The following is a 72,089-nucleotide window of genomic DNA, read 5'->3' as shown; positions in this document are numbered from 1 at the left end:
CCCCGCCGCCCCTCTCCTCCTCCTCCCCCGCCCCGCCGTCACCGGCCTCGCTCTCCTCCCCCACCGCCCCGGGGGAGCTCAGCCGTCGGACGCGCCGTCCCACGTTGACTCCCAGGAGGTCCGGTGGCGCGGGAGGGCGAGCGGGAACGCACGGTGAAGCAGGGCCTGGGGACCAGCGCTGGGGAGGAGGTGGAGGTGGCGTTGGGGGAGGTGGGAGAGGAGGAAGAGGAGGAGGAGGAGGGTGGGAACACGAAGGCACGCTCCGGGAACACGGCGGGGCCATGGCTGGGGCTGGCCTGAAGGGGGGGGGGGGGGACACAGGGTCGGGGCAGACGTCAGAGGAACATCCGTGTGCGTGGGGCCACAGTGTGTTAGGTTATGACTGCATGCTGACGGTTGCTGAAGTTACGTTGGGGCTGCTGGGCTGTACAGCCCTCCGGCGCTGATCAGGTGGCAGAAGGGGCTCCGGTCGGGGACTGGCAGCACGGGTCGCCCCCCGTGGTTGGCTCTCGGTCTGGAGGCAGCACTAGCGGCGGCGCTCTGGCTCTCAAATCTATTACTGCTGTGGAGAGGAGAGGAGGTGAGGAGGAGAGGAGGAGAGGAGGAGGGGAGGAGAGGAGGAGAGGAGAGGAGAGGAGGGGAGGAAAAGGAGGAGGAGAGGAGGAGGAGAGGAGAGGGTAGAAGAGGAGGAGGGGAGGGGAGAAGGAAAAGAGGAGAGGGGAGGAGGAGGGGAGGTGAGGAAGAGAAAGGAGAGAGGACAGGAGGGGAGAGGAGGGGATACGACAAAGGACAGGAGGGGGAGGAGAGGAGAGGAATATTGATTTAACCAAGAGTTACCTTATTCCCTGTTAACATAGTATAATAGTGACTATGAACTATGACGTAACATACCTGTTCATGACTCCCAGGCTATTGAGGTTCAAGGTAGAGGCTGCCATGCCCGCGGCCAGGCCAGGGGCTTCGATGGCTGGGTACACATGAGACAAAGTCCCCTACAGCTGCATGGAGTGCTGGGAAGTTACTGGCGCTAGAAAATTGTCTGAGTAGAAAAAGAAACCCACAGCAGGGAATGTAGACAAAGTTAATGACCTTAGAAAACTTTAAGAAGCTGCAGTTTTAAACCAGGACTGTAACATGTTCACTGTAGGCCGGTAATCTTTCATTTTGATTGAAATTATTTGGTAACACTTTACATTTAGGGTACATTAATTAACCATTAATTAACATTAGCTAATGCAGAAATAGTTAGGGTTAACAATAATCCTCACTCTATCAAATAATTTATAAATGAATACCATACTTAACACACCATTACCTTAGTTGACATCTGATTCAAATAAGAATAGAAATCTACATTAATTCCACTTGGGGCAATAGTTACAAGCAGCTTGTACACAGTGAACTGCACCTTTAGTAAACATAATCAGCATTAGTAAAGGATTACTTTATTTGTTGACTGTGAATTTAATTTGAGCAAATGCTTATTACCGCATTAACTAATGCCTTGTTCATTAATGTACCCTTATTGTAAGGTATTACACAATAATCTGAAGAAAAGGGTGTGCGTCAAAAACATCTAAGACGGCTGCACTGATAACAGTGACAAGGTGCTGAATGATAAACACTTTGCGGAACCGACGATGGAACGCATTGTGCTGAGCAAACAACCAACACGATGGTCAGATATCATAGTTGGCCCGGGCTTGATCAAACAACCCTGACAACAGTGTGACTGTGGACACGCCACACCGATGCTACCGTGCGCTACCGTGTGTACAGCCCGTCTTTACTGCGCCTCTTAAGTCCTAGGGAACAACACCCATTTTGTTTTCATGAGAAGATATGAGCATGAGGAAAAACAAAGTATCCCCTGAAGAGATGAAGAGATTGGACTAGAGGGAGTTGGAGGAGGAGGGGGAGACCGAGGGGAAGTCTTTTTCTGTCTCTGTATCTGTGTGAGGTGAAATTAGGCATTAGATTGCTTTCAAATGATAAATTGAATAGAATTATAACTATAACAATTGAACTGTAGTATTTTTTTATTGCTTGATGCCAGGTATTTTAGCCATGGTGTGGTATGTTATTTTTTAATGTAAGCCACCTGAATATGCAGAGCAGATATTTATAATCGAAGGCTCTGTGCAGTGTCCTGAGCAGCTGAGCTAAGGTCTGTTTTAACTGAAACAGAAATTGGTTTAAAGTGGGCATAAAACATGGCTTTGGGTTCTGTGACCATAGTTGAAGGTAGTAATCACACAGTAGTTATTTTAACAAAATAACAAATGAACAATATTATTAGGATGCATATTCTGTCATCGAGTTTGTTTCAGGAAAAAAAAAACATAATAGGCCCACTATAATCCAATCTTCAAATATATAATAACAGATATTTTAAGATAAAGATAAGTGATGACCTTATACACATAGCAGCGCCTTGACAATATATTTGGATAAGCTTACTAAGTATTTTCTGAACTATGATAATTGGCGTCTGCTCATTAATTTATTTACCAAGACACCAGACGTCCTCCTGCATGGAATGTCGCTATGACCTAGTTTGGTTCCTCCTGACTCAAGACAAGTGGAATGAGAGGAATAACAAGGCGAGCAGTGGAATCTCTTTTGGTGTAGAAAAATGCAGGCAAAGGAAGGACAAACTAAACGGGAGTAGATAAGCACTCCTCTTGAGCAACTTGGATGAGACAGTTTGAATCGGTCGGCATTGAATCAATCAGTATCCAAAAGCCAGCATTTAGTCGGTATCATTGTCTGTATCACCATCATCATAGTTTTCACTTAGTTGGCTCTACTTCTCCCTGGTAATGAGTAGGGTATGGAGGAATATACATGTTGTTTACCGCTCATACATATGTATATTTGCTTTAATCAGGAAAAAAATACGAAAACAAACAAATTTACTAATATAGCACATGCACATAACACATGCAAATACCTTAAACATCTAAAAGGACTGAAATAAGAAAAGTCAATAATTGCACTGTTTGAATACTGGAGCAAAGTCTTGTGTGCTCGCCTCCGTTATGGGGTCATCGCTATTACTTCAAATATTAGCCTATGTTTGCTTCATCACTTAGGCCTACCTCTACAAAGCTGATTAACAGCAAACTAAAATGCGAAAGAATGTACCACAGTAGCCAGCCCACATCAATCATATTTGCATATGAATGATGATAGAAAATATATAAATATAACTACAACAACGGTATAACCTACCTCACTTTAAGTCCCATGACTGAATTCCATTCTTAAGCGGGGGGTCTCCCATGTTGGACTTGTTAGAAGAGGCAGGAAAGTGACATAACAGAATAGGCTATATCTGGTAGGTTTATTAGCCTACTGGCAGTCTGCGGCCTGGATAACCTTATGTTTCTATCAGGCATTAATAACCTGCATACAACTGTTTCTCTACTGGGTTCACTTACAGACAGATGTGTCTCAGACAGTGTTGACATTGCCGAGTCCTAATCGTGTTATATGCAGCCCCCTTTACCGGTTGATTGCATGTAAAAAAAGGTTCCATAAATGAGGCAACTTTTCTTCCAGGGCTTTACCACACACTCCGCTGGTGTACCAACATCATATTCGGGGTGGGTTGAGTGTCGTTTAAAGCTTCTAAGCCCGCGTGGTTTATGCAAACGCATGGCCAACCTGTGGATTTTCATCAAACCACGACCGACTCACAGAGGACCATCTGTCTTTGGGTAATTGGTCGTGGCAGGCTATAGATATACACAATAATCAGAATGTTTTTTCATCCTATAACGTTTTTAATCAATTACACATGAAGTTTAAGTTAACATATAGGCCTAAAGAGTAGTAGTCCTAGTCCTCCCCAAATCACATAGGCTACGGAGAACAAAAGGGGGATTCTGAAAGTGAAAATGGAACAAGCCGCTGACCAGTCAAACCATTCAAATTACTAAACACGAAAGACATTGAACTTACGAAAGACATTGAACTTACTTAACCTACCTCCCGTTGCAAGCCACTTTCTTTTCTCAACGCAATGTGTGTTTGAACTGGCATCCCCTCGAACCGACGGTCACCCTGTGCTACCCGAGGAGGAGGAGAGAGCCCCCATGTATAAACCAACATCTGTGTGTGTGTGTGTGTGTGTGTGTGTGTGTGTGTGTGTGTGTGTGTGTGTGTGTGTGTGTGTGTGTGTGTGTGTGTGTGTGTGTGTGTGTGTGTGTGTGTGTGTGTGTGTGTGTGTGTGTGTGTGCGTGCGTGCGTGCGTGTGAGTGAGTGAGAGAGAGAGAGAAATAGAGCGTTTGTACGACGGATAGACGGACCAACAAACGGCGGTTACACTTACTGAGAGATCCATCCACACCAAGTACATCCTACTCCAGTCCAGAATCCAGAAACATTGGGCTAACAAGGCGTGCGAAAATATTCTGCTAGCCCCCCAAAAGAGTTCGACTAGTTGTTCACTTCTCCAGCTTCGGCTCTTCTTGGACAATAACTTTTAGTTTGACTCTTTAACGGATGTATCGCATAATAATCGACCATGTTGCAACTTCTCGAACGTAGTATTCTACAGGTTGCTGTGTAAGGATGCCTTTAATGTGTAGTATCGCAATGAATGTTTCGATGTCATGTGTTGCCCAGCACTTCTCTCATCATAGTAAAGCGTTGTTTGCTGTTTGAAAAGCAGGAAGCGACAAAGAACCTCCTCTCCTCTCTCCTCTCTCTCTCTCTCTCTCTCTCTCTCTCTCTCTCTCTCTCTCTCTCTCTCTTCTCTCTCTCTCTCTCTCTCTCTTCTCTCTCTCTCTCTCTCTCTCTCTCTCTCTCTCTCTCTCTCTCTCTCTCTCTCTCTCTCTCTCCTCTCTCTCTCTCTCTCTCTCTCTCTCTCTCTCTCTCTCTCTCTCTCTCTCTCTCTCTCTCTCTCTCTCTCTCTCTCTCTCTCTCTCTCTCTCTCTCTCTCTCTCTCTCTCTCTCTCTCTCTCTCTCTCTCTCTCTCTCTCTCTCTCTATCACAGGAAATAAAACAATACGTCTGTGCAAAGTGTGTTCGTTTGTGTCCGTGTGTATCTGTCTGCGTTGGGAATACCTCAGCCTATTGCTAGAGCGGCAAAGGGGAATCCCTCAGATAAAGGCTTATGCATATTATCGGATTTTATTATAACAAAGCGAGTAGGCCTAAAGAAAGATCTTGGGCAATGGGTTGCAACGAAATAAGCTTTCTAGTCTTGGAAGTGGTTGTCTCACAAATTTCCTTTCTCAGTTGTGTTGTCCGTTATGATGATGTAATATGAACAGCCGTGGTTGATTCCCTCATATACGCCTGTATTCAAAACTACGTTAAGTAAAAACCATTGTGGCCAATTACCTTAGACAAATGTGTGTATTTCTTTGCTTCCCAAACTCAGGGAAATGGTATGTCTTTAAAATCAATTATAAAAAAATCAGAAGGTTGTTTATTGCTTTTTAAACGCTCACTGCATGTTAACATGTAGGTCTTGTTTACGTTGAATAGTTTTGTTTGTATAGTGTGTATTTGTACTTGATTAAGCTTTGAGGGAATGTGTGTCTTGTTTCTTTTGTGCGAAAAAAAACAAAAACTAAATAACTTATGGTTCAGGCCTACCAAAAAATTACAGTGGTCTACAACATAAATACGCATAGACTACCTGTAGCCTATATCATATAGTGAATTGAAAACATTTGTCCTCTACTTCAGAGGACTGAAGCCTAACAAAGTCAAAGGCCAAGACGTAATGCACACCATTTAGAACCGCTTATCTTAATTCTCCTGGATTTCTAAACTGAAACTGAAATGTAATTCTTACCTCGGGGAAAAATTGTTTCCACGAGGCCAGAACAGAACAGGTTACGGAGTTTGAATTTTTCAAGACCTAGACTACCCTTGAAGCGCTGCAGCAACTTAACCCCTTTAACTTGTTCTGTCCTCGATGAAACACAGCCAACCACTATAGAAAATGTTCAATTGAAGGCCGAATTGTCAAACACACTCACACTTATTAAGCAGCCTAACAAAAGTATAACTGGAATTGACAATACGTTGACTATACGATTTTCCTCAATAAAATGTAGCTATTATCGATTTAAGCAAAGGGGTTGTAGTTGGGAAAGGGTTGGTTCTGCCCTCTACTGACTGTATAAGGTTATTGCAGTACATAGTAAAGAAACAAGCAGAAGGAACCCAACACACAGTTCGAAAGACCTGTTTCATTGTGGTTTGCTGTAAGCGATGCCTGTCCGTCCCTTTAGGAGATTACAACACTGCTTGCTATACAGCTTTATTTGAAAAGTGCCACAAGATTCGCTAAGAGGGGGTTACCTAAAGGATTGACAGCAATATCATATTCGTTGTAATCTTAGGAGAGTTTCAATGTCACAAATACAATGCAAATCCATCAATGTTGTTATGCGAAGCGCTCACACACACACACACACACACACACACACACACACACACACACACACACACACACACACACACACACACACACACACACACACACACACACACACACACACACACACACACACACACACACACACACACACACACACACACACAAACACACACGCACACTTCTAGACACTTCAATTTCTAGATAATTATACATTATATTAGAAGCAGCCATGTATTATGAGGAGACACTATGGTTTCAGAAGCGCAAACTGACAAACACCCTCAATTAAAAGTACAACCTTGTGAAAACAAAATGACCAAAACAAACACGGAACAGTTCCTGAGAGCTCTGCATTAAAGATAGTGAATTCAATCATTCCTTCTCAATTGTAACTGATAAGGTACAGGTTCTACACCCAGATCATACAGACATAAACACACAAACACATTAGAAGTCACACACACACACACACACACACACACACACACACACACACACACACACACACACACACACACACACACCACACACACACACACACACACACACACACACACACACACACACACACACACACACACACACACCATCATCATCGGCGATCACTCGGAGTATGATGGTCCTCCCGGGGTATCGAGAGGCCAATTCTGGAGCCACATTCTCTATTGCAGTGTGGGCATTGATGTGAGGTGCAGGGGGGGCGGGGGATTTGGGGGGCCTGTTTGGTGGTGAACCTCTCTTCCTTTGCTACTGCTTGAGTTTTGCAGCCTGTCGGAGTTGGTTTCATCGAAAGTGGCACCTTCTTTCAGGCAGTTTCTCCAGGTGGATCTGTGCGTGCAGTGTCCTCCCAGTTTAAACTGTTGATGTTGAATTTTTGGAGGTTTGTCCTAATGTTATCCTTGTAGCGCTTTTACTGGCCTCCAGGTTCGAGATGGCCCATTGAAAGCTGGGAGTAGAGTACCTGCTTTGGGAGGCGAGTATCAGCATCCGTATGATGTGGCCTGTCCCTCGCAGCTGATGCTTTGTGATAGTGTTGGTGATGCTGTGTATGGTTGCATCATCCAGGATACTGATGTTTGTCCGCTTCTCTTCCCAGCTGACACGCAGGATTTTTCTGAGGTGCCTCTGATGGTAGGACTCCAAAGCTCTTAAATGCCTGCTGTATGTTGTCCTTGTCTCTGCACCATAGAGGAGTGCGGTAGGATGACACAAACAGCTTAGTCCTAGCAAGCACATCTGGATTCTCAAAGACCCTTTTGCGGAGAATTGCAAAAGCTCCACTTGCACAGCAGATTTGATATGAAGTAACCCCTACAGGACGACGCCTGTGCGTGAACTGGTGCACTGACAGCCACCACACGATCCTTGACAGAGGCAGGGCTATAACGAACGGCATGGCCCATCTCTGCTGCATCCTCTGCATGCTTTGCTGTTATGGTCTTTTCTGGCACCTCCCCCTCGACCTTACCGCCAAGGGGACCCTACCAGGAGCTCAGCTCCAGACGGCATTGCTCTTTGGATCTCAGGTACACACAAGCCTCTCCGCCGCAACAAGGTGGCGACTCTCGGGAGAGGACACACACACACACACACACACACACACACACACGCGCACACACACACACACAGACACACACATGCGCACACACAGATACACAGATACACACACACACACACACACACCTGACACCTGACAAACACACACACACACACAGACACACACACACACACACACACACACACAAACACACACACACACACAGTCTCTCTCATACACACACACACACACACACACACACACACACACACACACACACACACACACACACACACACACACACACACACACACACACACACACACACACACACACACACACACACATTCTCCTCACCTCTTTCTAATTGTTATTTATCTGACCATCCATACAAGTCTCTGGTTACTACATACAGAGTGTGTAAGATAGTGAGCGAGAGTGAGACAGTTAACAAGAGAGAGAGACGGTGAGCAAGAGAGAGACTGAGAGACAAAGAGAGAAAAAGGAAAAGGAATTGTGTCAAAGTCAAGTGATTCCTTCCTGCTTATCCCCTGGAGTCAGGTGCCAGTTGAACAGGTAAAATATTGATCTACTTTAGATACATTACAGCTAGATATGGACAAAGGTCCACAGGAATTTAAATACTTTTCATTTTTGTGTGAATATTGGCATTAGATGCCAACATCGGAAATTGTAAATGGCTGTATTTCTAATTGCTTTCCTGTGTTTATATGTTGGAGTGTCATGCGTATACATAATGTAGATATCAAGGTATGTCTGCACACACCAATCTTTATTTTTAGAAGTGTGTTTGATAGAACACAAATGTTGAGGTTGTCTTAAAGAGAAGATAGGATAAGGTATTTTTTTAAATTTGTTTTATGTTATGATACAAAAAATATGAAAAGAAACATTCAAATGTGAACCTATTCAAAAGTTGCAGTTTCACAGCTGTATACATAATGAAATAATCCATATTGACAGATTAATGGTGTAAATGTAAATGACTAGAACATGATTTACCTATTTGCTACTGCAAACAGACGTTCAAACATGCATGCATGATTGTATACTAATACTGTAAATAGGCTATTTGAATATTCGTGATTATGGCTTTCAGTATGACCCAACAGCATATAATAAAGTGCAAGTGTAAATTGAAAATGTGGACTCTTCAGATTGTTTAATGACCGTCCTCATTAAAAGACGCTGATGAATTCAACATAAGTTGTGACATAATAGGCGATGACATAAAGACCCAGTGGACAGTAATCAAGAGCTTGGAGGCATTGAATGAGCTGACTCAGCAGAGTGACTCGGCTGCTAGAGTGGTTGTTAGGGACGTCTCCGTAATTACACATGGTAACAGCTGGTCAGCTGACCTCACATGACCCACATAACCTACTTATATGTTTAAGATCAATTTACTACCTTATCAAGGCACTGACAATCATACACCTTCACCTTGCCACTGTTCTCTCTCCCTCTCTTTCTCTCTTTCTTGTTCTCTGTATTTCTATCTGTCTCTACCTCTCTCTCTTTCAGTCAGTCTCTCTTGGTCTCTCATTCTTGTTCAATCTCTCTCTGTCTTAGTATGTGTGTCTGTCTCTGTCTCTGTCTCTGTCTCTGTCCCTCTCGGTGACTGAAAGAATAAAATGGCGGAGGACATTCCAAAAGGTCTTCATTATGTCCTTAACCCTAATCCTAACTATTTTAACAGGCTATGCGCTCACTTATTATGATTTTGTACATCATGTTGCTTTAAGCGGGAACAAAATAATGTGTAAAGTTCTTGTTCGATTTGTTATAAATGGACCTTTTTGATACAATGTTGTCGAATATATTGTTATTTCCCCTCCAACCAGAGTAAAGGATTGACTCTGTGTAACTGTAGTACTCTATGCACAGTTGAGGCCTATTTTAGTTATTTGTTTTGATCTGTCCAGATGGTTGCGTCAGGGTAATTCTCTCCAGAGAGGCTCTCTAATCCCTGAGAGAATCAGCCAAGGCCTGATCTCATCCATGCGATGGAACCTGGACGATAGATGCTTAGCTGCTTAGACTCTTGATTCCCATAGTGCTCTCTGTTTAGCACTGCGAGTGCAACAACATAGTAGCTTAGTGCTACACACCTCGTCCTTCAGTTTGAAGCTGGGCTTCACCTGACCCTGGCGATTACGTGCGGATGGAAGGCAACGCCACCGTTGAGATTTGAGATTTATTTACAATGGAGTGAAGAACCGTCCTTTAAGAGTAGAAGGGGAGACAATGATAGAAGAAGGAGAGGATTTAACATTTAATTGACGCTGGAGGACTATTCAGGGAACAGTCGGTGTGGATGATAAATACCAATGAGGTACATTGTCTTCTTTAAATGGTTCAGCATTCGGCAAGACTATATTGATAATCACAGTTGTGGCTATTTAGATATCTTAACATCAAGACTATGTTTATATTTATTTTCACAGAACATTATTTCCCCCTAATTTCTATAAATGTATGTACGTGGTCGATACATTTGGTCCTGGAAGCAGATTTCATTCAGCATGGTATCAGTCAGACCAAAGCAAAGGCTTTAATCTCAAGTGTAGATGTTCTATTTACAAATAGAAATAATGTATTATGGCAGGGAGATACCTAAAGAAATAGAAAACAACATAAAGGGTTATTCCTGCTCAGCAGGGGCAAAAATAGTGAGCTATATATCCGACGTGGGTGGAGCAGGAAGCAATTCTGAGGTTTCCTGTTCCCCTTTCTCTTCCCTCTCTCTGCCAAACTGAAGATGCTCCCAATGAACATGCAGAATGTAAAAATAAATATCTGAACAATATGTAAATTAAATGTTTAATTAAATGTCTAATCGTGCGTGTGCTTGTGTGTGTGTGTGTGTGTGTGTGTGTGTGTGTGTGTGTGTGTGTGTGTGTGTGTGTGTGTGTGTGTGCGTGTGTGTGTGTGTGTGTGTGTGTGTGTGTGTGTGTGTGTGTGTGTGTGTGTGTGTGTGTGTGTGTGTGCGTGTGTGTGTGTGTGTGTGTTTTGTTCGATCAAACCCTGGGCCTGCTGCGTGTCTCATGTGGATTTTCTGCTGCTCGGCGGGCGGTGAGTTTCCATGACAACGAGGCCCACACGGGTTCAAGTGTTGATGTTGATGCTTTCTCATTGGGGCTGTAACGCCATTCACTTCAGAATATCAAAATGTGCTCTGATTAATCCTCTCTTGTTTATTTTACATGTAGAAATACATCGCAATATTGATCTCTTCTGTTACCATTAAAGAGCATTATTTATTGATCTATTTTTACCATATCACTGTTCTGTTGTTGAATCCATGGCATTATATATAGGCCCCTATCGATGTCTCAAAAATGGACAATAAAATCAAAATTAGATCAATGTCCGATCTTGAATAGTAAAATAAGTTTATCATTACACCCCTGATGTGCATTTTATGATTCGTTTTCAAACTAATATGTTAACTGTCACTTTTTTGAGATACTCAGTTGGCCAAATAGCAGTAATTGGCCACTCAGTTTGCCAATAACTGATAAGCCAATTAGCTGACCTTCAGCAAGCTCTCGCTCTTGTGTAAAAAGGTAGTTTGTGGGCTTTTCTGCATGAGAGAGAGAGAGAGAGAGAGAGAGAGAGAGAGAGAGAGAGAGAGAGAGAGAGAGAGAGAGAGAGAAGGTGAGAAGGTGAGCAAAAGAGAGAGACGATGAGCAAGAGAGAGAGAATTTGAATGTTTTTGAGTCAGACGAGATCATTGAAGGTGAAAGGCAAATGAACAGGCAAGACGTTTGCTTGCCTTTTTTTTGCAGAGCCTAAATTGAAAGAAATATTTCCGTACAAATAACATTTATAATTTTTGGATTTAACTATAATTTATTATTTACAATATAATAGAGCATAATATAATCTCTCTCTCTCTCTCTCTCTCTCTCTCTCTCTCTCTCTCTCTCTCTCTCTTTCTCTCTCTCTCTCTCTCTCTCTCTCTCTCTCTCTCTCTCTCTCTCTCTCTCTCTCTCTCTCTCTCTCTCTGTGTAGACGATGTGATCATATATTATAGAAAAGTTCTCGTAGAAGCATTTATTTTATTTTATCTGGATATAATACAATTACATAGCGCTGAAGTCACGTATCGTATGCCATATGAAATATCCTCAAAACATAATTTGGCGTATATCGTTCTCCCCACTAGACGTCACTGTGTCACCGCATAAGCACTTTCGCACTGCAATCAATCCTATACTGACAAATGGGCGAACCAATCATATCGTAAAATGTGATACAGTAACTTCGCTGGACCAATGAAAACAACCCCAGTGTGTTTTTCACTGTAAAGGGGCGGGTCTTGTATGTGGTCTGCAGGTTTTCTTTGAGCTCGAGCCAGGTTTTCGGTGTGAGATCCCCTATTTGAGGTTTGGATCGCGAGCGGAGGGACATAACGTTTTTTCCGAGAGGACAGTGAGGTACCGCGTTTGGAAAAGTTTTTTCACGTTGTGGGGGAATTTCACCAGGTAATGTTTGTCTTATCCCTTCAATCCACGTGAATATCATGACACATGTGATATTTTTATGATTGTCGGCGTATTTTGTGAGAGATAAACCAATTCAAACGCACAGTTGGTGTTCATCAGATGCTAACGCTGACCAGCGTCAACGTTGGGCTGGGCTGTAGCTAGCCACCTTTTAAACCCTTCAGCGAGGCTTCACGTACTAGCCAATGTCGCTATCCATCTTAGCATTCATACCTTCGATGCAAAGATATTTCAAGGCACCTATCTCTACCGTGCTATCTCAATTACGACGTTATTCAGCCGTGTCTTCTTAAAGATCGTATTGGTGTTGTACGTCAACGATCGCCGGGGGTTGATGGCTACATTTCGCATTAATGGACCTCACGTGAGAGTAAAAATCTGCTGCCCGCGCCTCTCGGCGTTCCTACGTTACGGATGTTTACCTAGGGTAAATGCACTACTGCTCACATTACGCGGCAAGTTTTGAACAGGCTCCCTACGCATAAAACCAAGAGGACACGGTTCACAGTACATGTCTATGTTATGTTAGATTAAAGCTGCTTCCCTGCAGGGGACTGAAGTTGAATGGCCAGATGTTTGCATAGCATGTGTGCCTTGGCTCAGAAGCAACATACCACAAGTCGGTTTTTATTATGAGCGATTGCCAATAGATTCAAAGTACTGGGACACTCGGCCTTTATCGATAAAGCCAGTTGACCGTTTGTTTTTAGGCCAAAGTTTCGAAATGTTTGATTTAAAACATGATGAAAAATCTAAACTCTTGTGCAAACTCTTCTAAAGTAGGATAGACTAGTTTAGGTGTTCCATGTTTTTGCAAGCATTTAAATGTGTGTGTGTGTGTGTGTGTGTGTGTGTGTGTGTGTGTGTGTGTGTGTGTGTGTGTGTGTGTGTGTGTGTGTGTGTGTGTGTGTGTGTGTGTGTGTGTGTGTGTGTGTGTGTGGTGAAATTCTTAGGGGCAGATTGACAGATGGCTGGTGGCTAAAGTAGTTCTCAGACAAGCAGTACCCCTACGAGTACATTATCAGGGCTTAAAGTTTTGCTTGCGTATCCAGAGAGTTCGGACATTTTCACTGTTGTACTTTTTACATTGAAGAGTTATCGTAGATTGTTTACGGCGAGTGGCTCTAATAATCTCATAGTTCTCTTGTGTTAGTCTGTCTTTTTCAGCAGCTAGTTGTTAGGTGCGTCCTGCAAGTCAGGGTGTCATTTGTCCTGCAGCATACAAAATAACTAAAGACGAAAAGACTCAGTCAGACTGAGACAGACACCCTTTTATCAGGGCAGCTGGCTGGGCACTTAAGGAATTAGGAACCACCTTTTTAATATCCAAACCCAAGTATATGTTGGTGCCCGGCCGGGCACCAAAGCCCTGAGCCAAACTAGTCATCATCTCGGTATTCCCCACAGAAGTATCTCCTCTTGAGCTCTCCTCATCTTATGCCCTGTGACAGACAGAGGGAAAATAATATGTTGTTTTTAAATCCAAACTGAAACTGTATACTACACCCTTGCTCAATACCAATTATTTTGGCTTGCTGGTTGTCCTAGATCCTCTCGATTCTCTGTCAAAAGCAAAACATAGTATGTTTGATATGAGTGAACTGAAGGCATTTCAATCTATTAATTCTGCATGCACAATAGGGATGCTAGATAAAGTATCTCGCTAATGAGATTTGGAGCTTACTTCCCGCTTGCCCGGCATTCACCTCAATTAGTGACTCCTCGTTTCCTGTTCTCATTATCCTATTTTCACAAGTCCCTTGTTTTTAGATTCCGATGACATGCTAGGACAGTGTCGCCTTGAATCTGCCCAGCTCAGAGAGGGATGCATGTTGGGCTAACGCTAGACACGACAGGAAATTCTCATTATTCCTATGAAATGTACGATCTTTCACCTCTCACTTTAGTTTTTGGGGTAGTTTTGATGTGAGCTTGCACACTCTGGGTGACCTTGCTGACCGGCCTTGCTATGTATGTAGCAAACTTATTACAATCCGCTCCAGAGCCGAGCCCCCGCCGGCCGGCTGGGTAGAACACTAGGACTCTGTGGAGCGGTGCTCTGTGGGGCTCCGCTAATGAGCAGACCTAATTGGTCCTTCTGGTAGGAGAATCTTCTCATTAAAAGGTGGCTAAAACTAACTCCAAACGATGGCACAACTCATTTTCAACGTGGCGTTCGTTTCTGTGTCAAAGACCACCCAACGAAAGATAATGCAACCGTTTTTTATTTTATCATGTTTTTATGACATATTTGGATGGAATGTCGCTGGTGCGCTGCCACGGCCAGACAGGCGTTAGTTATTAGCCAAGTGTCAGCTGACTGCCCCAACGGTACAACTGTGTTATTCTCTAGCTTTCCCTCTCTTTCTCCGTTCCTCACCACACACACACACACACACACACACACACACACACACACACACACACACACACACACACACACACACACACACACACACACACACACACACACACACACACACACACACACACACACACACACACACAGGGAATTTGGCCGGCCCTCAGTGAGTAGCCTTGCAGATTGCTTGATAGACTCGGCCGGTGAATTGCATGGCCAAGGTTGCCTTGAACGACAAAACCAACTCTCTCCCAACCCAAGGGTGCTGCTGCTCCCTTGGGCTTAATAGGGGGCTGGGAGTACCATGGCCCCTCTTAACTATGAGTTACACAGGTGAAGCACTAGTTGAAACGGGTCCCAGCCAGTAAGATGGATGAAAGAGGCAGGTACAGTCACGCTGGAGATGAGAGGAAAGCAACGCTGCTGGTAGTAAAAGTCTGACAAAATTAGAGGGATGAAGAGGAACAAAGAGGCAGAGGATATGGGTAGAGTTAGAGGGGGGAACAGAGAGACTGACTAAGGGCGACAGGGAGAGCGATATTGCCTAACCATTCGGAAAGGCTATGGGAACATCGCTATGTCTGTGTGTGTCAGTAGTGTGTGTGTGTGTGTGTCACTCAGTGTGTGTGTGTTTACACTGACCTTGTTTTTTCAACAGGATCTATCTCATCAGCTGTCATTCACAAAGAGACCCACATTCATGATACATTGTCCTACATTCACTCGCTCATTGCATGTGTCTTTTTGGTGTGTGTTTGTGTGTATGCCTTTCGCATACAGCATTAAATGGAGGTCGAAGTGGAAGTGGATCAGAGAAAGAGGGGCTTACTCTTGGGGATGAAAATGTCCATTGGACCTTGACATAATTTATTATGTTATTGCCCTAGAAGTGTAGCAGAAACTTATGCCATTGACCTCACATCCGTACAGTAGTTTAGCAATGAGAGCAATGGCATGTAAAAACATTGATTTGCATGTAAAAATGTTTGTGTATATTGTATAGATCAAATATCTAGGAAAAGATAAGGCCAAAAAGGCGGATGTGTAAATTTGCCTACTCGATGGTAATCAGTTGCACAAGTCCAGGCCCGGCGCGGAAAACAAACAATCAGGAGTGGCGCTCGCATGCGTCCTTGGGACTGTCCTGTTTTCAGACGGACATGCTTGACAGTGCTGGAGCCTGACCAGAGGGGAGCGTTGGCCAATAGCCCCGCAGCGCTCCCTGCTGCCATGCGATCCCACGCTGCGCGACAGCCATTCACACAGCACAGATCAGAGGGCCCACGGATGAATGGAAACTGTAATGTAATGTAAGGTTCCGCTTATTACCGTAACAGAGGGTAAGGGGCGAGCGACGGTGGGAGAGGAGGGGTGGGGAGGGGAAGTGTGTGTGTGTGTGTCGATGAAAGGGGAGGCGATATCGGTGGGAGAGTAGGGTGATGAGCACGTGTGCGCGGGGAGGGGCTGAGGGAGCCCAGGGAAAGGGTCTGGGTCTTTGACCAAAGGGGGGAAAAAGACAGAAGGAAATGATGGGACAAAAGGGGGAGATTTTGAAGGCAGAGTGGGGGGGGGGGGGGGTTTGCTGTGGCTTTTTGGCCGGCGGCCAGATGTGGTTAAAAACAGATTAATCAGCAAAGGGTCACATTCTCCCAAAGGGAACATGAACCCAACTGTTGGAGAACAAAAAGTCAATAAATAAGAAATTAGAGCAGTGATTCACATGCCACTACAGCTGTTAATATCAGCAGATCAATTTAAATCTGATACACCAGTATTCAGTTATTAAAGAAACCATTTGTGCTGCTTGAATTAATAAATAAATAGATGTTCAACTGCAATTTAAATGGTCAGGAGGAGAGAATGATGGGTCAGAAACTACATTTTAGAAAGTAGAGAGGTTAACTAACAGAAATTGGCTAATCACAACATTAACTGGTTGGCTTATTATGGAGGTATAAGGTATCTTGCCTGGTACAGCATCCCTGACAATCAGTAACTGAAAAGTGTGTGTTTTTATTTTAACCCTGTGAACTGAATTTCTTCAGTAGTACTCCACCTTAATGAGCGCATTCTCTGATTGTCCATCCTAGAGGAAATGCTATTTTAGTGAGTGAGTCGGGGGTTATGGGTAAGGCTAAGTCATCTAGCGGTGTGTGTGTGTGTGTGTGTGTGTGTGTGTGTGTGTGTGTGTGTGTGTGTGTGTGTGTGTGTGTGTGTGTGTGTGTGTGTGTGTGTGTGTGTGTGTGTGTGTGTGTGTGTGTGTGTGTGTGTGTGTGTGTGTGTGTGTGTGTGTGTGTGTGTGTGTGTGTGTGTGTGTGTGTGTGCGCTGCAAGCTCCTAGATATTTTACTAAAGCAACAATACAAGTGCAAGCTAGAGTGTAAACATTTGGTAAACCAGAGATATTCATTGGGTCCCTCCAATAGCGTTCAGTGATGTAGGCTAGGCTCTGGTTTCTTGTATGCTGTAGATCCCATGTTCCCGGCCTTTTCCAAGATTTGTATACGGATTTAGTTTAGACTTTAGCCCTTTGGCTTTCAACAGCACCAGTGCATCTTGATGTCCATCCAGATGATCGTCACACCACATGCAACCCTAATCCCTGAATGTATCGGTCCTGTGTTGCCTTGACAATACCCCACACCACACCCACTCTTGCAAAAAAAAAGATCAGTTCAACTTTCCCGGTTTTATTTCCTACAGGTTCAACAACACGCTACCTCAGTCGTATAATCTTTTAAATGTAGCGCGTCTCCCTTTTTCCTTTCAAAGCACTCGGGGGCTCGAAACGTTTTTTGTCTAATGTTCTCTCGTTTGACCCTCTCTCTCACTCGCTCTCACTCTCGCTCTCCCACGTACACACACAACTTGCAGGCAGAGCCCTTGCGGCTGACTGCCTTAATTGTTGAATAGGGGAGTTTAGCAGATAACAAAAGTAGTTATGAGCTGACCTATTATTCTCTCACAGAAAGAGACGGAGGGAGGGGGCGCTGGCTGGTGGATACACCAGCATGGGTGGTGGTGCATGCGTGGGTGTGGGTTGCACACAAGCTTGTATTGTACACCTGAAATGGGTTTTGCGGGAGTCATAATAGTGGAGGGTGTAGGTGGATTTCTTTGAAAAGTAATTGCAGAAGTTATGATTAATAAAAAGGGAAGTTTAGAATGGGAGGCTTTGTCTTTTGACAAACCAGTAGAGCTGTAATATACAGGCATTGCTGGCGGTGGGAATGGTATTCATGGGGGAAACCCCAGGGAATAAGGAGGAAATGTTGAATACATAACAAGAATGATCATCTGTGTACACGGATAATCACACCACCATCAGTGTTATCACCACCTCGGGAAAATGCATTCAGACCAACTGGTAAATGCACAGAAATAGATGGATGAACGGTCGGGTGGAACGGGCTGACTGAGGGACAGCTGTGACATGGATAATCCCAGTTATAATCCAGTGTCTATAGGGCTTGCCAGTGTAAGGGACGGGGCTGTTTTGAAATTTGGACATGGCCATCATGTTTGTGAGATTCAGTGGTCGCTGATTTGCGCTTGTAAGCACATTTTCCACCACGGCAGATGGACAAATAGTTGGATGAGACAGAGTGTGTTTGTGTGTTCAGATTGAAAAATGCGTATTATTGTCAGTAATGCTAATCTTTTGCCATTTCCTTTACTTTGTGGGTTTTGGGTGTGACCTATGCTATGATACCATTTCCTCTGACACAAAGAAAGTGAGAGAAAACACGCACGCACTCGCGCACATTGCACCCTGAATGCTTTGATACGGTTAGTGATTGTTCAGCGTCATGTCTTTTTTTTTCAGCGTATCGATAAAAAAATCTGCTGAAATCTCCACTTGCCACGGCTGAATATAGCTGTAGTGTTATTAATTTGGTTGCCACAGCAAAATAGTCTTTCATTAACTTTTGAACCCTAGGGTGTGTTGTATTCATTTTTATTTGTAAAGTCTTCAGGATTCCTTGTAATTTATCCTATTACACAATGCATTAGGGGCAAACATTTTAAGCTGATTGTAGAGGAAAACCTGTCAGCTGAAAAGCTAGATGTCCGCTGTGATGTATTTTTACTTGGTTGTTTTTGTTTTTCTCTTGGGGGTGTCTGCTATAAAATAAGGGATTGTAGCCATGGGCCTGCAATGTAGAAAGCACTTCACTGTGGAATAGCTCTCTTATAACCCTATGGCAGATAAAGTTGATATGGAAGAGCTGTGCATGTGCTTGTCTGTGTCTGTGCCTCTGCACAATGCACGTTTTTTTCTGCGTTGTGATTAGGGCCCGACCGATATTGATTTTTGAGTGCCGATGCCGATGCCGATTATTTTCAGAGAAAAATTCCGATTACGATTTAATCGGCCGATTAAAAAAAAAAAAGAAAAAAACATATAAAACGTAGTTTTTGATACCTTAAATATACTTTAAACACTTTTGACGAATATGTGAATTGATGCAGAACCTTTGAGTGTTTTAGAATACATTTACAGTCAAAAATTAGTGTAATGTAAAATGTAAAATAAATAACTAACTCCCAATGTGCTGCGCTCGTGAGCAGTGACTAACACGTGCGTGCTGAGCAGTATGGTCTCACCGTTAGAGTCTACAGTATAACAAATTAACATGGCCTGGGACCTAAAGAAAAACAGGCACAACATGCTCAAACAACGCGTCTTGTGTACATTGGTGAGGTGAGCGCGCAGCTGCCTGAGCGAGCGTGCTTTCATGTTGTATGGTAAAATTCAATCTCCTCTTTTTTACTCCAGCTAAAGTTGTTAGTTAGCAAGGCGAGTAGGAGCGCAATCTGCAGGATACAAATCGCAATAACATTAAAAAAAAAAAAAAAAAAACGGTTGTAATCTGCGACTTTTTGGCCGATGCCGATTATTTTCAAAAAGGCTATAATCGGCAGATTAAATCGGCAGGCCGATAAATCGGTCGGGCCCTAGTTGTGATTGATGCCCCTGGCAATGTGGATAATAGCACTGCAGGCATGAAACCTTGACCGTGTACGTGGGCGTGAGTCTGTCATTTACACACTACTCCGTAATCTCCTCCTTGTGACGAATGGTACAACAAATTGCTTGTATAAAGCTTTCTTTGCTGGCTGCCTATAGTGAAGCATCTTGGAGTTAATTTTCCAGCAGATCAAGGGGTCTCTGGGATGAAACGCACACTGGGCTTTGAGGTAAGGCTATGACGGAGCAACAGATTTTCCCAGTCAGGCTCAATCAAGTATTTTCTTATTACTTTCCTCCTTTTGCTTTGCCTTACTTTCTTGCCTACTTACTTCCCCTTATTAATGGCTCTTCTGAGGAATACTTTTTTTATTTGGAAGTAAACAAGATGAGAGAATTTCTATAGCTTTCCGTCTGTATTCATTTCTCACTGGGGATCTTTTATCAGTGCAAATAATGGTTTATTTACTCAAACTAATACATATACTATTAAATAAACTATTACACTATAAATCACTGTGTCATAAACCTATCATCTGAACCAAGGGGGGTTGGGAGTCATGTTGCCGGAAGGTTTCAAGGTGGTCGTGTGTAGGCAGTTCCATGAAGAGGCATGGATCCGAGCCTTTGGGACATGTTGAATGCCTTGCGTAGGCGTCTCCCCTTGAACTTGACCCTGGGAGACCAAACAACATGTTAAAACCCTACCCACTCCCTTTCTCCGTATTTCACACTCCCGCTCTCTTCCCACTCCTATTATACACACTTCATTACCGCCCCTCTCATTGTAACCTTGTTTCTTGCTCTCCATCCTCCTCTCCTTGACCTTTTGTTTGTGGTTCTCCAAAGCCCTTTACCCCACTAGCTCACACTTGCGCTCTGTCCCTCACTTCTTCTCCCCCCCTTCCCTAAATTGCATGCCACTCCACAACTAGGGTTGGGGGGAGCTCTAGAGCTACAGAGCTCTGAAGGACGGATGAAAGAAGATGAGGAGGGAGGGACTGAAGTGAGGGGGGCAGGCATGATCTGCATATCAGAAGCGGATGTTGATTGTATACACAAGTTGGACAAAAGAATGGATAAGATAAAAGGGAATTGAGAAGGAGGAAGATGAAGAGTGGGGAAGTACTGCATGGTTAAAGGGCACAACGAAGTAAGATGTTAATCTCTCTAACTTAATCCATCCATGTAATCACCAGCAACTAACCAGCTATGGACTATTAGTGAAAAACTATTTACCCTATATATGGGGTTGTAAATCTTCAATCAAGGGTTATGAAAGCCTGTGTGTTTCTAATCCGTCATCACTCTTTTGAATGCAATGCATCCCATACCAAAGAGTCCCATTTGAAGTTACACCTAGGTAGTGTTTGTAAAACTGTTTCAGTCAGAAGGACATCCAGGGTATTACTATTAGGTATGCTGCTGCATTAGCGTCGGTCATCCTCCTGAGTTTTGATAGATTCAAAACCTTTTTAGCACACTCGCTTATAACTAACCACACATAGTGGGCGTTTAGATCTCTCAAGGAAAACGCATGTTTTCAAGACACAACCTCAGACCCTGGCAGAACTTGGATGGATACGTGTGTACGCTGGCATATGGTGACCGGGTCTTTGATGATACTTTCTAGTTCACTTGTAAACGGGAAGTCCTACTGTGTCAATGTCCCAGCTTGCTAGCATAGTTACATAACATGCTAAGCATGCAGATATTGTTCCCCAACCATAAGCCATTGATCCTATGGTTGTAGAAGGCGGGGGCGGAGGGCAGGCAGGCAGAGGAGAGGGACACAATGATGAACATGCAATAATGTTGACTCCATTGTCCGAGTGGACTGTGGTGTGGGAAATGGAGAGAGGAGGCCGGCCAAAAGAGAGATAAAGAGGAGAGATTGAAAAGGGCCCCGGAAAGAAGGGATTGAGGCAGGCGCAGATGAGAGGAGAGATTGGGCGAGGGACACAGAGAGGCGGACGGGGTAGATCAGTGGGCTCCCAGGGCGGGAGAGAGAAACATTTTATTAGGATAGAGTGGGATGAGTGGGATAAGAAGAAAGTCCTCTCTAGTCTGAGACTCACTCTGAGAAAAAGGGGGGAATAGAAGGAGAGGGAGAGGGGGACGGACGAAGGGTTCTAGAGTTTTAAAAGGACTAAGCAGCAGTGACAAATATCTCTCAGAAACATGCAGTCCACTGCCAAGATTTATTCTCCCTCTCACACACATGCTGCTCACACACTCACTCAAAACCCGAGCAAAGCCAGCTCAACCATTGATGAAGAACTGGTTTGAGTCAACAAGAGGGACGACCACTACAACTAGTGTTGGATCACATTGAGCTGGATAGTGGCCTGGATAGTCTGCCACTAACTACAACAGTCTGTATTCCTAGTAGCCTAAACCATGGTTTTCCTATATGTCCATTAAGGTGCGTTCACAGTCACACCAAAAGTAAAGTAAATATTCTACTTGCGTTACTCGCGCACTGCAAACCTTTCTTGCGCGAGAGATTCAGCATTAAGTGAAAATTCGTGGCAAAGTGCTAATATTTCAACTTGAGTGAATGAGGCGAATTTGCGCAAGCAGAATCACACAAAATCTGCGTGAACCACGCTGTGCCATTTGAGCCGACATATAATGTTCATAGTGTCGTTGCATTTACTTAGTATGTATTTACATCGTGCAGAAATAAGCTCCGCTTTTGGTTTGACCGGATCTTTACGCTGTTTCCAGAGAAACTATTGAGATAGCAGGAAATTCTAAACTAAATTTAACAAAATCATTAGCTCAAAACCACACAGTCTTTAGTTGTGACAGTTAAATCTAGATAGCGGGTTATGTTGTGGTGATTTGGACGATGCGATGCGAAGAAGAAATGGTGTCTTGATAGTTATGATACACACGCACACGTACACTCCAACTGTGGACTAAGAGACTATTTTGAATAACTTGAATCTGTAGGCTATTTCAACTGAACTCAACATTTGGATCAACAGCTGACCAGGTTAACCTTCCTGCATCAGCAACACTTCCTGCATCACAAACAAGGCAGACGCTTAAAAAAACTGTGTATTTGCAGGTCTGGAAAAACAATTGTCTGGTTATAGAATCTGCCTTGTTTTCTCATCTCTTTGTGATTTGCAAATCATGTCTGCAACTCACAGGATGTCATTTTAGACATCCTCTTTCCTCCCGCTTCTCCCTCCTCTCTGCCCTCCACCTCATTAGCCAATCATGCGTAAGGAGACCTGTTCTATTTTTACTCAATTGTGGTTGTGTCTGCGTGCGCTTGTACTCGCACTTGTATTATTGAAGGTATCATCAGGGAATGAGTGATAAATCTGAAAACTAGCATCAGATTAAAAATAAACATCAATGACCATGAATGACCAAGTAATCTCGTGTGTGTGTGTGTGTGTGTGTGTGTGTGTGTGTGTGTGTGTGTGTGTGTGTGTGTGTGTGTGTGTGTGTGTGTGTGTGTGTGTGTGTGTGTGTGTGTGTGTGTGTGTGTGTGTGTGTGTGTGTGTGTGTGTGTCCGTCCTCAAGTACGCTACACACAACCTTGGGGCTCTGGTCTGGTTTAACACTAGCAGGCTGCAGGCATCCACAGCCACTCTATAAATTCTGACCTCAGCTCGCCCTTGGTTCCGTTGTCATGGTCCCCGAGTGTCGTCACATCCTCTGTGTGTGTGTGTACAGGTACTTGATCAGCTTGGTGTGGGTGTGGGTACTTGATCCACATGTTGTTGGCATGCATATGTGTCTCTGGAAAAATGTTTAAAGTCATGTGCGACGATGACAAGCTGAAGTGTGATTAAGTGAGTGAGTGTGTGTGTTTGTGGGGGGCGGCAGGCCTGGTTGCCCACACAGCTGTTGATCTTGATGACTCCCTAATGTGCATGTTTTGTAGAAATTTCCGACTGTCAAACAACTTTAAAAAGTTCACTGTGAGTGGGTGGGAGCAAGAAGCTTAAGTGACTGCTCCACTACCATGGAATTCATGTGCTAATGCTTTAAGTATCCATGAGCTCAATGTTTTAAACCACCATTCACCATTAGCTGGGGACCAGAGACCTAAATATGCAGACTTGTATTGCATCAACGGCTGATACTTTTTCTTCAACGTCTTGGCATAGTTTTTATTTAGGACAATATAACCCATCGTACAAGCGCCAGACTAAAGTATGTGTGTTTTATTTAAGATGCCTGGTTAATGATGGATACCAGAAGAAAAAAAACTGGTGGGCTCATTTATTAAACATTATTGTGCACAAAACTCACACTAGAGTAGCGAGCCATGAAAAATGGATGCCGCGGCCAAAATGTGCAGGCTGCTTTTATTCTGCCATTTTTCTCACTATGTTTTGACATGCTGTCATCATTTATTTTAGATATAACTTATCAGTTCATTTTCATCTAATAGATTTCACAGTCCCAGTACTGAATGTATCGAGCTCTTATCCAAACATGTCATACATGTTAAAGTGATGGTAGTCAATTTGAAGTAAACATGCCAGAGTATGCTAGATTTTGTAAAGTATCCCACTCCTCCTTAGGAGTGGGATACTTTCAGGCCCCCTTTCAAAGCCATTCCCAAAACACATTACACATGAGCTTTAGCAATTGGTCTGCCAAGCCGTATGGATGACTCGGGTCATGCACAATGGTTGTACAGGGGGCGTGAGGGCGGGTCGGTAGGTAGACGGACAGGAAGACGTCAAATCATTTTATGTGGGTCGAATGGAATTCGTATTTTATTTGATTGCTGTCGAGGTGTTAAGAGATTTCAACCAATATGACAAAAAAAGGGTGTTCAATACCTTGCCTACCCAACCTTTTAGAGATATATTTCCTGTTTAAATAGATAGGATCGAGGAGTGTTGATTAGGATGGCTCCACTGGGAATAAGGGATGATATAGCACTGCTTTTCTCTCCCCTCACCCGCTTCTCGTTGACTCGGCAGATTGACGCGTCGCCATGACGACCGAAGTGGGTTCTGAGACTGAGGTGAAAGAAAAAGCGGAGGAGACAGCTACTCAGCCCGACCAACCGGAGAAGGCCACAGAGGACAACCAGGAAGTAGCAAACACTGAGAACGCCACTGCAGAGGGGGGAGAGGAGGAGGAGGTGGTGGTGGAGGAGGAGGAGGATAAGAAGGAGAAGGACGGGAAGGGAATCTCAAGATTCCTCCCTCCATGGCTTAAGAAGCAGAAGTCCCAAGGCCAGGTACATTTGTTTTAGATTGTCTCCCTAGCAACTGTTGGTTAGTAACAAACATGGCATTTTCAGAGGTGTTTTCAACAACTCCTCAGTAGTTGGATTATTGCAACGTTATTACCAGATGTTAAATTTCATTGACTATGACTCCTTACTTTCTCATGATCTTTTTCACTATCAAAAGCTCTCTTAATGTGATTGTGAATGCTTGCCAGCTGTTATCACTAATTATTACGAATTACTTAATTGCATTATTCTCAATTCAAGGTGGTGGCCAATGAGACCTCCCCCACTAATAAAGTGATTTCCGAGGCGACAGAGGAAGAGGAGGCGCCGGCCCCGGCCCCAGAGACAAACGGCCATATCGAGGAAGTCGAAGAAAAGGAAGAAGTTCAGTCGGAAGAAGTCAAGCAAAAAGAGGCAGAGTCAACCTCCAACGCCAGTGCGGACACCCAGGTAATCCCTCCCTATTGGTCTATTTGACTGTCCATCATGCCTTACAACTCCCTTTGAGTGTATGGTTTTTAAATAGGGATACTGTGGATCCATTATCACTTAATTGGTTGGCATGCGTGTGTGGTCAACTCATTCACGGTACTCAACAGGGATAAGGACATACAACTAGGGATGCACTAATTATAAAAGATTTAAACCGTCCCTATGACGGATGATTTCCTGCTACTCATGGCTGAGATAGATAGATAGATAAATACTTGAATAATCCCAGAGGGAAATTATTTTTGTCACGAACTCCAGATATACATACACAAATAAATAAATAAATATTAAGAATAAAATATAATATAAAATATAACATATATATATATCCATATATATACATACACACACACATATACATATATATATATATATACATATACATACACAAAAGATAAAAGATACAACCTAAGAAAAACAAAATATACAAATAACAAATTTAAGGGCAATATAAATATATATACAACACCATATATATATATATATATATACACACACACACACACACACACACACACACACACACACACACACACACACACACACACACACACACACACACACACACACACACACACACACACACACACACACACACACACACACACACACACACACACACACGTATATATATATATATATATATATATATATATATATATATATATATATATATATATATATATATATATATATATATATATATATATATATATATATATATATATATATATATATATATATATATATATATATATATACATATATACATATATACATATATATATATATATATATATACATATACATATACATACATGTATATATATATACATATACATACATGTATACATACAAAGAACTGATCATATAATCGGTCATAACCTGTAGTTTGTGACCAACCATCTGACATCACTGATAATTGTAAACACAAACTAGCTGAACAGGTATCGCAAATAGCAATCGTGCTGCGACTGTAAGAAAGCTTCCAAAGTTCCAAAGCAGTCCTTCTTAATCCATAAGGGTAAGCCAATGGAAGCGATATTGAGTTCCAGTTATCGACTCTATTTAGCGACTATCATTTTATTATCGGAATAATACGTTAAAACTTCCCAATATCTTGATCGTTTATCGGACCTGATGTTTATCATGCATCCCTCCATACAATCAATACCTATGTGTTCAGATAGGTATTGACATGGGGTCAAATAACCAGCACTAAAACACAGTGACAGTTTAAGGCCAGTCGATGCCACAGACTCACACATAGTGCCTCTGTCTCCGGCACAAACGGCACACACCCCGCAAAGTCAATGATTCACAATCAGTCACACCCTGGGACATCATTAGCACCAGTCACCAGGCCAATAGGACGGCCCAAAACCACGAATTGTAGCCAAACCACGAATTGTGGCCAACCGAATGCATCAATACCAAGACAAACAAAGCCAAGTTTGAGCACACAGACAGTAGGTCATAATAGGTATAAGGATGGGCGGACAAACAGAGAGAGAGCAGTATTTCCTTTGACAAACACAACTGTGTGCGTTTCCTTTTTGTTTTTGTTGAATTATTTGTACGGGCGAGGGCAGGGGGTAGACACAAACTGTTGGGAGGAAAGGCCCATGTGTACTGTTGTCACAACAAACTGCCAGTGAGACAGACGGACAGCTGGGTGACCCGTAGAAACAACCGGCCAAGCAGACGGCTCAAGTGACGACTACACATCAGGCTCCGACTGTCAAACTGTTGTTTCATTGTTGTCCTGGCGTGCGTGTCTATTCACTCAAATGCTCTCCTCGTCACAGACGCTATTTGTGTGTCTTGTCTGCTCTGCTTAACTCTCCCTCCCTCTCTCCCTCCCTCTCTCTCTCCCTCTGTCCCTCTTCCTCCTTCCCACTCTGTCTCTCCCCGCGTTTCAGCCCGCGACGGAGGAGAAAGTGACAGAGAGCACCGCGCAAAGCCCCGGCGAGGCTAAGTCTGCGACCGAGGACGTGAAGGAAGAGGAGCAGCAGCAGAAGAAGAACGAGGTGGAGGGGAAGAGCACAGAGCCGGCGGCGACAGGGGACGGCAAAGGAACAGCAGACGAGGGGCTGTCCTCCATCTTTCAGTCTCCCCTACGTCTGGTGAGGAGGAACAAGATGAAGCTTGTGGTGTGTCACGTGGCCCTCCTGGACGGAACCGACTTCCCCTGCGAGGTTGAGGTGAGACAGCGGACGCGGCTCTGCGTGTGCACAGACGCACGCACGCACGAGCACGCACACACACACACATGCAGAAGCACACGCGCACACGCACACACGCGCACACACGCACGCACACACGCGCACACACGCACGCACCGATTAACACAAGCTTGTAGATACAAACAAAGACGAAGACAGAAACGCGATGGTGTGTGTTACACAAAGTGATCTGTCAGTGAACTGGAAGGCTCCGGTTCAACCAAACTTGAGTTTGTTCCAACGGGCAAACGTGTGATTAAAAAGTCCTAAATCATTTTGAAAGACGGTTCTAATGGAATCTATTTAGTATGGATTGCTAATCCATATGGGTTGTTTTAGTTTTAGCCATTTTTTTTTACTTTTGTCTCTTTGTTGACATGCCGTTCTCCCTCTCCTTAGAGACCCAACTGATGCATGCAATTCTAGCGTGACTGAAAACCTTCCCTTTCGCTCCGTAATGGCTGTCCCCGAGGGAGCGATTGTTTGCTTTTGCCGGACAATCAAATTGCTACGTAGGGGCTAATGTACTTCAACGACACAGTATATTCTGCATACCTTCAAACTGATCCATGCTATAATAAGACTATTGACTAGTAAAAGTACAGAAAATGTGTGTGGCTCAAGGGGAGATGGCAATTGTAGAAACATGGCCATTGTAATGCTAGTGGTGTCTCCTAACCACCTGTACCCTACCCACCATCTAGTTGTGCTTGCAGCTTGTCTCCTTAAGCTGGTTGAGCAGGCAACACGTGAGTGTCAGTGACGCAATGCTCTAATAGGATCGTGTGTGTGTGTGTGTGTGTGTGTGTGTGTGTGTGTGTGTGTGTGTGTGTGTGTGTGTGTGTGTGTGTGTGTGTGTGTGTGTGTGTGTGTGTGTGTGTGTGTGTGTGTGTGTGTGTGTGTGTGTGTGTGTGTGTGTGTGTGTGCACAATTACAATGTTAGGGCGTGGTTTTCAGGGATAAGAAAAGCACACAGTGCTTGGCATGTCTGGTGACCCCACATGCACACAAACACACACACACACACACACATCAAGCACAAACTGGGCAGATTAAGGGGGTCCCGCCAGATTAGCGGGAGGCATCTGCTCCCCCATGCAGGCAGGGGGCCTTCGACCATGAACATTCTGGCTCCATCTCTTGCACCCCCATCTCCTACATCCCCATTTGCAAATGGAGGATTGCTTGCAGTCTGCAGTGAAATTCAGCATAATGTCATGGCAGGCAGAACCGACTTGTCGTTTTTCTTTGCAGTGGTCGTATTTTAGAGCCAGACCGATGTATTGTTTTGCTTGATTTTATCGGCTGACATTGGCCTATCACAGATAAATGTGTTGGCCAATATGACATTTTAGAAATGGTGTTGATTTATTAACAGAATCACCTCTTTTGTTAATGTTCTCAAGCCTCTAAACGGAGCAAATTTGCGTAAACACTTCCAACACTAACAGTTTTACATTATGCTATGTGTGAAGGTTATTAGCTCTTCCCATAAAGGGGATTGGTTCCTTTAGCTCTGGGTTTTACGACGATGTTGTTGTGGCCCGAAGCATTGCTGGAGGGTCAGCAGCAAATCCCTAGGAGCTGCTCCACCCCATCATTCCATGATCCTGGGGTGATCTATATAAAGGCTGATATATCTATATTCTGAACACCGGCCGGCAACGGAAATCTTTTACTTCCTAATATCGGTATCGGCATCAACCCCTAAAATCCAGTTTTGGTCGGGATCTAGTTGTGTTGTCATTTGTGGACTTATTTTGTTGTAAATTGGGAAAGCTTTTTCAAGTCGCATACGTTGCATTTCAAAAACCCAATTTAAATAGACCAGTTTGAAGTAATTTCATGACATTGGAAATGTCATGCGCAGAAGTCATAGGTTAGGACTCGACTGTGGTCGAGTCCAGTTTTGGGCGTGTGTGTGTGTGTGTGTGTGTGTGTGTGTGTGTGTGTGTGTGTGTGTGTGTGTGTGTGTGTGTGTGTGTGTGTGTGTGTGTGTGTGTGTGTGTGTGTGTGTGTGTGTGTGTGTGTGTGTGTGTGTGTGTGTGTGTGTGTGTGTGTGTGTGAACAGAAGCTGCATTGTCTCTGCAGATAACGCTGATACAACAACTATATGCTATTGTTCTACAGCACAGACACACACATTACACACACCCAAATCCACCGTCCTCCACATGGCCGCATAGCTAGAACAGGATGTCATGAGATGGAGAGAGAAAGAAAAAGAGATGGTTAAACATAATGCATACCAGAGTTTGGATTTTTTCGTTTGACACATAAGAGCCAAAATCCATCTGGTCATGGAAACAATGATTGAGGTTTATTTTTTAGGTGATTGGCTCACTACCTGACCTGCTGATCGCTGGGGGCTGTGTGGTACTGTTACACGTCTCGTTCCAAAGAATTTCATTAGAATTGGATTCAGATTTGCGACTCACTACTAGAAAAAAATAAATAAATCATTGGGCTCAGTTTCAGCCAGGCTAATCGACCTGATGCAAATCTGTTTTACAAGCATTTCTGTGTGCATAGCCAAGTTATATCTATGACTCAAGCAAGCTGTTTTTAAATGCATACAAATCCAGATGGCCTTGATCATGCTGTGATGGGCTAGGACAGTGGTTCCCAACTTTGAGGTTGGGGGCCCATTTGTTACCCCCTGATATGCAAACGGAGTCACAGGCAATTGCTGATATAAGCTATAGGTATTTGATGATCCATTAAGGCAATCACTTTTTTTTTTTTTGTTCTCATAGATGTCCTATATATACAATTGACATGCAATCACTAAGGTTGTAGTATAGCGATGCGATTATGTTCAGGGGGAGGTTGATATTACTGACAAAAATCATTTATGCTGAAGCAGATGTATAAAATTTAGAGCATTTTCAGAGCTAAAAATGGGCTCTTGAGCTAAAACGGGTTGGGAATCGCTGGGAAAGTGCCTTGCTCAGAGGGACTGTTGCACAGACCAGACACGGAGACTAGCACACAGAGGAAAAGGGAAAGGTCGCATTCTTCCCTCAATGCAGTGTGTGTGTGTGTGTGTGTGTGTGTGTGTGTGTGTGTGTGTGTGTGTGTGTGTGTGTGTGTGTGTGTGTGTGTGTGTGTGTGTGTGTGTGTGTGTGTGTGTGTGTGTGTGTGTGTGTGTGTGTGTGTGTGTGTGTGTGTGTGTCACTAATCATTGGAACATACCAATGAAGTTTTCAGCTGTCCCAGGGACGAAGACGAAAAGACATTCTTTCCTTCATTCTCTAATATTTCCTTTTTTCCCCCAATGTATCACGCTCCCCCCTCCTTCAGTCCGTCTGTGAACGTGCTGTTTATGGGAGTGTGGGAGGGAGCGATGGATTGAGGGAGCGATGGAGTGAGTGAGAGAAGCTAGCTGAATTAAATTACCAATTCGGCTTTCTTTGACATTTTACGACATTCTCTGAATTCTTTCAGTTAGGCACATGGCTACGTGCTGAATGCCATCGTCATATTTGAGTGTGTAGGATGTTGAGATGATTGATGTTACTGGTAGGAGTCAGCACTCAAATGGGAGCAAACTGCCAGAAAGCCCCTTATCGCTCAATCAAAGGTCAGACCGAGACGCCAGGATTTCTGGGTGTGTTTTTTTTTAATTCATGATGGCATATTTATGCATGCAATGCACCCATCTCAGATATCACGGTTAAATTGTTTCAACAAACGCATCAAATAAATCTGTGTGTTGTAGAAAAAGTTGACATTCACTTTAACTTGACATTTTATAGAATAGTCATACACAGCTGTGATATAAGTGGTGGGATCTCAGAAAGAAACTCTCTGACGCTTTGTCCAAAGAACCATTTAGTTCAGGCTGAGTATCCAGAGGCAATAAACCCATACTTTCAGAGACGCAGTGAGATTCCATAGAACAGGACTGAACACAATAAATTTGTATGAGATTGCTTTAGCCTGGAGCCAAGGGACTTTTGGTCTCTGGAATGGACCACCAGGCAGGCAGATGGACAGACGGATGACGAAACAGAGTGATTGCATTATTCAATTAAAAAAACAAAGAATGGCAGATAGCACTCCATCTGTTCAGTAGGAATACATTTTATTTATTCTAAACATTCAACCCCTCTCCCCAGGAACTGGCAACATATAACAGTTCTCATCAGGGGATTCTGATGTCAGTTTTTCCCGGATTACTGGAAAAGGGACCCATTTCACTAATTGTAACGGTATTGGTTCTTGATCTGGTCTTTGCTGGATTAGTACAACCAAAAGCAGACTATCGTCCGATGACGGAATCTTGCTTGAGCATCGGACTCACTTGAGACATATGTGGGAATTGAGTTGAGAAGACGAATACGACTTAAACAAGGTCAACTCGTGTGCATGCATATCGGTTCCAATGACATTGGGCACCGATTCCACTTCTAGCCTTCGCTGGGAGAATGGGTCCTTCTCTTGGAATGTCTCCCTTGTGCTTTAGATGGCGTAGGGTTAGGGGGGGTGTGTCGTGTAATGTGGGCCTGTGAAGCCCTATTGAGACTAGAGAAACTGATTGAAAGGCCATACAAAAAATATACTGACTCATTGACTAGTACTACATTTAGTACATTGAGGTAAACACACTGTTTCGCACTGTTTCACTTTGATTTATGATCAATGCTGATATTGTCTAAATGCTAGATATGTTTGAACTAATCTGTCAGTTTTTTCTGTCTCCATTCAGAAACGTGCAAAGGGACAGTTCTTGTTCTTTAAAGTCTATGAGCATCTCAACCTAATGGAGAGGGATTACTTCGGCCTGACGTACAAGGATAGCCACGAACAGAGGGTGGGTCGCACATTCAGAAAATCATTGTCTATATTGTGACGAAGTCTGTTTTATGACTTATTCCATCAATAAGATAACTGATGCGGTTCTCCTTCTGTTTCCCCTCAACAGTGTTGGTTGGACCCTACTAAGGACATCAAGAGACAGATACGCAGTAAGTTTGACTCCTCTGAAAAGCCCCCCAAGTGGTTCTTTACTAGCAAACCCCCCCATCCTTCCCCATGAACATGGTTTCCCAATTGAATACAGCCGACATACAGCGCTGCAAATTCACTAGGTTCCTAAGACTGGCATTTCGATTTAAAAGCTATTAGCAAGAGCTGTAGGACGTTAAAATGTTAGACCTTTGAACAATGCCATCTTTTTTTATCCGCTTAGCTGCGGTACTAAATCAAATGAAAGAAGTAATCCATATTGCCTTTTAATGTCTTACAGTAACATAAACAATGGGCTCAACGCCTTGTCAAATCAGCTAAGTGTAGACAGCAAGATGGCGGACTTCTTCCACAGTAGGATATCGTGCTTTAGACCAAAGCTCTGCATTGGAGTTGAAGTCTAGCAGCACTTCCTTCATTGTACTTTATTGGTCCAACATTGTACTTTTCTTTTTGAACGGTTTTCCTTCTGAAACCTACATGTGCATGCAGGGCTGCGATCTGAAACGCTAAGCTGCAATTACACATGGAATTTTCAGTTGAAACGTGTCATTTTGGCCCTATAAAGTATTTCACTGCCTTTTTATAATTAGTGTGTGTAAAGTGTCTGTGTCTGAACGGGGCACGTAAAGTCAAAGGCGAGGCTGGTTGTGCACAATGAATGTTGCATACATCTATCTATGCTTGTGTATGTACTTTGTTTCTACTTACTCACTTGTGTGAGTGGTCAGTCTCTGTGTTCTCACATACCACACAAATGACCAGTTATACACACCTCTGTTGCATCATGCCCATCTCTAGAGCCGTTTGGTTAGCACTAAACAACCATACATAGATTCTGCATTCCCCTTTTTGCAGTGTATATATACAGCTTTCTCAATTGTCACCAAGCTGTAAGAAGATCGAAATAAATAAGGACAGTTTCCAAATCATTGGTGGAGAAAACGATTCTCTCAGTTGCTGTTGTTCTATTGTTAATGGTCTTACGAACCAGTTTGAACAGTGTAGTCACTGCTCATTCCTTTACAACAGTTTAATCAGTGACACCAGCAGGTTGTGTGCTTAGGTTTTATTGAATCAATATGGGCGGCGGGTGGAGGAGTTCTCCCTCAGTCAGTAAGGTTTGGGCGGGTTGGCATGGGCAATCGTTTCCATCGAAGTCTCCAAAAACAACCGTTGTGGTCTGCAGTCTCTAGTGTGCTGCATGCGGTGGTGGCATCCACGCAGGTGATCAAACTCCCAACAACAACAACAGTGTGCAGTAACCGTAGTTTCCAACGCCCTCCAGAAGTTCTTTGTTTCTTTTTATAAATGCTCTGATGCAAACACTGCCATCTTCACTCAGGTACATTGAGCAAGACATCTGGTGGTTCCACCTGCTGTCCCTAGGGGCCCTCATCATTTTGGTATCACATGATTGAGTATGTTGGGTGTGGAGCAAGCACAAGATCAAATAACACACGCACACAAACATTCCCAGAGGAACACCCCCTCATGGTAACTAATCACACTTCTCTGGCAAAACCTAAATCTAAAACTGAAACTCTGGCCGTGAACGGTGTCTCTTCCTACGGTCCACAGTATCACAGTGCGGGAACTTGGATAATGCGTTTGGAATATCGACGAGTGGGGAAAAAGACCCCTGCTATTTATTACAGTGTGTTGTGCACAACATTAGCATCCTAATGCTAATTACTGCAGTGTCACCCTTCTGCTTATATTTCTCCTTATTACTCTTATCGTTTCCTCCCTCTCCCTCCAGGAAGGAGCTTGGGCTGGCCTTTGTGTCTGTGTGTGCGTGTCTGTGTGTGTGCAAACACTTGGATTAGAAAATGGTCTCTCTGTGAAGTCATCCTTTCCCAGATGTAATTTTCCTGATGATGTAATCGCCAGCTTATGTCACACAGGGAGAAGAGAGAGGGAGATGAAGTTACTGGAGAATGAGGGACAATAGAGGGAGTGAGAGGGGTTGTATGAGTGAATTCAGTATGAAGGAAACAAAAACGTGTGGCATTGATAAGCCTATTGTGGAATAAATCAGAGCATTTTTCGACTATAAAAACTATCAACACTCTGTGTTGATAGTGAATGGGAAGGAGAGAGGGAGCAAGAAAGAGACAATGGCAGCAACCATCATTGTTGTTGTGGAGAATTCATTGGAAATGAGCACAACTAAGAATATAATTGGGTCTAGCTGCTAGACAGAGGTGCGTGTGTGTGTGTGTGTGTGTTTGTGTCCTACTGTATTTCTCTAGAAATTTCATAGTTCCTTAGATCATGCAAGAGTGATTGAATCACACACCCTGTCCTTCCGTCTGCTTCAACCTGCGCATGTCATGGACAGAAGCCAGCAGTATTATCTTCGTCCTGACTAAATTGAACATTCAACTAATTCTCCGACCCCTAAGTGACACTGTTCTATTTTGATCTAGGTATCATTCTCGTGCTGACTTCTCTTGTCACTAAATGTATGAAAGGTCTCTCTGGGGTTTACTACATCTTCTGTTGCTTTTATTTTGATCCAGTGCAGAATATAGAAACATGAATGATTTCTGATGCTGCGTCCCTCTCACCCCACACAGGCAACAACTGGCAGTTTTCATTCAACGTCAAGTTTTACCCTCCCGATCCCTCGCTGCTGACTGAAGACATTACCAGGTACACAACGTTGATTTCAATGGATTGTTGTTTGTCTTTTTTTAAGTTTTGAGACCCATTATTACAACAAAAATCCCAGATAGCAGTGTGTTTTGTGTGCAGCCTAGAATTTGCACATTATGTATACATACATACCCACGTACACATTGCCCCACAGTCTAAGGGCTGTTTGTAAGTGTCTGTGCATGTGTGTGCATAACGGACCAGACCCCTGCTCTGACAGTTAAGAGACGAAGGGTCAATCTAGGTCACATGCACCACACTACTGAACACCACCGAGGTGGTCTTGCTAAATTGAAAATGACCCAACCGTTTTATGAAGGTCTACATACCAAGTCCCAACATATTTGTTATCACAAACACAGTGTTTTCAGAGAGTTTACAGTTTTTTAACCATTCTTCTACAAATGGTTGAGCGTAATGTTGGATCATATTGAATCTCGCTAAACGCTTTTTACTATTTTGCAGTCTGAAAGAAGAGATTTGCGTAAATGTTGGAGTTACGACATTGACTGTTGATACAAGCATAGCAGAAAAATACCTGCTTTTCAAATGGCTCAAATGATACACACAATGGTTTTGTTTTTTTTGACCAGTTGTTCACCAAACGCTGGGAGAGCCATCAGGTAGATCTGTGCTACGGACAAACCCCGTTCCGCAATGTCAGGGACGTCATCATGTCTTTCCATTCACAGGTACCTGTTATGTCTGCAGCTCCGTGAGGATGTGGCCTCAGGCCGTCTCCCCTGTTCATTCGTCACCCATGCCCTGCTGGGATCCTACACACTGCAGGTAGGTGTGTGCGCGTGTGTGTGTGCGTGTCCGTGTGCATGGGATTCAATTGGGCTAGTGGGAGGGCAGGGAAAGGGCAACTCCCAACCGTCGCTGTGCGTATTTAGAGTATTCGAGTGGGAGCAGAGATTTGCCGAACAAGAACAAATTGTGTATCATCCTATCTCGCATTGACTTTTTTATTAGTTGACCTTTATGGTTTGTGAGTTCAAATCTATCCCACAATGCATTGTTGGAGTCTCTAAATGTCAATCATAGTTTCCTAGGATTGTCTTTCCAAAAGCTAACAAAAGTTGCTCACAATTAAATCCAAAGTGCAGTAAATTGATTTATAAATGGTAGTTCACAATTATATAGAGAGGTTTATTATTATTCTAAATAGGATAGATATCTTTTATACAGAATGAAAATGAATGTTTCCATACATTGTGATGTCCAAATATATCTCCTTGTCCTTCCTCCCATGACTCAGGCAGAGCATGGGGACTACGAGCCTGACCAGCCACAACCTCTGGACTACATCACCCAGCAAAGCTTTGCGCCCAATCAGAACAAGGAGATGGAGGAGAAGATTCTAGAACTCCACAAATCCCACAGGTCGGAGGTCACATCATGGTGGTGCCGGTTTACTTGAGGGAGGGGGGGGTCCATTTGGCCAATGATGAAATACCACAGTCAAGGGGAACCATCAAAATGAACTCTCTGGATACAGATGTTTTTGAGGGCACTTGAATATAATGTGGTTTATTTTCTGTTTTCATTGCTGGCAACCAAACTTAAAATAATTGTACCAAAATTTATTTTTGGGATGTTTTTAGATCTGTCGTGTGCAATTATTAAACATACTTTATTTTTGTTAGTGCTGAAATGAGTGTGTTAAGTCGGTGCTTTGGTTTCTCGTTTCATCATAGACATAAACGAAGATGTATGTCACCAAAGAAGTACCTAGTACAGCCACAGTCCACCTACTCTGGTTTGTTCTTGCTTCCAGGGGCATGAACCCAGCGCAGGCGGACACCCAGTTCCTAGAAAACGCCAAGAAGCTATCCATGTACGGGGTTGACCTTCACCGCGCCAAGGTACGTAGCGGCTTGCTGACCCTCCGGACACGGCCCTCACAGTCGGACACTGACTGCCGCTGGGGTCAATGAAGCCCCTCTGTCTCCCTCAAAGCCCATGGTGGCCACTGGTCCAACCAGATTCATGGCCTCCAGGGTTTATAGCGCTGACTAGCTCATTATGCCAGTCAGTGTGGCTACTGGCTGTACCGTTGCCAGGGGTACGTGCTGACTAGCATTCCCTGACTAGCTCACTGGGTAGAGCACCCTGCTTATTTGCATAAATAAGGGGCGTGTCTGTAGCTGTGTCTGTTCTCTGCTTTGCTGGCTGGTGGTGATGAGTCATATGATGGTCCACAATGGCATAAAGACTTTTTTTGAACCAATTGTTCATCAGCATAAAAAAAAAACTGTTGATGTCTTTATATCTGTTCCATAACCTGTCTGGCAATGTGGCATATTTAGCTTTGATGTGGAGAGAGGGGGAGGGACAGTGTGTGAGAGAGAGAGAATATGTCAGCTGTACAAACACACTTAGGAAAGCAGGGGGGCCATTTCCATGGGAACTGCCTATCTCTCCCCTCCTGGGACACTAGGTCAGCCAGACAGTTTGTGGATGTGTGTTTGCTTGTGTGTGTGTGTATGCAGGAAATGGAGTATGTGAAATAATATGAGACTGAGAAGAAGTCTGTATGTCGGAGGTCTGCGATAGTTTTTGCTATAGAGTAAAACAGGTTGGTTCCCTTTAAAGGCACCCAGTGCAACTTTATGTAAACATTCAATGAAAAATAAACATTCAATTTCTTGTCTTTTTTACACGTAGTAAGTTTCAATAACTCCATACCATTACATATCGACATTCAAGGAGCAAAGATGCGACGTCGTTGTGTGGTGAGAACTGATAGAAAATCGTAAACAACAACAATCGCCGGTGGGGAGAAGCCATTTTTCCATTGACTGGAAGCCTGCTTTATTTATTGTAGGTTACAAAAAATAAAGAAAATGGCGGCATTGTTGTTATCGATTTTCTATCAGTTCTCACCACACAACGACGTCTCATCTTTGCTGCTTGAATGTCGGTATGTAATGGTATGGAGTTATTGAAACTTACTACGTGTAAAAAAGACTAGAAATTGAATGTTTATTTTTAAGCCTCGAAAGTTGCACTGGGTGCCTTTAAGGGCACGCTTCACTTGTTTGGCAACAAGAGGAAAGTGCCTGCTTATCCCACAGAGATTCGGTGTGTTTATAGATGTTTATCATGGCAGATAACCAGACCGATCAAGAATCCAGTCTTCGTACATACACCACGACAGGATTATTAACATGAAGAAATACAAAGAGTGGGAAACAAGGCAAGCAATCTGTTGAGTAATCCAGTTGAGTTCACAGCAACGCTAGTACATACAAAAACAGGCATGTATGATGTGTAGTCGTTCAGAATCACCTCCAAACCCCTCTGGGGCTGTTGTTTACCGCCGTACCCATCGCCGTTGCCGTGGCGACTAAGAGCAAACCCCCCCCCCCAACTTCCACTTTTTGTTTTGATCAATGTCGCAGCGCACAGAGACGAGCACGGTCGATGGGCTACTCCCTAATAGCATGGGATGGGCACGTGTGTGCACTCGTGTGTTACAGTAAAAGCATCCATTATCGACATAATAAATCCTTAGCCATTAGCCGAGCAGATTTTGCCCTTGTTGGTTACCGACTGGTATCAATGTTTCCTGCCCATCCTTGTCTGTCTGTCTGTCTGTCTGTGTCTCCATCTATCTTTCTATTTGTGTCTTAACGTCCATCGGTTCTGTCCTGGGCTCCCAATCTGTGTTTCATCTTCCTTTGAAACTTGTATTAAGACCTCTTCACTTCTTTAGATTTGTTTCTTCCTTTTTCTGTGTCTGGCCTGGTTAGTGTGTCAGCCTGCCAGCTAATTGAGTTACAGTTCTGTGTGTGTGTGCGCCTGAGTGAGGCTACATGTGTGTGCGCCTGAGTGAGGCTACATGTGTGTGCGCCTGAGTGAGGCTGCATGTGTGTGCGCCTGAGTGAGGCTGCATGTGTGTGCGCATGTGTGTGAATCTTTATTGAATTTCTGATGCACCAAGACTGTCTAAGAGCCTGTCATGTCTAGATAAATTTAACTCAGTGATGCATCCCATATTTCTTATTGGTCTAGTTCAAATACTGTTAATAAAAGAAAATGCATAGATATATAATAACTGTTTATGATATTCCTTTATACTTGTGTTTTATATCGATGTTCGTTATTGTTACAGGATTCTGAGGGTGTGGACATCATGCTTGGTGTGTGTGCCAATGGGCTGCTGGTCTACAAAGACAAACTTCGCATCAATCGATTCGCCTGGCCCAAAATACTCAAGATTTCATACAAAAGGAACAACTATTACATCAAGATCAGACCAGGAGAGGTATGGAGACGCAAACTCGCAACATCCAGCATAAACAATGCGGTTGTATTATTTTCACTATTTAGTTTAGTTTTGATGTTCTTTCCATGGTAACACAAGTGAGGGAATAGTCTGTGAGGGAATAGTCTGCACAAACAGGTTTATAATGATGCACGCCTAAACTCTCTTCCTCCTTCTTCTAGTGTTGATCTGTTTATGGGCTTTTTTGTTTCCTTGATAGTCTGAGCAGTTTGAGAGCACGGTTGGATTCAAACTACCCAACCACCGTTCTGCCAAAAGGCTGTGGAAAGTGTGTGTGGAGAATCACAGTTTCTTCAGGTAAACACGCACATGCACGTGCACGCACACGCACACACACAAAGGCCCATACGCACGCACGCACACACACCCACAGACGCACGCACACACGCATGGACGCACACATCTCCACTTAACAAGATAACTCAAGTTAATACACGTGGGCTCATGGTAGCACAAATGTAATAAGACATGACAGTTCATAAGGAGTCGAAAGACGTCAGTTTAATTCATCATTACAACTCGGTCTCTGGAGAGTGTATGTGCTGCCCTGTCAGCGCTGCCCTAACCAATCAGGCGAGAGAAATACTGTGTCTGATGTGATTCTTTAGATTGAACTAGGGGTGGGAATCACAGGGTACCTCATGATACGATATGCGATACCTGGCACACGATGCAGATTATACAGCGATTCTGCGATTATCAACATATTGTTAGACAATCCTAGAACGAATACAAAATGAAAGTAATAAGAAATAAGTGCGGTTTTCCTGTCTTTATTCATGGTCCAAACTGAGTTGTTTTCTTTAGACCCATCCTCACCTGAACAGCTACCTGTAGATGCAGTGTTTTCTCTCCGGCCCTCAGGTTGAACAGCCCCGAGGTTCCTCCCAAGGCCCGCTTCTTGACCCTGGGCTCCAAGTTCCGATACAGCGGGCGCACGCAGACCCAGACCCGCCTGGCCAGCTCCCTCATCGACCGGCCCGCGCCCAACTTTGAGCGCACCTCATCCAAGAGGATCAGCCGCAGCTTAGACGGAGGTATTGCTCCCTCTCGTAAGCACCAACAGAGGCACGCACGTGCACGCAATCGTGCATACACATGTTAAGTTCACACATGCACCGTTGGACAAATCAGGCACACGAAACACAACTACAGTAGGATAGTGGGTGTAGTTTTAAATCGATAGAAAGGAAATACAATGCACATCCTAAATGCTGGACCAGAATGCTGTATTGAGTTGCAGAGAGGTGTGGACGTGGGTGTGTTTGAGAGAGAGAGAGAGTTCACATGCATGGTTTGAGTGTTTTCGTCTGAACAGATACAGGAAATAGCTGCGACACATGTTTCCTTTCACAGAGAAGGAAAAGGAGTACAAGGAAGGGCTGGATTTGTTTAAAGAAATGTTCTGCGATATATTGTATTAGGAGAGGATCATAGTTTTAATGCATTCCAGAAAACGGAAATTAGATTTGTAATCAAATCAAATTGTACAATTTGATCATTTAAACCATCTAATATATTTCAAAGTTTTGAGCCGTCCAATTTTGAACAAAATCCTCCAGTGTCTTTTTACAACCTTAATTGTTCCACATTCCACCATTATGGCACCCCATTAGATAGAAATGGGATCAACTTCACTGGACATAACCCAAAGACCACCTGATTGTTTACTGTGCCATGACACTGACCCCTGGTGGAAGGATCCGGCTGTGCTGCTCTTTAAAGCTTGTGAAGTGACCGTTAGCTCCGCTTGGCTCCACCTGTAGTGGATCAATCCATTGCTCTGTCTGCTGCATGATGACCGAGCGATGTGTCTGTGTTGTGTTTCTTCTGCTGTTCATCTCCTTCAGCACCTGTGATAAACATTACTGAGGCGGGCAGTGAGAACGGCCACGAGCCCCACCTAGAGCTGCACTCTGACTCAAAGGTGAGTATCCACAGTAGTATAGTTTAGGACAGGGGCGAAGAGAGAGTGTGTGTGTGTGTGTGTGTGTGTGTGTGAGCGGGCGTGACTTGGGGAGGAAGAGATAGACTAAGAATGTGGATGGATACAGTTGACCTCCTCTCTAGCTTATCTGGTACACAGAACACGGGAGTTCATCCTACCATCGAAGACGTAACTACAAAAGACGTCTTAAAGGACATATGCTTCTTTTGTCAAGTAGTGCTGAGACCAAGTAGTCAAATGTTCTGATATTCTTTCGTTATGCAGGTTCTCAAATCAGTATTTGAATGCTTCAGGTTTTTTTAACCAAAAAATACAAACACCAATTACCGGTATATATTTTCCTATTTTCGTTCGGAAAACTTAATGTATGTTTGTACTCAAGTCAGTCCTGTTGTACAGTATCTGGAGTTATTTCAGCAACTCGGAATAGCTATCATGGCTTCACTCTATGATCTTATGAACAGGATTTGGTTGAGACCAACCCTCTGGTGAATAAGGAGGATTCAACCTTTATATAGTCCCCCTTCTCTTACAGGCTCTTGACGCTAACTTAAACTTTGCTCCGACCAGGTTAACTACAACGTTGGGGCTTTTTTCTATTTTGTTGTGTAGAGCGGTAGCATTTTGATACACACCGGATGATGTTGTCGTTATATAATTACAGAAAGTGTGTCTTCCTGCGTGAGACCCACTGATAGACCCAGAATTAGCCGTCATGAGATAGTCTCTCTGGGACCTCATCTAGAGCGGGTCATTGGTGAGCTGTTCAGCAGCTGCTAGCGGTCATTAGACTCTGTCTCTCAAACTATCACCCTGCTCATGGGCCTGACTGTTTCTACTAGTTTAGTTTCCGCAAAAGTGGTCTGATAACCGGCCACTGTTGTACCATGTCATGAAATAGATGTCACAATGTAATGCTGTGACTCACCTGTGGTGCAGCTTTCGACCCAGGACCCACCAAATATTATGTGTTGCGAATTCTCATCACCAAGTCCAAAAAGTTGGATTATGTATTATCTTTTACATGGTAATGAGGTTAACTAGGCATAGTGTCCTTCAATACGGTATCCCCCTTATCACTCCTCAAACCTCCTAACAAAGTGCAACGAAACGGGATGAATCGAATAGGCTTTTAGTGCTCTTTCACCGGGCAGTAGCCCACCGCTGTGCTCACCTCGCTCCTTCTCCCCCCTCCTCCCACCTCCTCCCACCCGCACGGCAGAGCCCTCTGCCACCTCCTTCTCTCCCACCCACCAGTGGCACGCCGTGCACCCTGTTCCACACTATGCACCCTGTCCTCCGCAGACCTGCTCCGTGGTGCCCTGCTCACCGTGCTCCTCCTGCTGTAGTTTTAAACCAGAGTGCCGTGTGTGATTCACTGACTAACGTTGTGTATCTCCTCTTCTTTCCCTCTGTTTTCACCTCCACCACCACCACCACCTCCACTACCCCGCATGGTCCCATTTATATTGAATTTGCAAAACACTGCACACGTTTTGATCTCATTTACACGGTGCACTTCCTTCCCCACCTTTACTCTTGTGTGTGTGGGTGTGTGTGTGTGTGTGTGTGGTTCCGGTGTGTCATGACTCAACATCCCCCCCCCCCCACCCGTCCCTCCCTTGTTTCCTCCTTCCTCCCTTGTTTACTTTTACCCTTGCTTCGCTCTCGCTCTCGCTCTCTCTCGCTCCCTTCCTTCTTTGTTTCTCTCAGTCCATTTTCATGTTTCCGCCCTCCTTCTCGTCCTGCTCCTCGCTCTCCTCGCTCCCCCCTTCCCTTGACTCCATCTCCGAGTTTGAGAACGGCCTAACCGACATCTCGGAGGACGAGGGCGCGGCGGAGGACGCCGACGCCCTGCGGGCTCCCTGGGCGCTCCCCTTGAACGCCCTCGTCTCGTCCACCTTCCTGGACCTGTGTCTGCCCGACGGGGACCGCCTCCCGCACACCCACCACCACCACCACCACTCTGTTATTTACCCGGTCCCCAGCCACTCCCACACACCCCACTCCCTCAGCCAAGAGGCTTTGAGGGAGGAGCTTACCGGTCAGGCAGCGCCCGTAGCGATCGTAGGGGCCGCTAGTGGGCAGGGCTGGTTCTCTCCAAGGGGTGTGGTTAAATACGTGTCCTTTGTCCTGTGTTTCATGTCCCTTCTGGGCAAGAACGTCAGCGTCGCCGTGCCGGCCGAGACGTTCGCGAGCATTAAAAAGAAAATGGGCATTTTGACAAGCACCTTGTCCAGGATGATAGCAAGTCGAGTGGGAAAATTGACCTCACTTTTCACTACGACCTCAAAATTCATAAGCCAAATCGCTAGTGTTGTGGGTGTGAGACTCGCGATCTCAATGCAGTTTCTGAAATGCCATCTGCCCACCAGGGTCCTCCGTCTGGTCTCTGCAGTACCCAGGCACCCTCTTCTGTCAAACATACCCTCTCTCTCCTCCGGCACCTCCCTCTCCTGTCTCTCCACCCTCTTCTCTCTCGCTGCTCTTCCCTCCATCACCGCCTTCTCCAGGCCTCCGCGGCTCTCCTCCTTCTCGCTGTCCCTCCTGTTTGCATCCCTGCGACGCTACCTTGCTAACCCCTCCCCGTACTTCCTTCCCTGCCTCCTGGTCGCCTTCCTATTGGTCGTCATGCTGACCGCCAGCCAGTCCCTGGGCTTGGCCTTGATCATAGCCACACCCCTTGGGCTGACCCTGTGCTTCCTGGAGAGCATGGCCGCCCGTCAGAGGAGGGCCGTGTTGCCGGTGTTCAGTTCAGACGCGCCGAGCGGCCGCTCCGGGGAGCACAGCACGAGCAAGCGGTGCTCAAGCCCCACCCGCACCCCTCCCCGCATGAGATACCACGCACACCCAAACACGGAATGGACGCAGGAGATGTGCGACCCTGCAGCGTAGATACACAAACCAACACACACAACCCTGTAACCCATCATCACTGTGTGTGTGTGTGTGTGTGTGTGTGTGTGTGTGTGTGTGTGTGTGTGTGTGTTCGTGTTCGTTCTCCCTTTTTTCCCCTCACTCCTTGACCTCCCCCTGCTTCTCACCTGCTTGTCCTGCTTGTAAGTAATGAAGAGGCTGCATTATAGATATATGAGTAGAGCTTTTAAACACGGGGACAGACGAGAGAAAAATATTAAATTAAAATACCATAAGGTTTGATACCTGACTTTATATAAAGTTATATTCTAATGTGTGTACATTGTTGTAAAGTAAATGTAGGTGAATATTGAGTTCAAACGTTTTAAACCTAACCTTTTATTCTTATATTGCACTTTATAGATTTACCGAGTTCGCTTTTGATGCTTGCGTATGCTGTTGAGTATCTTGGCTGCAGAATTCGAAGCCTTTGCTATTAATAGATGAGCATCTACGCCTCACTTTGAAAAACAATAATATACTATAATAGACGTACCATATTCAGTAAGGCACCCTTTGAATTCCTGAAGTATCCAAAAAAAAAATATGCTGTGCATAGTTAAATAGTGTTTGATGCTTAAAGTCGATGCAGTTAAAGGCACTACTGTTATATGTAGTAACAAACAAAGACAAAAACAGTTCAGGGTTTGGAAGCCTAAGTATCTTCTGTCAGAAGCGTTTGTGTTGGCAGTGTTATCGGGACAAAATACAATTCTACAATGCTCTACATTAATTCCACATCCTTGGACAACCGTTATATAAGAGTTAAGTTAATTTGGGTTAAGCTCACGCTTCGCCATCATTAATCTTCACATCACATGGCCAACAGTCAGAGTTCAAATTTCACCTGACCCGATACATCCCCTCCAACGGAGCTACTCAGCCCGAAACGTCATTTCCATTTCACTTTTTATTTTTTTTATTCATGACATTGTCTCTACATTGTCATGACCGCCTACGCCATGGCTACGGTCAAAGGTCGAGGAGGCGGAGTCAAGTACAGGCCACCCCGAAGCTGCGCCCACCCAGGTCTGTGGGGCCAATCCCCCTTCCTTGCAAAAAAAATATTTTCACTGATGAAAAAAGTATTATTTTTCTCTATGTATGAATACTGTTACAGTATAAATTATTGTTTACAAGGATGTCGCTGTATCTGGTATTTCACAGTATTATTTTAGCATGCTTGTAGTTCTGTGTTCCCATGCATGGTAGAGATAATCTGTTACTCTCTCTGATCAAATGCCATCAGTTACAAGGACCTGAATAGCTGGCCCCTGCCCAGGTTCACATCCCCCCCACCCCACCCCCCCAAATAGGATTACATGTTAGTCTGTCAATCTTCTGTCGTGGGTCACTGGGTCGCTTTTTGTTATTACTCCATCTGTTTTATTAAGAGGTAGAGATGGACAGCTTGTTAAAGACCCAATCTGACACTATTCAATTTTAGTTAGCAAAGTTCCAAAAATGGATGTTCTACTATGAAGCGGCATCGTTTCTGTCCCTGCGGGAGCTTCAAATATGATTCGATTTGAATCCCAGATTTGGTCTTTAAGATGAGGGTTTAAAATCGCATGGACAAATGGGTGACCCTGAGCCCAAGGCACCTGTTCATTCCTGTTGGATTTTGGTTCTTACTTTTGGTTGTGTTTTTGTGGCTGCTGCTTCTGGGTGTGGGCGGATTCTCTTTTGGTTTTGGTGTGTTGAGGTTTTCTTGTTTGCAGGAACATGGGTACAAAGTGCTGCAATAGCGAATCTGACGCGTGTATGTGTGTTGAGTCTATGTACCCATCTTCCTTCCTTCATCACAGCTCATTTCCTTTGGTCTCACCACATGCCTGCCTGGTGTTTTGAATAACATTTTTTAGGTTTACCACATATTTCACGTATTTGTTTTGCCATTGTATGGAATGGATTGTCATCCATTCCTAGATTTAAAGTCTTTGGACGTTTTATAATCCTTATTATTTACAAATCTGCTTATTACTTCACATTTTTCATTTTATTTATATTTTTTTCTCTCCATTGTATTTTGTGGTGTGTGTGTCTTTGCCTTCCAGAGTCCAATGAGAGTGCATGGGCAGAATATTTATGTGAGGCACAGTAATTTGATGTTGGAGGTTGGTACCGGTGAAGTCTGATTGTTTGAACATAGGACCCGTATTGAATGAACTCTGGCGGCACCTACCTGTTACAATCAGAACTACATTCTTCTCTGTACTGTGCAGTACAGGTCCGCTGCCCTCTGGCACTCTCAGGCTCTGTGTGCATGCACTTGTGTTGTGTACTGTGTGCGTTTTCTGTGTGTGTGTGTGTCAGGGCTAGACTCAATTCACTTTCTGATCAACTAGTTTCAACGAAACTCCTAATTCCACGCTAATGCATGGTTTGAAAGGGTAATCTGAATTGACACTAGCCCTCTTGTGTGCGTATGTGCGCGTATACCCGTGTGCAAAGGGCTGGACTGTTGCATGCTCCGTGCGCATGTTGAGTTTTTTTACCACCATTTGTCCGTGCCGTGTTTTACCGATTGGTGATTGGTTAATGGGATTTGCTAGGGAGCTGCGTTTTAACCCAACTAACCCTGCCTCCCTAACACAAAAGGCCTCTTCCTGTTTTCTATCTGATTGTGATTGGCTGCCAGTTTGACTTGCAGTTTTATTAACCTTATATAAACAACAGCCCCCCTCAGTAGAAAATGGCACCAGAAGTGACGTAAACATACTAAAATATGTTGTTTCATTTCTAATATAGTCAAATCTGCTGGTTCTTTTAATACGTAAACATCTAAACAGTAGAACGTCATATATACAATACATTTTCTCAATACTGGTAAACAGTTATTTGATATACATCTTCATCTCTTTATAAACAACATTCAAAAACAGCAGTTCCTACAATAAAAATATAGGAACAGTCACGAGATGAAGATAGCTGACTGCTTCTTGGGTCGGTAATAGATGAAATAGTATAACATCCAACCTGTCACTGTTGGTACCATGTTCTGTTAGGGGTCCCAGTTTTACTGTTTTTAAAAAGAAACCAAAAATACGAAGAAGCCTGATCTCACTGCAGCACACTCAGACAAACGCACTCAAACACACACAAACACACACAATAGCACTAATGAACCCTGACTGCAGTGAGGTCTGGCGTCCGTCATCCCCTCTTGATTGACAGACTGATGTATCTGTAACCTCCGTTGTCCCCCCCCCATCCCCATTTATGTCCCTCTTCCCTTTTCTCTCATTTTATCCCTTGACCTATGACCCACCCTTCTCTGTCTCCCCTTCACCTCCCCTTCATCTTCCCATCCCTCCCCATGCCATTTCTCCCCTCCCCACCGTCCACAACACCTTGCCCATCCCACTATAAACATCCCACCCTGACCCTGACCCGCCCCCATCCCTTCCCCCCTCCTACCCCCTCCCTCCCCCACTAGGACCATGATAAGACCCAGGAGGATGTGCTGAGGCACCAGGCTAGCATTAGCCAGCTAAAGCGCTCCTTTATGGAGGCGCCGCCCCCCTCACCTCCTCAACCCAACCAGTGGGAGAAACGCTTCAGCTCCTCCCCAGCCGCCACGCTCCGTGCACAGCACCACCCCCCGGAGCAACCAGCGGTAGGTCTTGATGTAGTCTGGCTGGTGCTCTCTGACCTCGCTGCGTGGAGACGGCCCGTCGACAACGTGGATCACTGGGCTACCCGACAGGGGGAAAGAGAACATGTGGAATGTTATGCGTGTGTGTTGGCACACTATAAGTATTTTGATTAGTTTACTTTGTACAATTTATTTGTACAGATGTCGCAATGTATTTTATCATCTGTGTATCTATGCATCTCTCTAGTTGTGTATCTATACATCTAATCTATGTATTTATACATCTATCGATTCACCTATCAACCTATACATCTAACTACCATTGAATCTACACATCCATCTATTGTAGTATCTTTACGCCTCTCTCTTGAGCTACACTGTTTCTTGTTTTGCCGCCTCTATGTGTACATCTAATTGCATCCAGTGTGGATCTCATGGGAGTGTGTCCCTCTCGTCATTACTGCCGTTTCTCGGCCAGGCCCCTTGTTGTCTGGCTGGCTTTGATGTCACAAGCTGTTCATGAAAACTTTTTATACTAGAGATCTTTTCAATGACTTGTGAAAGACCGTTGGTACTCTGACTCCTACTGGGGCCATTGCTTTCCTTTGAAGCTTTTAATGATGGTGAAGAGTGTCGTAGCAGACAAAAGTAGTTTTCTACCTCCCCCATGGTGTACTGTGTTGGTCCGCCGATTGGACAAGCAAGGGTCTGTTCATCAATGGCTACATGCTTTCATATTGGCTGAGTTTCACATTATTTCCCTTAACTATTACAGAATAACGTATTTGTGCTGCTGAGTGCTGCTTTATCATGGCCCGTCTGAACTTATTAACAAGCCTCTACAGTTATGGAACCTAGAGTCTAACTGGAGTTGATGGAGATTTGCTGAATTTTCAAGGGGACAAGGGAGAGATAGAAAATGGGAGCAATCCGCAATCATGTTTCAGAGCTTTAATTGGAATTGGGCACAACTAATAATATAATTTGGTCTAGCTAGACAGAGATGTGTGTGTCTGTGTGTGTGCTTGCACATTTGTGTTATTAACTCAATAATGCATTTATTCAAAACTCTCTCACTTCTCACAAAATGGATATTTCTGTTTACTTGTATGACTGTGCTGTAACCGTGTGTCTGTATCTCTCTCTGCATGTGTGTTGCTGTTCTAGAGCCTTGAAGAGGAGATAGCCTTCATTCTTTTCAATAGAGACCCATGCTTTGGTCTTCACTATTCTGCCGTTGCGGCTGCTCGCAGTGAATTTAAGCCAACACTAGACGATGCTCTATCCTCTTATTTCACCACTACTACTATCCTTTCTGCTACCACTACTGCTATAGCTACAACTGCTTCTGTTTTGACCACTAATGCCTCTTCTACCACTGCTACTGCTGAGTCTGACTCCATCTTCAGTACTAACTCCACGCCACTAGGGGGAGCTCTCGTTACATCACAGCGATCTTCTGCCGAGGTGCCAGTAATGTCAGCACTAAGCATTTTGGGTCAATTTACTTCTCATTCGACCTAATGATGCACAGTGCTTGGCTAAGCTTAGTGCCAATTTTGTTATTGGGTTGAATTGTATTTTGATGTACAATAATTAAAAACGCTCCATGAATTGGTTTAATGGTACGTAAAATGACTCAAAGACTTGAATAGCTTAATACTTTATGATACGCTCATACTTTTAGACCTGTTGAAGATGGATCTCTGTTGCCTGCTCCGAATGCCGGACCACTTCGTTCATTTTCCTTCCTTCTGGGAAAATGTGTTGTTTGATATATTTGTGGATGCAAACTGACCCTTTAGAAGGCATTCTAATCAGTCATGGATGCTTGTGAATGATGAGGTTCATTTTTTGTGTTTGATTATGAACGGTCGGGTACTTGAGGATGATGCTATCCAAAAATATCCGCACTACACATTATTCAGACAATCCATTTTTGACTTCTTCCATCTTGTCCACATGGTACCAGTGACCTACAAAGACTGTTTGAAGCCTCTGTCGGGGACCGTATGTGATCCATCACCCACCCTGTACTGAAGCTTAATGTCCCAGTCGGCACTGGCTGGTTGTTGGAAAACTTTTGACAGTCCACTGTCATCCTATCCTAATGATGAGATGGAAAGAGTCTGCGCTGAACTGTCTAAATAACCCATAATCCTCTAATGTTCTCCTCAGTGTTATGTTTTCTGTGAACTTTACAGATAACATTTCTCCAATGTTATCGCCATGTGACTAATGGACCTCTGTTATCTTGAACTCTCCTTCCCTTTCTTTTGTATTATTCTGCCGCCTGCTGTTCAGAATATGCACAAACTTTGACAAGTCAAGAAATATGATCAAGCAACTTGTATTCTATTGCATATAGTGAACAGAATGTCGAAATTGTAACGTGACAATTTGACATTTGGCTATTGCCCAATTAGAGCGCCCAGTTCACTGGCCCGTGGTTTTCGGCGTAACCACAACCAGTGCTTGGATGTTGAAATGTGTTGCAGAGGACATTCTAGCTGATTGTTGTTTTTCCGCGGTATTTACTTGTCGTTTTTTTGTTACACAGGCCAGTGTCCCAACAGAGGTTTCCGCAGCCGATAACAACAGCTTCCCTGATACCAAAGAGCCTGGAAAGGTGGCCCTAACCGCTTTATAACCTCTTTTTAGTTCAGTTCCTTCCTCGCTGCCCTTTTCCATCCATGCTCTATTGAACTTTCTTCACTTTTCAATTTAAATCCATACATTTTGTATCTCCTTCAACTGAATCTGGCCGCATCTCTTTCTCCTGTAATCGCCTCTTCATTCCAGCTGTTTCCATGGGCAGAATTGTCCACTTCTCATCTTTTTTTGTCTTCGTTCATCCTTTTTTTCAACGTTGATCAATTTAAGTTAGTTGTTTTGTGTCTGATTGCTTTAAGGGTTATTTGTTTTGTTATTTTTTAAGTTCTGTTTTCATGCGTTTGTGGTTTTTTTTCCTCTGTGTGTTGTGTTCTGGTGTGTGTCTTCATGTGTGCGCACACTTCTGTGTGTGTGTGTGTCTCTGTGCGTGCGTGTGTGTGTATGTTGTTATAGACGGCCCAAGTTGAAATAGAAGAGACTCATGTCATCCAGGAGGTTTCCAAGGAAACCAAGCCTGCTACGGTCACAGTGACTGTTAGCCCCTCCCCCGACGCACCAGAAGGTGTGGCTTTGCAGCCGGAGGTCAGGGAGCAGGAAGTTGTGGTCGTGGTGGAAGAGGCCTCGGACACGGCCACCAGGGCTCGGCAAGAGAGCGTTTCGTCCGAGAGCGAGAGCGACGAGGAGGCGGAGTATCAGCCCAACCTGCCGTCGCCCATCTCTCACACGCTCATACCCGAGGAGAAGGAGGAGGAGGTAGAGGAGGTGGAGAGGGAGGAACAGGGAGAGCAGGAGAAGGGTGTTGAGCCCGACCCCATTACCAAAGAGACCGCTCCCCATCCCATCGAAGCCAGCCAATCCGCTCAGGATGTTGAGGAGAGGGAGAACGGGGCCGAGGAAGAGAAAGGGGAGACGGACGACAGCACAGAAGATCCCATGATGACACCAGACGAAGTCCCCAACGGCCACGCCCTCCCTGAGGAGGAAGCCCCCGGAATGGCTGCTATGGCCGAGGAAGAGGAGGCTAAAGTAAACGGAGAGTCCCCGATGGCAGACTCAGAGCCCCGCCCCCAGGTTATTTGTTGCTCCGAGGTAATTAATCCTTTGGGCCAATCGTGGCACATCGCTGACCTTTTGGTCCCGCCTACCAACCCTAGACATGCCCATTGTCCCTGCATCCCGCAGCCATCGACCCCTCCTGCTCAGTTACATCCCACACCCACGTCTCCTATCCCCTGTACAGTTCGTAGCGCCCCAAGCTCATGTCTTAATCTAAAGGAGGGGTGCTGCTTTGAGACATATTTACCATCCTGTACACCTAGTTCATATAGGGAATAGATAAAAATGTGGAAACGCCAATTTGATAGCGCAAACAGAGCCTTTAACCTCTCCGTCTGCTCAAGGCTGTAGCCATCAAAGCGACTCCCCCTCAAGGCATAGAGATCAGATGATCGTCCCCGTCCCGTCCCGAAGACGTCAGTCCCCTAGTGTTGTGACTGTAGCGGTAGCCCCCTGCTGTGTTGGTGGATGTGACCATGGACCATCCACATAAACCCTTTGAGTTGACCATCTCATTTTTATGTGCATCTTCCCAGTCCAATCCCATAGCGTGCCGTGTGGCCAGCTCCAGCTCCATTTCTACGTTTCATTCACACACCTTTTTGTTTTCATGTGATGGGAGGGGAATTTGTCATGCGGCCTATCATGCAGTTCAAATGCTTTTGAGTGCATCAATGCTCTGCATGTGATACTCTTTCATCCTTACTGCGTGTGGGCGTGCGTGCGTCTGTCTGTCTGTCTGTATTTGCCCTCATTTAATCTTTGCCAGTGATGAGTCATTTGACATTGGTGTCTTTAATTGGTCTCTATGGCAACAGCAAGGTAAAAAAACTAAAATGAAAAAGATCCCACACTGCCAAACATTTCTGACTGGGGCACCGGTGTCTTGATGTGAGAGTCACCTTCTGCACGCTATTTACATGGCCGGGCTCGTTGAGTTTGCATGTGATTTGCGTGGGCGTGATTCTGGGTCCGTGTCGGGTGTTTAGGCTCCTCCTTCCGTGTGCCGTGATTTGCTTCCGCACGGTGACTGCCCGTGTGCATGTGTTTTCCTTAGCCGTGTCCTGTGAGCGTTACACACACGTGGTTCTGTGTTCGGCGTTGTGACGTGAGTGAGGCCTTCTTGCATGCTGCCGGGTTCACGTCGCAATGTTGTTTGTGTCACCGTGTTTATTGCATGTGTCAGTGGAAGGTGAATGGGTTGTTCCTGAATGCATGATCCACGGGGGTGGGCGATCTGAATACATGTGCATGATTCTGTCTGGGTGTAGTAGTGCATGTATGCTGGCTGTGTCTTGTGTTTTACCCCACTGGGGTCAAAAAGTCGTACGATGGTTAATAAATGTAAATGGCTTCTAGGATGCGCCCATGATGAAGTCTGTCTCGCGATCATATCCTCATTGCTTTTCCGCTTTATTGCGCTTGTTGTGTTGAAAGCAATTCTGAGCCCATCTGTGCACGTGGGTGTCGTGCCACAACCCTCCTGCCTGTGTGCACTCGGGTGGCAGCCTAACCTCCCCCACCTGGCCTCTCTCTCCCCCGCAGCCTCCGGTGGTGAAGACCGAGATGGTGACCATATCCGACACCTTCGCCGCCCAGAAGACCCACATCACCACGAAGGAAGTGCCCATCGTGCACACGGAAACCAAGACCATCACTTACGAGGCAGCACAGGTGCACGACGCATACACGCATGCACACGGATGCAGGCAGACACGTGCACACACACTGTTGAGTCAGCCTGTACTGTTTTGTAAGCCTGTCTGATTGATTGGATTTTAGGTTTGCTGGTGAACCGTTCATCATTTGCCATTCTGTGTGTTATTTACAGTTGGATAACAACGGTGAGGGGGATCCTGGGGTTCTGATGACGGCCCAGACCATCACATCTGAATCTCTGTGTACAACCACGACCACACACATAACCAAGGTCACACACACACACGCAAACGAGTTTCCTCCATACACCCGCCATGTGCGGCATTACATTGAGTGCTTTGTATTTGTCTGTTATATTTTGGCATCGCTTATTTATCTTGGCGTCAGAGTTGCACGGCCGATTCAGCCGAGAATATTCAGCATGTCCATGTGCACGTGTCTCCCGCAGACGCTGAAGGGCGGCCTATCGGAGACGAGGATCGAGAAGCGCATCGTCATCACCGGGGACTCTGACATAGACCATGATCAGGTGAGCTGTTAGCCGGCATAGGAGTGGACGCCGTAGCGGTCAATCATCATGGGACCATCAACAGCGCTCGCTCCGCCAACCAGCACATCAAGCCAGTTGTAGAGGCCCCCCCGCCTCTGGGTTTAATTAACCTCACCTTCACCACCACCCATCTAGCAAGACCCATTTTCCAGCTCCATCAACTCCTTAACTACCATTGGTTGTTTGTGAACACACTTCTCGTTCCTCTGTCTGCTCTCCTTCTAATCCTGTAATGATTAGAAGACTTTTTTAGTTGGCTGTACTTTACTGAGAGGGTTAATAGGAGGACTGTGATGTAAGTCTGTGTCGGTGAGGTCATGCTGACTGGCCCGCCTCTTCTTCCTGTTGTCTGGACTCACTCAATAACAGTGTTGGTCAATGCTCAACCTATTTGTGATCCAAATATCCTGTTTTTCATGGCAAAGTTGGAAGGTCATATTTGGATCAGAGCATTGTGTCTTTTATTTCTTTGTTGTGTTTTTCTCCCTCCCCCCAATATGTGATGTCAGACATGTTTCGAGCTATGTGGCATCCCATAGTTTCTTAAGAAATTAAATGGGGGGGAAAAACACAAACCTTTGACACTAAATCCAGCACTTTCTTTGTTTTTTGCGTTTAGCCTCTGTCTCATTTATTATTTCCTTTCCCTCCACCCCATCACCCATTGCCTGCCCTGCTCGCTGCCCCCACCGTGTGGTTGCCCCATGGTACTGCAGGCTCTGGCCCAAGCCATTAAGGAGGCCAAAGAACAGCACCCTGACATGTCAGTCACCAGAGTGGTGGTTCATAAGGAAACTGAGCTGGCTGAGGAGGACGAGTGACTGAAGGTAACAAACAGAAACAAACATTTCATTATGTATAGGGAACGCTAAGGGTTATCGGTCTGGTTTCTACAGAACGGGTTTGTGGTGAGAGGAATGGGACCGTTATGCAAAAGGAGTTAACAGGAGGGAGAAGTTTGGGGTACTTTTAATGACCCAAAAGTCGGCCATTTACTTTTAACGACCCAAAAGTGACACTCAGAACACAGTAGTGTGTCACTCCTTCTACCAGGATTTACTGTGTTTAAAAGTTTGAAATCTGACACAGTTGTCGCAGTTTCAGAGGCAAAAACAGCCAAAAGTCCTTCTATGCCGATGCATGCAGAAACCTTATTACTAGTGCAAAACCGTGATGGTTCACTCATAGTACTGGAGATTAACCTTTTGAGTGTCCTCCTTCACCATATGACTCAGTTAACTGGTTGTTAACTCGTTCTAATAGCTTGTGTTCACTCTCACTCCTCTTCACCCGATGCAGATGCAGAGCTGAAGGACCCCTGAAATGGTTTCCACGTTTAACCACCCTGTTCACCCCATGATAACCCAACCTTGACCCATTTGAAGAGGAGGAGGAGGAGGGGGAGTGGCAAGAGGACGAGTAGCAAGGGCCATAGGAGAGGAAGAGGAGGAGGGGAGAAGGAGTCATTTTTCTGTTTGTCTTTGGTGCTTCAAAAGTCCCTCACTCCCTCACAAAAGTCAAAGGAAAGAAATATCCTCACACTTTCAGAAGGAAAAAAAAGAACCACTTTGTTAGCATAACATTTGTAGCGTGTTTTTATTCCAATTGTTTTAATAGTGCTTTTTTTTTTCTCCAATTTGTATGCTTTCGCAAAAGAGAACATAAATCCTTGGAGAAGCTGATACCATGTCTGATAGGAGGTGTGATGGTAGTATTTCAACCAGTACTGTAATCTGGAGTATCCCATAAACTGGTTACGCAGGACCAAATACACACAGACTAATGTACTTTTAGACTAATTACACCAAAGCAATTTGCATCGTGCTGTTATCAGCACATGGTATTAGTCGTTTCCCATCATTTAAAAACATTTAACAAATACAAAACATCCCTCCCATATTCCATCTCTGGCTATCTCTCGTTACAGTGGAGCTAGGATGGAACATGGATTGAAATAGTCTTCGTGGGGAGATGGCTAATTCTGCAGGAGGAATGGCAGACCGGTCTTGACCCGTTGTATCTAGGATCCAAGTGTTTTCGTCATGTTCCATTTTGCCAGGCATTTGTGTCGAGGGAATGGTGGTGTCCATTTGGTTTGCATTAGTCATAAGCAGCCGCTATAGAAAGGGAGCTGTAATTGAAATATTCACAGTAACACCACTACCCCTCTTTGCTGTAACGTCATCCACATTCCTACGTCGGTGACTTGTGCTGAAAGCCAGTTTGTTTTTAAATGTATCTTCGTTTTTTATTACCATTTGAGATGTTATAAAAACCTGTTTACTATGGAAATTATTTTAAAGACCGTTATACACCAGCCAATCTAAACTTGGTTTCAAAACAAATTCATCCTTGGAATCCAAATGGTGCATGACACAGTTAAGGGAGACACTTTTTTTTAAAAACCCGTTTTCCGTCTGCAGGTCAAATATTGGTTAGGTTGGTTTCACGGTAAATAATACATATTTATCCGTCATTATTGATAAATGGGAGTAGCACAACAACATTCAGTTGATGTGGTTCTCGATCGCAACACGAACTTGGGCTCCTTCGGTTCTTGTAGTAATTGTTCGGTTCAAACGTGTTTTTGTTGTGCCGCGGGGAGAAGAGATAGCTGGCATGTTGAGCGATTAATTAGGCTTCATCGATTAGTTCGGTTTCATCGATTGGTTCGGGGTCATCGTTGAGGTACCGCTTGATTGGTTGCACAGCACATGGGCAGTTGAGCTGTTCTGAATCCTGGATAAATACTGGGTTGTCATACACACACAGGCTTTGAGGTACGGTAGTGAAACGAAAAACTGGCATTTTTTATAATATGCATATTACAACATGCGACGGGACCAAAATATTGCAACAGCAAACGTATCTGGACTTGACAAAATTATTTTTCCTTGTGTGTGTTGTACTGTATCTCGACAACGAGGCGCCTGGTGTGGTGCGCTATTGGCCCTCACTATAATCTATAAAAGTTAAAACCAAAAGCTCAGAAGGATCTTTGAAGCGCATGTTTGGCCGTGGAGATGCGAGAAACTGGCTGTACTGATGAGAGAGACTAACTGGAAGACTAAGTGAACACGTGTCGGGATGTGTAGAGCTCCCATCTGGGCTAGACCTGAGATGTGATGTTTGATGTGCAGTCTGGAGGATTGAGGGAGAAAGTTGTGAGAATTACAATCGCATTCACCTCCCATATTTTGTAGCCTTTTTGACCGGTTCTGGTGCAAGTGCTGTGTTCCAGCAAGGCACCGCAATACAAAACAACTGTAAAAAGATCTGATTATAAGAACGATTGCCCAGGACTGTTTGACCTTGTTCTTTTCAGCCCCAATAAGACCTCTGTCAACATCTATATTCTGGTGTTTACGTGGACGAACATGAATCTAGTGTGGTGGATGTAAACAAGCTTTGCATCTGTTGCAGAACTTTAGTCTCTGTTGCCAAGCAAAATGTTATGCAGAGAAGTGAACGGATTTGGTGTGACTTATCCAAATGTTTTGGTTTTCCATTTCATTTTTTTTTTTTGTATTGTATTTTTTATTTGAGGCGATACATTTAGCCAGCTTCTATTGACCACCGTACTCTTTTTAACTATCGAGATAATTCAATGAAGCCAACATGGTACTCTATTGGGAGACGCCGGTCTGAATACTACTATGCTGTTATATGACATTCCAGAGGGTGGGTCACCTGGTCGACCCTCTCAACAACAAAACCATTTCCAAAAGCATCGCTTACTAAAAAAATGATTCAACTTCAATGTAATCATCTTTTTGTATTTTTTTTTCCTCCATTTTAATTGAATGTCTTTTCTCTGTGAACCTGTTGCGTCTGACACTTGGCCCTCGGTATACTCTCTTTGATATCTCTTTATATATTTTAGAGTGATTTCATTTTCTTTCTTCTGCGTGTGTGTGTGTGGAAGGTTTAAAGAAAAGAAACACACAAATATGATTCACATCATTGGAGTCCTCTTCCAGGAGCATAGCTCAGTTTGACTGGATTCCCAGGGGCGTTGGTGCTGTATCTGGACCCAGAGCTCAGGATCCCTGTTCCCTGGAGGTTGGTCTTCCTAGATATATGTACTCATTTGAACACAATGGATCTTTTAGTGTTGGAGATACCACTTAATTGATATTTGTTTTGTTTTAACCAAAAGCCGTAAAAAGAACCTTGGACTAAATGATAGATTCGCCCCCTAGTCCATCTTGAGCAACCGATTATCGTCTTACCACGGAAACGCTCATTACCACCTCGAACATTGTCTTATTTCTCTGTAGGCTTATTTATTTCTGGCTTCAAGAACAAAAGCAACCAGGATAGAAAACTTTTTTCAAATGTTTCAGGTACCCGCTAAATGTAATGAACGCATGGGTACAGTTAATTTGTTGAATTACACAAGTAAGATTGGTGTATCACTTTTTAACCATGTTTTAACTCGACCTGTATAACTGCATAAGTACATTATTTTGGAAGAGCAAACCCCTCCATCAGTTAACAGTGTGCCCAGTTGTGGGCCATCAGGCACTGGAGCTTCCTTAGAAGAGCCCCGCCCTCGATTCTCTCTTAGCCAACCAATGACCACCAATAGTTTCACTTATGAGCAGCTTGATATTAAAATGTGTCGTGCACATCCCTTCACAGCCACCCCTGTCTTGTGTAACACTGTTTAAATAAAGGATTGTTATACTCTGAAGAAAGGGTTTTCATCCATTTGTTTTTCACAACACCTCATTCCGTTATTCTTCTTTCCGCCAATAAGGCCCCTTTTTAGTGTTATAAAAATGGCTAAATCCATTTTTTTTAATGTTTTCTTCTACATAATTTTAATTTTAATCGAACACCTAATAACAACGGAACAGTGGCTAACACAATATTATCGCCATTTAATCATAAAATGGTGACTGGGATGTAAGAAGCTAGAGGTAGGAGGTTGAATTGTTGATGGGGTTTATTTAATTTAATATTAAAACATTGACACTTGCTTCCCAAAGGTGCTTTCCAGTCCTGTAACATGTATTTGCCATTCTGCTGTGCCACAGCTCCGAAGCCGACTATAGTCCCGCTACCTACAACATCACAGCAATGAACTTCTGAAAACGATAAGTGAAGCCATTCGTTTCGTTAGTTGGAGTCTTGTTGTGCTGTGTAGCTGTATTGCGACCAGACGCTCCTCCGCTTGGCCGACGCAGTGTCGTGAAGTGGCCTGAAGATGGCGCCCCTGTCCTGCGGAAACACCGACAGCTCGTCCACTGGAGAGGAATGAAAAGAGGTGCGCCGCGTGTGGGTAAATAAAGACGACTGACGAAAGTAATTGCTTTCTTAAAAACCGTATCGATTTATTTTAATCCAAACACAAGTTGTTTGCTATTATAGCAGATAATGATGACTCGAGGGATGACTTGAAAGAGGGAAATGGTGTTTTTCTTTTTGGGGGGGGGGGGGGGGGGGTGGTTGCTCTGTACCTCAGCCAGAATGAGATGAGACGTCAGAAATGTAAAGTGAAAATGTCTGTAGGTAATCCAAGGGACAACCCACACGAATCACAACACGTACGCCTACAGCTCCAGGATTAGAATAAACATTTCTATTTAAATCCGGCAGAGGGGGTGGTATATGGAAGTAGGCCTATATTTAATATGACGCAGCCCTCCTGTTATCCTTTGAACGCATAGTTCTGTCCAACAGTGGAACTTTAAACTTTTAAAGTCTGACCTTTTGTCGGTTCGACGATCTCTAGAGAGCCTATTTATTTTGCGAGCATAACTTTCCCATTCCGATTGACACATTGGTGAAAACAAAGAGCCTACCTGTTTTTTGTAGATGGTATACTATCGGACTAGGTGACGTGATAAATTGATAGGGGATGTGTCGTCTACTTAATATTTATTTTGAATCACAAATGTTTATATACAGTTGTTTACATAAACTTTAAATTCCTGCATGGACTGTGGTGTAATTTATCATTGCTGCTATAGATGATCTTGGACTATTGTTTTCTGTGTATCCCATATGCTTGAAATGTTTTCCTTCGCTGCTGTACCAAAAACGGCCCCTAGGAGGACGTTAACGTTTTCTAACGTTAAAGGCACCCAGTGCAACTTTCGAGGCTTAAAAATAAACATTCCATTTCTAGTCTTTTTTACACGTAGTAAGTTTCAATAACTCCATACCATTACATACCGACATTTAAGCAGCAAAGATGAGACGTCGTTGTGTGGTGAGAACTGATACAAAATCGATAACAACAACAATGCCGCCATTTTCTTTATTTTTTGTCACCTACAATAAATAAAGCAGGCTTCCAGTCAATGGAAAAATGGCTTCTCCCCACCGGCGATTGTTGTTGTTTACGATTTTCTATCAGTTCTCACCACACAACGACGTCTCATCTTTGCTCCTTGAATGTCGATATGTAATGGTATGGAGTTATTGAAACTTACTACGTGTAAAAAAGACTAGAAATTGAATGTTTATTTTTCATTGAATGTTTACATAAAGTTGCACTGGGTGCCTTTAACGTCTCACGCAGGATCATGGTGTCATCTCAAAGGAATGGTTTCAACTTGTGGAAAAACATGAACAACGTGTCTAGAACCTGACAACATGCTTACCTTGTCCTAGTTTCCACCAAATGTAGACTATCAATTGACACAGTAGCAGGCAGACAGATACAAACAGCACAAGGCCTAGAAAAGCGAAGGGCATAGAGCCGTCTGTCTGGCCGACTGTTTGTCTGAGCAGTAGGGTCAGATCGACCAGTGGACCACTCAGCACCTTCATGCTTTGCCTGACGAGAAAGTAAAAAAAAAAAGCTGTGATTTAGTAGTAGGAGTGAGAGTGAGGGAGAGAGGAACACACAGCACAGATCTCCTTTCCTGTTTTAGAGGACACAATATACTAGATGAGCCGGTGAACATGCTAGTAAAAAATACACGTCAGTTTGAATTCATTAAATAAAGTGAAAAACATGAAAGGATAGATGATGAAAAAGCAGGAGAGAAAATCAATAGTGGTGGAAAGACGAAAAGGATGAGAATCAGAGGAAGAGCGAGAGAGGATGATGAAAAGGACGAGTGTTTTGATGTTATTGGGTAAACAAAAATTTGATGAAAATTTAGTAAAAAGTTCCCCACCAAACTTTAGAGGGTTAAGAGGGCCGAGACTAATGCTTGGGTGGAAATACAATTCTAAAAAGTGTACTCCTAATAGCTTGTTTCGGCTTGCTACAGCTAAAAGCAAAAATAACGTCCTAGCAGATGAGGTTATATGGAAAGTGACTAGACAAAAAGGCCCAGAAAGCTACCAAATATCCTGCGGGTAGTCAGAAGGAAATCAGATTTAAAAGCAATGTCAACTTACCTTCTCTGACGCTGGTCAGTTTGCAGGTTATCAAAGGTGATTTGAAAATAAGCTTGTATTGCAGATGGTGCACAAATGTCCTCAGCTTACTTCATCCGCCTTTGAAACGATGAAATCATCCACTCTTTGATTTGAATTCACTCAGGATTTCAATGTGAGGTTATTGACCGTGACTCGAGCACATGAGAGCACAATCTAGTCTATGAGTCAGGTTCTAATAAACCGTGGAAAGCAGCCTTCATCTTCCATCCTCCCGGTGAAAGTCCAACAGGTCGAGTTTCAGTGCTCGGGGCGGCCAAAATCAGCAACCAAATACCCCAAATAGTAATTAACCTCCATGGAACACTGGAGGGTAAAACAGTACAACCCTTATGCCTCTTTTCTTTCAATCCAGAAGTGAGTGTTCAACCCCTGTGTCGTTCTGGGGCGTAATCAAGAAAGTGTCTCTGTCTTTTCACTCGCTAAGTTGTGTCTGTGTGGTTTCTCTCTGATAGGAACACAACAGTGGCTCTGGCTGGTCGATTTAAATGACCTTTGTTCTCTTACAACAGTTCAACCTTGTGATTGCTAAGAAGATTAACACACACACACACACACACACACACACACACACACACACACACACACACACACACACACACACACACACACACACACACACACACACACCCCCCCCGTACTTGGTCTTACTTTATTCAGATTTTGTGTGTGTTTTGGCGCCAGGGTAGTCTGACATTAGTTGAACCTTAACCCCCCCACATACCAAACACATACTTACAACCCACACACACACACACACACACACACACACACACACACACACACACACACTAATAACCCATATACATACATACACACACCACTAACAAACGGCAACATGCACACACACACACACCTCTTTAACTGCCATTTAATGTGCACATTTCCATGCACCCATGCACTTTGTAACTGCGTATCTCTGTAATTTTCAACCCATCTCTCCAGCATTGTAAATACATATGTAACCTTTTAGTGTCTCTCTCCAACTGTTTATCTAGCCTGGCACCTCACTCTCTCTATTCATTCTTGTCTCTCTCTCGCTCTCTCTCTCTCTCTATCTCTCTTTTTCTTGCTCTCTCTTTTGCTCTATATCTTGCTCTATCGCTGTCTCTCTCTGTCTTTCTCCCTCCATTTCCTGTTTCTTGCAGTTTGATAGTTGATGGGTCAGACTCCACTCTAAAAGTTGGGGACTTAAAGACTTCCACCACAGCATCCAACTCCTCCAAGTAAATACATTTAAGACCACTTGATAACCGCTTTTTACTCCTCTTTTATTAACCCTTTCCTCGGCTCCTCTCTGAACTCTAGTGTGAGTGCACCCTGCCCTCACACTAGGCCATCTGGCCGTGGCCGTTGGCCGTTTTCACACCTAACCGTGCTCAACTGGTCTCATTGTTCTCTGGCCTGCACTCACACTAGGCCATCTGGCCGTGGCCGTTGGCCGTCGCAACTGTGGCCCACGGTAGGCTCTTGTACATACGTCATCACGTCGTAACACGTCATCACCAAGCGTCCGCTGCATGGACCATAATAAAGTCTGCTGCCAGTCAGAGTGGACAACAACACATAGAACACAGTTCGCACTTTGCTGAGTCTTTTGCTTATTTGGAGCTCAGATAGAGCCCACTCTCACTGCTGGTTTTTTTTTTAATATCTTCGCACTCCCCTGGCAGCCATGATGATGGAGTCGCTCATTAACGCAGGAGCATTGTCCCCTGTGATTCCGTTACTTTTTTGATGCTGGTTGTTTCACAGAATATATGTGATCAGCTGGCAGACATCGTCTGTGGTACTTGGTTGTCCATGTGCTTCTTCCTCCAGAGCCAAGGGCCAGAAGTCCAGTGCAGGAAAGGCCGGATCTGTTGCTAAGTAACTGGTCACTCCGAGCACGCCATCGTTAAAACACTGGCTGGCATGTCGCCATGGCGATGCAGTGCGGGAATTTAACCACAAGCAGCAGCGGAGGAGTAAAGTCTGAGCTGTATGCAGGGGAAACGCTTGTGTGTGTTAACACCCTGTCTGTCAGGTATTAGCCATCCCATAGTCGATCTGCTCGCTGACCTTTGACCTCCGTGTTCTTACCATGCCCCTCCTCTGACCTATAGTGTCGTCAACCCCACCACAGTCCGCTGCCACTGGAGGACACACACATACGCACGAAGAATACACGAACGCACTCACACATGCGCGCGCAGTCGCGCACACACAAGCATGCACACACACAAATTCAAACGGTAGAGTGGATCCCTTTCCAGGACACGTCGTGTTGGGGGTCTGAGCGATGGTGACCCTTATTACTTGGCTTTGGGTAACCACGTCTAGGGCAGTGATTGGGCAGTAAAATAAATATTGGACTGGTGGAGTGGTAGCATGTATCACAGTCAATAGAGCGGTCAATCAAACACTACTCAATCAGGACTCATTTGTTTCCGTGTGAAATCACACGATAAAAAGCTGTCACTGTGTGTTTATTTGATCTTCTTAAATGTGTGAGTGTATGTTGTCTGATTGGAAGTGTGTGTGTGTGTGTGTGTGTGTGGGTGTGGGAGCGAGAGTGTCTTTGTGCAATTATGTACACTGTGTGTGTGTGTGTGTGTGTGTGTGTCCTATTATAAATTAGCAGTGGACGAGAGACTAGTCTACTCCTCTCATCAACTGAAGCGCCAGGGCTGTTATCGAACAATGCCCATACACGGCCTCACTCCCAGCCAACTTCCGGCTTGCTCGTTTCTCTGGGATCTGTGCCATGTTGTCTCATCATCCAACTTATCAACGTCCTCGTCTGGACCCTCTCTCCCTTTGTATCAGACGCGGCCGTGCCTGTGCCGCTCACATATCTTGTTATTAAGGCCCAGAAGAACAGTGTACAGCTTCTTCACAGTAATCTGTCCGTGAACAAACCTTATGGATGCTTTGTCTTTCTGAGTCTCTCCTGGTGATATGGCCTCTTGTCACCTCAGTACCAAGGGCTGGACAGAACATCGGATGACCTTTCTAAAGGAGCGAGTTTCTCTTCAGAAGAGTTCCAGTGTTTTTCCACGATTCTCTCATTCATATCGCATATAAGGCAAGATATTGATATAATCCTTCTAAGGGAAAAGGGAAATTCTCCCACACATATTATTCTGTCTGGCTGCTCTTCTGCCTGCCTGTCTGTCTGCCTGTTTGTTGTCCATCTGTTGCCTGCCTGTCGGCCTGTGTGTCAATCGATCCGTCTGTCTGTCTATCTGTCTCTGTCATGTCGGCTTCTCTCATGTTCTCTCAGCCTCTACATGCGAGAGTTTTCCACATTCAAATACACTTAGTAAACGATATACACACACACACAGGAGACCATCAACTATTAAGTGGTTCTGTATTCTCCACAATCGTGTTCACCGCTCTATACACGCTGCTGTTGAGCCGGAGTGACGGTGGCACATACGCCGGAGAGTATTTCGGAGTGGAGGCTGTTCCGCGGACAGCTGTTCCCCGGAGCACGTGGTTGCGGAGGGAACACAAACCCTTTTAATTCTCCGCTAAAGAGGCCGGCGGCGGGCGGCGCTAACCGCCCGAGGGATGAACCCTCGCCGACTACGCCGATCCCTGACAGCTGAGCGCGTTCACGTCTCCGCTGGCTGCTGGTATTCATATGCATATGCCTCACATGCATTTCATCGTTATTCCCGCTTATCCCTTTCCATGTACGGTTCCGATTTTTGTTTCCCAGAAAAAAATTACTAAGCTGAAGGTCGATGGTTGAAGTAAACATGTTAACGCAGTCACACGCTTCTTGCACATGCATTTTGAATAATGTGGTTGCGTAGGGTTAAAAATAGAAAACAAACTATATGGATTCACGACCTTTGCTCTGCTTCTTGATTCTTGGCTTCTTTTAGCCCTCCCGGGCCAAAATAAATCTGTATTTAGTAAAAAAATTAATAAAAATGATATAAAAACCTCATCTCAGGTAGGCCTATCAGCGATGGGCCAATGTTCTACAAATGCTTTCTATCTATCTGCAGAGCAGTGGTTTATTAATTATGATAGATGGATATTACATGATGTTCTCTGAGGGCTACAGGTGGACTTAGTGGCAGAGCCGTGACGTTAAAGTGTGACACAAGGTAATTAAATTAACTCCGGGAATAGTTCCCCTCAGTGGCTCTAGTGTGTGTGTGTGTGTGTGCGCGTGTGTGTGCGTGTGTGTGTGTGTGTGTGTGTGTGTGTGTGTGTGCGCACGCGAGCACGTGCATGTGCTTGCGCTTAACCTTGATTTTTTTAATTATCTTTCAGTTGTCATAACAACGTCCTAGCCATGATGTTAGTTAGCATACAGTGTATTTGGTCGAGGGGTCATTGATGACGATGGTTGCCATAGCTACTAGTAATGAGATTCCCTGCCTTCGAGTGTTGCGTAAGAGGCGATGGCATTTACCTACAATCAGAATGACGGAATGGAGGGCGTCACGTTGGCACGTCGGTGAACTATTGTGAGAGATGTCAATCAAACGCCCTACTCTAGACCAATTAAAAAGCCATGCACTTCGCATTCATATGCGGATGCTTGCAATACCCGTCATTTAATGTTGAAGTATGTCGTCGTCAATGCTGTCAACGTATGTAATGGTATCTAATAGGCCTATCATATCATTATATAATATAATATAGGCTGTAAAGATGTAGTAGGCTACTGTTTGTATAAAAGAGAGGTTAATTTTTGCATGTAGTATCAAAGGGCTGAGTTCTATATGAACTGGGAATATGACTATAAAGGTTTCTGCTCCGTAAACCCAGCAGCAGCACTGAATTATTAACCGATTTGTTTTTACCCTTTTATTTTTGCTTTATCAACCCTTCTGGGGTCTTCTATTCCATCCCATTCTCTGTCCCTGTATTGTAGGCCACTCTGTTAACTATGTTCTGTTCCTCTCTGATGCTCTCCCTCCTAATCTGTAGCCGCGTTTACATGGCACATCTGATCCGCATAGATTTGGCATTGTGAATTTGATTTTAATGAAAGCACAGCAGGAGAGAGCTTTTCTCTGCCTGCTCCTTCAATTAAGAAGGAGGAGGACAGCAAAGCTATGTCAATTTCTCGTCCGATCTTTATATTTACCCCCACCTCCAAGAGAACATTCTCCTCGAAGGTCCAATTGCGAACTACTGCAGCTGCCATCTCTCTAAGTTAAGAAGTATTTTAACGTTCAGCCTGCAAAAGTACTAGTAGTAGCCTACTCATTTACAGTTATCTCGGACGCGCGCGCACACGATACATGAACACGTCATAAACACCCATGTCCCGTCGCGCGCGCACACACACACACACACACACACACACACACTCACACTCACTCTTAGGCTCACAGACACAGACACACTCTTAGGCTCACTGACACACACACACACACACCGAGTCCCATTGCCTTAGGGTTTAGGGCTCAAACTCTTTTCCGTACGCTGCAACACCTCTGGGTTCTTACACCTTGGGTTCCAGTGGTCTCAACCCCAGTAAGAACAGAGAATAACGGGATGGTAGGGGGAGGAGAGGAGGTGGAGGGGCAGAGCATGATATCAAATGGAAGAGAGAGAGAGAGAGAGAGAGAGAGAGAGAGAGAGAGAGAGAGAGAGAGAGAGAGAGAGAGAGAGAGAGAGAGAGAGAGAGAGAGAGAGAGAGAGAGAGAGAGAGAGAGAGAGAGAGAGAGAGAGAATCAATAGATTCTCTATGAAAGGAAGTTGTTCAGATTCTTGAACGCAAACACACACACACACACACGTGTGGAAGATGACAGACGACCAGAGATGGCGAGAGAGTCAGAGCTGTGAAATCAGAGATGATTACATTGTTGCAAATGAGTTTGTGTTTCAATATTATGGAGAGGGGAGAAGAGAGGAAGCTGTGAGCACTAGACAGGACGTGGGATCTGAACCAGGGAGAGAACGCCAGAGGAGCGGACACGTTGTTCCGTCATGAGATAAACGTGCAGCTCTCAAAGGAATAAATAAGTTGATTATTTGTTTCTTATTAATAGACGGATGAAGAGAGGGCGGCCGGGTGGTTTACTGAATCATGTGTTCTGACTCCCATCTGGATGGGAATCTGGTTTTGAATGGGATCGATTCCCCAGTGTCCACAGCCCAACTCACCCCTTCACTAAATTATAGTTTTATTCACTGGGAGTTGCTTCGGATACAAGTGAATACCAAATGCAGACCAGATGCATGGAAAAACAAATTTAAGAACTGGAACGCAGTGGGGGCAATTACTCTCTTTGTGCGTCTGTGTGTGTGTGTGTGTGTCTGTTTGTGTGTGTTTAAGTGTGGTGTGAAAGAGGCTCCCCATTGATTGGCATTCACATCAATCAATCACCACAGAGGTTGAATGTGGGACGGATATGATCAATCCGATGATTTGAACAAAAGGAGAGAGAGAGGGAGAGAGAGAGAGGGAGAGATGGGAGGAGTTGGGTGATAGAGGGAGGCCGATGCGATGGTTAGAGGATGCTCAGGGGAGGTGGATTGAACGGACGAGGCAGATGAGATGGATTGATTGAAGGGGCAGAGAGACAGAGAAATGTTTAGCAGTAATGAGCAAATCATCGTTAGCAGCCAATGCTTTTGTTGTTCATTGTTCAATGATGTTTCGAGGAGTAGCAAATGAGCCGGTAGAGAGACTATGAGATACAGTGAGCTTTACTGATGGGGATTCTGGGCTTTGTGATGAAAGAGACTGGGGAATGAGAGATTGTGACAGATAGACAGAGAGAAAGAGGGCGAGTGAGAACAAAAGAGAGAGAGAGGGAGGGAAAGGTGTGGAAGAAAATAACCAAGTTCTATCACTTCAACTAAATAACATAAAAATAGCATGAGGTATCGAGGAGTCCAGAGCAAGTATGACAGAAGACTTTGTTACTACCTGCGAACATACAACAACAAAGCCGAGTGGCTTGCAAGACACACTGCCAGATGTTTCTCGGTGTTCTCAAAAACACACTGCAGAATGATTCTCGTCCTGCTCCTTATCTACCCAATCCTGACATAACATAACGTCAGACTTAAATCAAATGTTGATTGACATAACATGTTTTTCCAGGTCACAGCTTTACCTTGGACATACATTGATCCCTATGCATACAGAGCGATGGTGTTGGGATGATGGGGGCGTATTTATTCTAAACAAGATCAATTCTGAGGACCGTTTGGAGTGAAACATTTGAGGAGACACACGTGATTAGGAAACAGTTAAACAAGGATACAATACAGATGAGAGTGAGAGTGAGAGAGAGAGAATGTAGCCTTAACCTGGTGACCAATGAACAACTAGTTGTGGGGGGTTGGTGGGATAGATTGCATGAACACTTCCTGACACATTTATTTAGTTCCTGGTCAGCCCAGAAGAACAGCCTCACCAACTTCTAAAAAATAACACAAGTCCATACCACCGCAAATGCAACAACATACAGAAGTTATTCACTCTTGGCATTTTATTTGGTTTGATTTCTATACCGCTGCGACGTTCACATCGGGCATTAATCCCCCCCGTGGTAAATTACAGTCACAAAAGGGATCAACTCTTATTTTAGGTCTCTGATTTCTCAACCTTGCTTTGGAATAAGTCTGCTTCCGTAGCCCTGACGGATGGACCCGCTGAGCCAGCGCTTTGCGAGAGAGGGAGACTTATATTTAAAAACGCTACACAGTAATAATCATAATCACAACGTGAAATGTGGTTTGTCCTTAGAGTGCGGCGACATAAAATGAACAAGTCTCCGCTGATGATAAATGGCACCAGCAGTAGGCTACAAGATAATCATCGCCTGGGTGAATAACTTCATTGTTATTCATGGGAGCAGCTGGACGGGGGCGATGGTTTGGTGGGGTAGCAGACTCGCTCGCTGCTGTCCGGAGACACCAGTGGGTGATGGATTTGACGATAAAAGCCAGAGGTAATAAGTTATGTTTGTGCGCAACATTACGACTTTACGACTGCGTTCACTCCCCGAATGACCAGATGGCGGAGTTAAAGTCGCTACTCTAAAAAGTCAAGTTTAAATGAAAGTGGGAGAGAAAAAGGGATAATGTGTGGTGAGGAAAGTACGTGACACACACACACACACACATTCAATAGGTAACATGTGACTCGCATATTTATAGAGAGAGAGAGGAGGAGAGAGAGAGAGAGGAGAGAGAGAGAGAGAGAGAGAGAGAGAGAGAGAGAGAGAGAAGAGAAGAGAGAGAGAGAGAGAGAGAGAGAGAGAGAGAGAGAGAGAGAGAGAGAGAGAGAGAGAGAGAGAGAGAGAGAGAGAGGAGAGAGAGAGAGAGAGAGAGAGAGAGAGAGAGAGAGATAAAAATCTCCTCTGCTCAACCCTGTAATCTTGAAAGTGGTCACGGATGGCGAAAGTAAACAAACGTGGGACAGTGGTGGTGGTGTGTGTGTCTTTGCATTTGTGTTTGCGGGTGTGTGTTTCCATTTGTACGTGTGCGTGCGTGCGTGTGTGTGTGTGCGTGTGTGTATGTCTGCGTGTTCGTGTGCGTGCGTGTTTGCGTGTGTGTGTGTTTGTTCCAGTAGGGTCAGTACACACTGGACTGGATGTTCCTCAGCGTTACTGTGCCTCCGCTTCTGCTCTCTCTATGAAAAGTGATGTTGTGGTCAAAATGTATCTTTGCGTTTATGCTCACTCAGAAAATCTGTGAAACTCAAAGCTATTCATAAGATAATGGAGGACTACATATTAATACCTTCTCATGTTAATATTGCACCAGCCGGAAGATGGAATTGGTAACGACATTGAATTATTAAAAGTCCCCACTGTTTTCCTATTACATCTGGATTAGTTTGATTTTAATTGATATCAGTGTGTCCTTTAGATGGAGAAGAACCTAACTTAAGACTAACGTCTTTAGTGTGAATGAGAATGATTGTAGACTCTGAGGAGTCACTGGATTTCCCCTGGTGGATGCTGAGTTGTTACACACACACACACACACACACACACACCACACACACACACACACACACCACACACACACACACACAACACACACACACACACACACACACACACACACACACACACACAGAGAGAGAGAGATACCCACAGACACACACAGAGAGAGAGAGATACACACAGACACTTGCACACATTTGGACTTGTTTTCAAACCATCTTCAATAAACATTTGTTTAGTCTTGGATACATTCTAAACAGTTTCCGTCTACTCTCTTCCAAAACTCATGTATTGTGGCGAGAACCAACCATGTTATGCGCTTCTCTTCATCTCTCTTTCTCCCCCTGCTTGCACACAACACTCACACACACACACACACTAACACACACACACACACACACACACACACACACACACACACACACACACAAAGAAACACAACGCTTTTATCTCCTATGCGGTGGGCTGCCCTCTCTGTATAATTCATAGTCTCCAGACTCAGATGAGATATGCTTTATAACTGCAGGCGCTCGCAGGCCTGGGAATCCACAAAGAGGAAGCGACTGCACTGTTGAGGAGAGAGATGTCCAAAGACTGAGAAATCCAAAGATAGACCTTATCCTTCATCACCATCGCCACCGTCACCACCACATCCTCAAAAAACAAATATAGCCCAATGGAGCCGTATGCTTATGGTAATAAGTGTGTGTGTGTGTGTGTGTGTGTGTGTGTGTGTGTGTGTGTGTGTGTGTGTGTGTGTGTGTGTGTGTGTGTGTGTGTGTAAGAATGTGTCATCTGTCCCACACATGTGCCTGAAGGTGTTTTTGTTGCCTTGTAATCTTACAGCATCTTCACCCTTCCCTTTTTTTTCTATTGTAAAAGCAACACATATATTATAAAGATTATTATTATCAAATATTGTTGCCAGATTAAATCCCTGTAATCATCATGCCATAATTGATATGTTACTGGAAAGACACAAATGCATGGTAAATCCTTAATAATCCATCTGGTCAGAGAGAACTAAACGTCTAATGAGGTTTGGAAATGAGCAAACAAGAACAGTGCTTTTGGGAATATACAAACAAATTAAAAGACAATATTGCTTTCAATTATGAGCATCGACGAACTCAGCCAACACAGTAATTCTCAAAGTATGAAGGCTTTTCATTATTGTAACAGCATATTGGTAGATATAATATTTAGCTAGTTTAGTTAGATGAGCTAGGATTGGATGGTCCTCATTTCATTATGGACCATTTTAAACAAAAATTCAAGCAATATGAAATTCCAAAAATGTAATACACAATTATGAGGTGACACAATGTTTGCTGTGAAGAATAAGAATTTGAATTGGCTTTAATGTATGGTTGGAATGTGCAATGTGGAAATCATCTTTAAACAGTCAGTCTACCTTTTCATCCGACCACTCGCTTAAAAAGAGAGTGTGTGCCCGTGTGTGTGTGTTTGTGTTGCATGTGTATGGCTGCGTGTGTGTGTGCGTGTGTGCGCACACACGGCTGGTCGGAGAGCTTGTTCGCTGTGTTAAATGCCCTCACTGGCGGTTTTGCCTCCAGGCGAAAGTCACAGTGAATTGATGGGAGGTGACATATCGCGTAGGCTGGGCATTTAAAGAGCCTTCAAAGAGCAAGAGAATGTGTGAGGGTGTGTGCCTGCGTGTGTGTGTGTGTGTGTGTGTGTGTGTGTGTGTGTGTGTGTGTGTGTGTGTGTGTGTGTGTGTGTGTGTGTGTG

The 72,089-nt window shown here is 44.3% G+C and overlaps 2 protein-coding genes and 1 long non-coding RNA gene across 11 annotated transcripts in view; 1 reads left to right on the top strand and 2 right to left on the bottom strand.

Moving 5' to 3' along the window:
- The window catches only part of itpkb (inositol-trisphosphate 3-kinase B), a 24,908-nt gene extending 20,635 nt beyond the window's left edge, over nt 1–4,273 (bottom strand). Inside the window, 4 exon segments of the mRNA XM_060042002.1 lie at nt 1–296; nt 410–562; nt 892–1,027; nt 3,963–4,273. The exon segment at nt 1–296 is cut by the window's left edge and continues 59 nt beyond it. Coding sequence (XP_059897985.1) covers nt 1–296; nt 410–562; nt 892–938 — 496 coding nt within the window. The 5' untranslated portion in view covers nt 939–1,027; nt 3,963–4,273.
- A 7,989-nt stretch (nt 4,274–12,262) lies between these two features.
- Nucleotides 12,263–58,709, top strand: epb41l2 (erythrocyte membrane protein band 4.1 like 2). 9 transcript variants are annotated; one of them, XM_060041791.1, is made up of 23 exons: nt 12,274–12,451; nt 24,767–25,029; nt 25,288–25,476; nt 27,441–27,722; nt 32,455–32,559; nt 32,671–32,713; nt 35,297–35,372; nt 36,068–36,164; nt 36,637–36,761; nt 37,156–37,243; nt 39,496–39,648; nt 39,869–39,966; nt 40,534–40,706; nt 41,520–41,596; nt 45,512–45,562; nt 47,973–48,152; nt 50,692–50,760; nt 51,198–51,833; nt 53,346–53,474; nt 53,632–53,730; nt 53,908–53,988; nt 54,726–54,836; nt 55,315–58,709. In XM_060041791.1, the coding sequence occupies exons 2-22, from the start codon at nt 24,781–24,783 to the stop codon at nt 54,828–54,830; spliced, it is 3,105 nt and encodes a 1,034-aa protein (XP_059897774.1). In that variant the 5' UTR covers nt 12,274–12,451; nt 24,767–24,780; the 3' UTR covers nt 54,831–54,836; nt 55,315–58,709. The 9 variants fall into 9 exon arrangements, with proteins under 9 accessions (XP_059897779.1, XP_059897778.1, XP_059897774.1 ...); XM_060041790.1 differs by lacking the exon at nt 45,512–45,562 and adding an exon at nt 46,591–46,650 and having other exon boundaries at nt 12,275–12,451; XM_060041795.1 differs by lacking the exons at nt 45,512–45,562; nt 54,726–54,836 and adding an exon at nt 46,591–46,650 and having other exon boundaries at nt 12,273–12,451.
- On the bottom strand, nt 55,551–61,881 carry LOC132449907 (uncharacterized). Its single transcript, XR_009523695.1, has 3 exons — nt 61,372–61,881; nt 60,624–60,799; nt 55,551–59,261 (listed from the first exon to the last, which is right to left on the bottom strand). It is a non-coding gene; the product is annotated as an uncharacterized LOC132449907 (long non-coding RNA).
- Between the last annotated feature and the right edge of the window lie 10,208 nt (nt 61,882–72,089).

The sequence above is a fragment of the Gadus macrocephalus genome, chromosome 21 (assembly GCF_031168955.1).
Source record: "Gadus macrocephalus chromosome 21, ASM3116895v1".
Lineage (NCBI taxonomy): Eukaryota > Metazoa > Chordata > Actinopteri > Gadiformes > Gadidae > Gadus > Gadus macrocephalus.
This window is presented reverse-complemented; position numbering and strand designations above follow the sequence as displayed.

What these genes read in the sequence shown, in the direction of transcription:
- epb41l2 (XM_060041790.1), top strand. Translation starts at nt 24,781, where the DNA reads ATGACGACCGAAGTGGGTTCTGAGACTGAGGTGAAAGAAAAAGCGGAG. An exon ending in ACTTCCCCTGCGAGGTTGAG is followed by an intron (nt 27,723 to 32,454) that starts GTGAGACAGCGG and finishes GTCTCCATTCAG; the next exon opens with AAACGTGCAAAGGGACAGTT. An exon ending in CAGCCGCAGCTTAGACGGAG is followed by an intron (nt 40,707 to 41,519) that starts GTATTGCTCCCT and finishes CATCTCCTTCAG; the next exon opens with CACCTGTGATAAACATTACT.